This window comes from Phyllostomus discolor, chromosome 3 (genome assembly GCF_004126475.2).
Source record: "Phyllostomus discolor isolate MPI-MPIP mPhyDis1 chromosome 3, mPhyDis1.pri.v3, whole genome shotgun sequence".
Lineage (NCBI taxonomy): Eukaryota > Metazoa > Chordata > Mammalia > Chiroptera > Phyllostomidae > Phyllostomus > Phyllostomus discolor.
This window is the reverse complement of record NC_040905.2, coordinates 198,641,470-198,713,558: the sequence shown is the minus strand read 5'-3', so window position 1 is coordinate 198,713,558 and position 72,089 is coordinate 198,641,470. Positions and strand designations below refer to the sequence as shown.

The 72,089-nt window shown below is 41.2% G+C and overlaps 1 protein-coding gene across 1 annotated transcript; it reads left to right on the top strand.

Annotated features, from left to right (window-relative positions):
* Positions 1 to 16,847: 16,847 nt before the first annotated feature.
* TNFSF15 (TNF superfamily member 15) lies at positions 16,848 to 40,729 on the top strand. The gene is made up of 4 exons (XM_028529005.2): positions 16,848 to 17,228; positions 30,968 to 31,010; positions 31,973 to 32,020; positions 35,195 to 40,729. Exons 1-4 carry the CDS (start codon positions 17,016 to 17,018, stop codon positions 35,647 to 35,649), a joined length of 759 nt encoding a protein of 252 aa, XP_028384806.1. The 5' UTR covers positions 16,848 to 17,015; the 3' UTR covers positions 35,650 to 40,729.
* The last annotated feature ends 31,360 nt before the right edge of the window (positions 40,730 to 72,089 follow it).

Sequence of the window (72,089 nt, the reverse complement as noted above, 5' to 3'; positions counted from 1 at the left end):
TATAAGATTCATGACATCTTCACTAAATGGCAGAGTTGGCAATGTACTTGAAACCTGACTCTCATCCAGTGCTCCCTTGACTCCATCAGATAAACCTGAATTCTAATTCCTCCGGGCAGTGGTTCCCAACCAGGGCTGACTTTTGTCCCCACAGGGAACAACTGGCAATGCCTGGAGACATTTTTGGTTGTCACAATTGGGGTGGAGGGAGTACTACAGGCATCTGGTGAGTTGATGCCAAAATGCTACAAAATACCCTACAATGCACAGAGCAGCCCCCACAACAAAGGGGTATCTGACCCAAAATGTCAGTAATGGCAAGGTTGAGAAATGCTGCTCAGAAGCATACCAAAATCTCACCTGGTTTCTCAAGTTATATCATCAGAGAGACTTGTTAATAAATTCTCTCATGGCTAAGCTGAAAGTGAATAGTAGGTCACAAAGCTCCTGGTTCTTTGATCCTCTCCATCTGACATTTATACCACAAAACAACTAGAGGCTCTTTGTCAGGTGCAAAGGTGGTTTCTTATTTAATGTCAAAGATAAAGTTACCTTGAGTCACATTTCCACCTAATAGGATGATCTCTCTGTTGAATTTGCGTAGATTTCAAAATGGAAAGTGAAGCCCCCAAGCCAATTTTAGGACTCATCATGGATAGTCTTATGTCAGTTTCTATAATTCACTAACTCGGCTACCTCCCTCCTCCCCACAGCTACTCTAACTTATGCAATACTACTTATTGTTCATTTGTGCTACAAACATTTATCTTAAGTTTTGTGCTGGGCCCTGGGGTGACAGAAAAAGGCACACTTGCTACCCAGAAAAATTGTCGCTTAGTGAAGGAGGCAAATCTGTCAGTAGATGGAACTGCACAGCATAGTAATTGCTTTAGCAGAGAAGCCCCGTGGAGGTGGTCGGCCAGTTTTAGGCATCAGAGAAGGCTCCCAAGAAATGGCAAGAGTAGAGGTGGTGAGACTGGTTTGATTCTATGCACTAGAGGATATTTTGCAGCATCCAGCTGAGAGGATGAGTGATGCAAATAAATGCAAGGGAGTCTTTGCAAGTGCAATGGACAGTCCCTGGTTACTGCTTGGGTATGGGGCAGTGAGGAGTTGGGGAAAATGAAGAGTGACTCCTAGAATCCTGACTTGGGTGACAGGGCTCACTGAGAAAGGGGACACAATGGAGGAGCAGCCTGGGGGCAACATGACTATTACAGTTCTTGTTGTACTGAGTATGGATTCTCCAGCAGATCACTACCTACACTGGTCTGGAGCTCAGAAGAATGGCCTGCACACTCAAGAGAAGGTAGGACTAGAATTGAGGGGATACACCATGGTGTGAGACTTAAATCCACCCCAGGAGTATCAATACTGCAGGGAAGTAATGAAATCACACCCAGGGCTGCAGGGAAGGAATGAAATCAATGTCAACAGTGGTCTCCATTGTTGCCGAGGAGATAATTTAGCCAGAGAAGGACCTGGTTTGCCAGGTGTCTGTCTGCCTCACTTTATCCTCCAACAATCTACAAGACTGGTGTGGCCCTCAACTTAACCATGGCAGAAATGGAGCTCAGTGAGAAGATGAAGGTCAGTTCAATCGCATGGAGGTGATATTTCTAATCAGGTCTACCTGTCTACAAGTGCTGTGTTCTTCCTAACTAAATCATACTGCCTCATTCTTCAAAAGTATTCCTAAACTTTTAAAGTGGTAAAGCATTACAGGCTCTCATGTTAGGAAAACATGGGTTCAGATTCCAGCTATATCAGTAATTAGCAGCTCAACACCCTCATTTGTAAACAGAGGATGTTAATACACAGTTCACAAGGATATTATGAGGACTGAATAAGATGGAAATCTCTTAGTGCTATGGCTGTCATGAAGAAGTACTTAATAAAGGTGATCAGCATGTTTATGTTTACTCTTAAGTCAATGATTCTCAACCAGGGGGATTTTTCTTCCCGTACCTCCACAACAGTTGGCAATGTCTGGGGGCATTTTCAGTTGTCACAACCAGGGGGTGGAGGTATACTACTGGCATCTAGTAGGTAAGAGGCCAGGTCTGCTTCTAAACACTCTACAATACATAGGACAGCAAAGTATTATGTGGCCTATAATGTCAATAATGCCAAGGTTGAGAAATCCTGATTTAACTTAAAATATCTAAACTGGGGTGGGATGAAATACATTAGATCAGAAATGACCTGATCTAATTTATTCATTTCACAAGGGAACATGGAAACCAGAAAGAGAAAGGGACTCATGTCTCAAGGGCAGATTGGACAGACAGGGAAAGGACACTGGTGATTAAGAGCTGGATGTCAGGAAGCTTTTCTTTAGGGATGCTTCTGAACCCTTCCTGCCATCCCATTTTGGGACTATGACTGGGGCAATTCTTTTCCAACCTCCTTGGAGAGGAGAAAAGATGGTTCAGTGGATCCCTGGGTGAGGGCATCCTGGCTCAGTACTCCTGGTAGCCACATCCCAGCCCAGCAGTGTCTGGCCCAATTAAGGGTAGCAATCAGGAATACATGTTGTGCAATGTGCTCAGCACTTTATGAGCATTATGTCATTTTCCCTTTATAGCACATGGTTCTGTTGTTGTCATCCCATTGTGGATAATGAGGACACGGAGGCCTAAGGAGCCAACATGGTTTGCCCAAGGTTACACAACTGAGGGATACAGCGGGAATTGGAATCCAAATGGTAAGTCACCAGGGATTGCACTGACCCATCTCTCAAGACTGTCCCCAGCAAACCCCTGGCCTGAGTCTCCCAACCCATCAGTCCCTCCATGTTTATGAAAAGAAGAGAAAGCTTCTTCTGAACACTGGGTTTGGGTGTCACTAAAGTCATACTTACCAATATCATCAGAAAGCTCATTTCACTGGATTAGCTCATTCTTTTGGTACAGTGACCACCGATCTGGATGGGTTCTCAGACCACCTTTTTTTTGGCGACCAAAGGCAGGGTGCAAAAGACCAGAGGTCACACAGCAAGTTTGTGACTGGTCTCCTGACTTTCTGTCTGTTTCATATTTGGAAACAGAAAAGCAAAAGGGAAAACACCAACTCCAAATGCTGACTTCTCAGGAGTAGTGAGAGGCTTAACCTCGGGGCAGTTTCCTTTTGAGACAAAAGATATTTGCATGAAGTGATTCCCCAAAAACCATGGAGAAAAGGTTTTCTAGTCTCCTTCCTCTGCCAGTTAAAGCAAATGGGACTCTGGGTTGTTAAAATAGCAACTCAAAAGGGGTAAGTAGGTAAAACTACAGAATGAATACAGATCTGATATTTGCAGATTCCAAGCCCAAACAACAGTTTCAATTCTGTAAATTTTTAAGCCAGGACCCAAAGCTCCACTTTCCTTTTTAAAGAAGGAAAGGGGTACTTACTGGTTCCCAAATTTTCCTTTAATAGACGCCATCTTCCAGCAAGAATGCTCTTGATTTATTCATTTATTATGTAGCTCACCTCATCCCCAAAGGTCTTTTAAGGCAACAAACAAAAAAGTACACGATATTTGGGGGGATGGTAACGGGAAAAAATCCAAGTCATGGGCACATGAAAGTCAAATAGGAGCACACACCCAGGAAAACCAGTAAAGAACAATGAACAACTGTTATAATGAGCTTCCTAGTACCCAACCCAATGAGGAATTCAATCCATTACCTGTCTCTCTCTCCCTATATATATATATATATATATGAATGATATATGGGGAGAGAGAAAGACAGAGACGTTGTTCTGGAGAAAAACAGATTTTCCCTGACATGATGTAAAAAATAAACTTTTAGCTTTTAATGTTTGGAAGGTTGTCGCAGCAACTTGCATTAATTACCTGACAAACCCCCTCCCCTCCACCACCATGCCCCATCACCCCCTCCCCTTCAAAGGCACTCAGATAAGTATTTAAAGAAGAAATGGCTTTCTGATTTTCAGGTGACATCCCACAATCTGTCTATCAGGTTGCGTGTTACACCTTTTACTCCCTAGATCAGAGTTTCTCGACCTTGGTAATACTGATATTTTAGACTGGACAATCCTTTCTTATGGGGGGCTGTCCTGTACATTGTAGGATGTTTAGCAGCATCCCTGACTCCCACCCACTTGATGCCAGTAGCACCCCTCCCTTGTTTGTGACAGACAAAAATGCCCCCAGGTATTGCCAAATGTCTCCCAGTTGAGCATCACTATCCTAGACCTATGATCTAACAAAACAAATTATATATCCCTCTCTCCCAGCCACTCCTACCCCGCAACCTAAACGCCACACATCCAAGATACAGTAGATGAACAGAGACAGGATAATCACAATCAACACACCTGGTAGGAAAAAAAATGGGAAACATAGAAGAGTCACAGATTGGGAGCAGCTCTGAAATCTTGCTGGACAGACTTCAGGCTCCTGCTCTGGGTGAGTGGTTGTGAATCTCCACTCAGGGCATCTCATGCTTGTCCCTTGTTTACATGATCCCTGGTCCACCCTTTGGGAGCCATGACCTACCTTCCTTGGACACATATGCAGTGTTAGGGATTTTGCCTTTCCTGGACATTGTATAATCTTAGACTACTTCCTGTTCATAGAAGGTTGGCATCCCAAAGGTTATTTTAAACCTCAAACATTTTATAGACCAAGGTCCTGGGTTTGTTTGTTTGTTTGGGGGTTTTTTTGTTTTGTTTTGTTTTTTTGCATTGCATTTCACTCAATAACATAATACGTTTCTGAACTATTTCCAGTGAACACAGCCAAAGTTCTTCTTAAGATATTGTTTTTCAACTGTTCTTTTCCTTGCTTTTTCATTTCCTTGGTTCTCTGTCTCTTAAGCTAATGGCAGCTACCTTGAGTCTATATGGAAAAATCAGTGTCTGATTTTTTCATTTGAGCTATGCCCTGAGTCATTTTTCCAACTAAGAAGTTTCACAGGGCTTTTGCCACTTCAATCCTGACTGCATTCCATCTTTTATGGTATGGTATCTAAAGCAGTATGCTTTTCTAACTTTAATGCCTCGCAATTCTAGACTCTCTATTCTGCTTAATTTTATGCCTGAAATCCACCTAACAATTCCCAGAGCTCATCACATGCTTGTAATACCTTGCCAAATGCAGCCAAGCTACCATCATTCTATCTTCTTACCTCCCCCCTGGAATGACAAGTTCACTAAGCACAGGGTTTGCTGTTTCAAGTCATCCTCACAGGCAGCAACTTTATAAATACATTGCCACTGAATACTGACTGACATCTTTTCAGTCTCCAATTCAGTTGTCTATTATATGTCCCCAGACTGCTAAGCTAACATCATGCATTTCACCTTTTTTTATGGAGCACTTTACTTCATATATCAATTTCTGCATTAAAATAATTAACGGTAGCTGTCAAACCAGGTAAGTCATACAATTTCAGTAGACTAACACAATAAAGGTTTATTTCCCACTCACTAAAAGTCCAATGAAGATAAGCTGCCTTTTTCCACCTTGGAGCCACAGAAGAACCAATTGCTACTAGATCCCAAACAATAACAGATGTGATTTTTAAAAGGCATTGAATGATAAAGACCCAGTAAAATCTGGTTAGAAAGGAACAAATTAAATGCTTCCTCTCTTTCTCTCTTCTGTGGCCTTGCCAACCTTGCCACATTCTGTATGGGATAGTGATAACATAGAAGAAGACCATTCATGAGTATGATCACCTGGTGCCCCATAAGCATCACCTATCTGCAAGTTTCTTGTGCAGAGCTGGCTCCCAAACATCAAGAGGAACATCAATAAACTTGGGAATCTCCATAAACAACAGATAAGCTTAGTTAGAGAGCTAGAAAGAAGCTGTTTTGGGTAGACTTATTATTCATAAATATTTGCTGCCCCATTCTGAGTGCAGAGTTCCCTTCCCCACCTCACCGACAGAAGACTCTGGCCAATGCAACGTGATTGAAGGTGATGTGTGTCACTTCTGGTAGAACCTTTCAGGACAAAAGTATGGAGACTCATGTTCTCTTTTCCTTCAACCATCATGATCAACAGTGTTTTCAACAGAGGCTGATTAATCAGCCTGGGTGCTGGAGTGAATATGAATTGGAGCAGTTACTCTGGCCTGCAATAAACATGAGGTGTGAGCAAGGTGACAAAGATTCTTTCTTTGGACAAACTTTACTCAGGACTCTATTCAGGCTGCTATGAGCTCTCATCTCAATAGACTTTGGCTTTTCAGCTTCAGTGTCTGCTTCTCAGCTTTAGCAAGAATCCTGCCAAGTCAGCTTAGCCAGAATCCTCCATACTCCATATCAGATCATGCTTAATATCAAATCAGGTTCTTCGTCTTCCACCATCCCCCAGGTGATGTCAGGTCACCCTGGCCTACCTTCAGGAAGAATCCTGTTAGGCCAGTTTAGCCAAAATCCCCCTTATTCCTGGTGTTTCCTCTTAGTATTTTCTATCCACTGATCCCCACCTTCCTCCTTAGCTATGAACTTCCACTTGCCCATGCTGTATTTGGAGTGGAGTCCAATTTCTTCAAGGCCCCATTGAAGTGGTCCCTAACATCACAATAGCCTCCTTTACATAAAGTCAGTATTACTATTTTTAATGTGTTATGAATAATTTTAACAGAATATTATTTTTTCCTTCAACACAAGACATAAACCTTTGTTCCTTAGAGTCCCCGAGATCTTAGAACAGTTTGTTAGTACAGTATAACTTGGCCTGTCCTAACTGATAATATCAGTGAAGGAATGGCAGATGATGGTCCTAAAGAAGAGATAACATGGTGGGAACATAGTCATTGTCATTAACGACCTGAAAAGCCAAGTGGAAAAGCAGCACCCAACTTGCCTGTGTGTCGCTCCCAAACTGGAAGTCACAGGGATGTAGCTCAGCCTGAGGAAGAATGTTCTGAGAGTTACCGCTGAGCAACCAGTGACTAGAGGTAACTGCAGAGGTGCAAGCAGAGGTCTGAGATGGGAGGGTGGAAGAGGGCACTAAGACCTCTTCCAGGGATGACAGGCTGTCATTACAGGGAAAGTCTATATTGTAGGTGGTCTTTTACCCCAGGGTTTTCAACTATCAGTAAGGAAAGCACAGAGACTTAGGACAGTCTGGCACCTCAGCTATGCAAAAGAACCCATTCTCCCATGGGGTCCTAAGCTATGATCAACGGCATCCTGACCCTAAGGGCCAGGGTGCAGTCCTTCTCAGGAAGTTTGCATGGACTTTTCTCCATTAAACACCGCTATGCATTGGGAGTTTGAGTCACTATCTCCCTTCCTCTCTGTCTCTGTCCCTATCTCTCTGCCTCCTGATTCTCTCTCACACTGCCCTAGTTTCCACGTGCCCCAGATATTTAGGGTGTTATCTCTCTGTGTCCCTGTGTCTTTGCATATTTTTGTCTCCATCTCAGTTTGTTTTTCTGTTTCTATGCATCTTTTTTCTTCTTTCTCAACCTTCCCTCTATCTCTTCCCAGCATTCATTGCCTCCATCACTACACCACCCAGATCTTTTTGAGGACATAAGTCCCCATGAAACCAACCTAGACTTCTCTCTCACCATAGCTGATATCAAAATGATTAACATGTTCAACCCCATCTTCAGTTTGTGATTCTTTTTTTATCACTTCCTTTTCATCCCTAGCATGGAGCTTCTCCCCTAACCAGACACTGCTCATTTCCAGCCCCAGTGGCTGAACACTTGTGCTCAACCTCTTCCTTCTAAATTCCAAAATTATCTCTGGCCATGATTCCAGGGCAGAGCCTTGCCCTTCTTCCCTGCCTGACCTTTCTGTCCAGTTCCAGAGACATTCCCAGAAAGGCCATGGCAAGGGTGTAGCCACCACAAACTTTCTTGATTACGAAGGGTGGAGGTTTACAGACGCCACAGACACCACCCCAGCCCAAAGAGCTACCCAGCCCTCTGCTGCAGCCTCATTCCTGCTCCTCCCCTGCACAGTCCCTTGGATGTGTCTAGTGGCTTCCACCTCATGCCCTGGCTCTCATCATAACCTCCACTGGCTACACCCTCCATTCATAGCAGTGCAACAGGATGACAGAGAGAACAAAGCATGTGCCTAGCTTCTCAGGGGTCTGGGTTCAACATTAGCTCAAGATCTAATAACTCATTTTTTGTATAATTCTGAGCAATTTGCATTATTTCTCTTAAAAATGGGAGTTTTGGTGCTGACCTGCCAAGGTTGTATAGGAATCAAGTCAGATTGTGTACAGAAAATTCCTGATGCAGAGCTGTAATAAAGATGGTGATGGTGAAACATTTATTCCGTTTCTATCTATTCACCACCCAAACCATAGGTCTCTCTTCATCTTCTAAGCTGGCCTTTACATCAATTGTGTGGCATCACAATTTAGCAGCATTTGGTTGAAACTGAGTACTAATGTCAAGGCCAGAAAAGGGAGAAAGAGTAACTAGCAGTTACAAGGACAATAGTACTGACTCTTCTCCACTAGATTCTACTCTGTTGGGTCAGCTGGCATGGAGTTCCTGTTGTTATTTACTTTCACTACCTCCACTTCCACTGCTATGGCCCTCCCCCCGGCCCTCCTTCATCTTTCCATCCATGGAATTCACTATAAAACACAAACCAGACCACCCATCCTCTCTGAGGTCCCTGGGACCCCTCCTAATAGTGATAACCTGCCTCTACTTTGAGGTGCTGATAACAGGTGGTTCCCCCAAACATGTATTTACCATCTATTCTATGCCCTGAACTTGGGAGACTCAGCAATGAAAAAGACATATCTCTACCTACTTGAGATGTTTACATATTCACCTACTAGTGGGAGGGAAAGCTATATAAATAAATCATAACAATGCAATGTGATAAGATGTCAGTAATTGAGGTGTGGGTTGGACACACTGAAAGATGGGAGCTCTAGCTTTGCCTGGGGCTACCACTATGATGCAACTCTATAGCTTAACCTTCTGTTCCTTTATTGCAAGACTCACTTGACTCCATTCAGCACTAAGAGCCAATACTGCCCATGTTGAGAAGTAGGGCTACAACTATGGACAAAATAATAATGATCTGCAACTTCAGATCTGGGTCAAAACTGTATCTCCAACTGCTTGTTGAGTTTGGGCCACCAAGTAGGTACCTGAGGAGTGAGAGAATGCCCACACCTACAGCCAGTGTCACGATTTATCAGCATTCTTGGTTGAAACTGAGTAATAATGCCGAGGCCAGAAAAAGGAGAGACGGTCCAAGGAAACAGTCTGGTGGTTTGGCCAAGACTCCTCAAGCTCCATCTATCTAGCCTGCTCTTTACTGCAGATACTCTGTCACTACCTGGTACAACTCTCTGCCTTTGCACTCCCTTCCTTCACTCCTGGACCTCTGCCAACCCACACTCCACCTGAGCTCTCTTCTCCCAACCAGAGATTGCCATCTATCCAGAGACAGGTCTCCCCCTATGTTCTTCCCATAACTGAATTGTCAACAAATATCTACACAATCACACCTGCAGGCCCTTTTAAGGGAATGTTTATTATCTTGAACAATTGAACTGAGGTTCAACAAGACCTCATTTATCTAGCAACATCAGCTGCCTGGACCAGAATCAAGAACTAAAAAGAAAATAAAAATATTCTTTTGTGAATCCATAACACACACCCTAAAATCTTACGTAAATACAAATGCTCATCCACATGATTCATTAGAAAGGCTCCCGGGACCACATGCAGCTTCCATTCACTTATTTCTATTTTCTATTCTTAGATTCTGTCAAAAGACAGAATTGATCATGTCACATTGTCATTGTGATTCACCCTTGGACTACTTTTTATTTAGTCAGTTAATTAGTTATAACATTGTAAGCACCTATTAACCCATAACATAAGAGGAAAGCCAGGACCTTGAGGGGTAGCTTATGACACCATACAAAACCCCTCATAACTACCCCTGAGCTGTCCAGCTCAGGAGATCCAGCATCCTGAATCTTGTACTCATAATTACTCTCCTTTACTCTCCTTTTTAATTAGTTGTATGTATATGTATTTGTTTGTGTGTGTATGCATTTATTTATGTGTGCACCCATGCATTATTAACTTTAACCTTACCATATACAACCTTTGGGAACTTACCTTTACACTTTATATTGTCTGGCTAAGATTCACCCAAATTGAGATGCAGTGCTGTTACTCCTTCATTTAGACAAGTGTATGGGGTGGCTCCACCACACTTTATTCCCTGACTTTCCTGGTGACAGGTGTTGGATGTGCATGCAGGTTTTTGCTATCATGGCATCTGTTATGACTTTGAAGGCCCTTATATGTATCTCCTTGCAAGAATCTCCTTTTGCTGTATGCTTAGGAGTGAACGAGAGCGTTCTAACCTGCTTGAGCTATATCTAAAGGGCAGCTAGATCTAAGAAAAGCAGAGAGAAAGAATAATCAGGAAAGAAGAAAAAGAGGAGTAATCCTAAAAGCCTAATTTAGCATAGGAGTAACATTGTTCTTCGTGATTCGATGGCTGCCGAGGACACAGGCACAGACATAGTGAGGTTCATTGTGGAAACAGAATTATTCAGACGCAGTGAAATCTGCTTTGGCATCTCACTAAATGATGCAAATGATGTTGTGCTAGGAAAATACCCAATCCTGGCAAAAATAGGGTGATTCATGGTACCACCTCTACATAGGAAGAGCCTCAAATATGTCCATATTCTCTGTCCTAGGAATACCCCTCCTGGTACTACATGCAAGATTCACAATATAAAAACAAACAACAACAAAAAAAAACACCTCTGTGCTTAATTTATAAACTAATAAGAAACAATCCAAATCCAAATGTGTATTAAGTAGGTGCTATGTGAACTCCAATATTTCCATTTGACAGAAGATTTATGCAGTCTTTAACATCTTTATTCATGAAAATTCATGAAATGCCTGAAATGCCACTATTCAATAAGATGAGCAGAAATCATAATTGGATGTACAAGGTGATTACAACAATAGTCAAAATTAAAAGCATAGAAAAATAAATTGAAAGAAATACTCCTAAATGTTAATACCTGTTTCTAGAAGGTTTAGGGCAGCAGTCAGAAACTACAGTGCCAGGCCAAATCCAGCCAGCCCTATTTTTGTCTGGCCTAAAAACAAAGAATGGTTTTTCATTTTAAAATGGTTATGTAAGTACCTACAAAATATCTTCAACTTTGCCTCTTGGCTCACAAATTCTAAAATACTTACTATCTGACCCTTCACAGAAAAAGTTTTTAAAGTGTAAACTATATTTTAGAAAGGTTTCCATTCAAAATGGTTGCATTTTTTAGGTTGTCCCTCAGAGGGCTGTGTGTCAATCACTGAAAAATTCTTACGCTGTATTAGTATATATAGCTCATTTCGCAAGACAGCTAGAAGGGGAGGCCCTGCAACCATCAACACCATTCCAGGAAGATGGAGCTGCGCCCTGGATTAGCACTCTTGCAGGAAGCCTGCGAATGTTGCACAAGGCAAAACATGCTTAGATGTCAAGAAGTAATTACTGAAAAATGACTGTTTTCCCAATTTGAGAAGCAATAAGGAACACAACTGCTTCCACATTCCAGCTGCCCATCCTAATCCCTCTACTCATGGGGAAATTGCCTTGGTTTAGTCTGAAAAAGAGGTGGCTCAGAAAACAAAGATGTGTGGAGATGAGTGGGGGGACAAGCAGTGGGCAAAGAGAAGACACAGAGAAGCAGAGACCCTGAAAATATTAATGCCAGATGCATCCTCAGCAATCACGCTGTTCAACCCACTGGCTCCATTTTACAGATGAAGAGAATGACACCTGAAGAGCAGAAATGACTTCAACTCATCCTATCTCAGTGAGATCAAGAGAGGTAAAAGACGTCAGCTCCAAACATCTCTGAATTTAAACTGGATTTCCTCCCAAATGTCCCCAATAAATGGTTGTTCGGATCCTGAATTTGCTCATGGCACAGAGAGCTGCCACCTTTGGAAGTGGCATGATTTATGATTGAACAGCATTGACATAGTCTTAAAACTGAGCTGAAATGTGCCTCTCAGTACCTTCTACTCTCTGGTCTATTTCAACTCTCTGGATGCCTCACAAAATGGTAAAATAATAATAACAACACCAATGATGATAATACAAATCCACAATCCAAAGTCCAAAAAGCTATACAAATCTGAAAGCTATTATGACTCCTTTGACAACAAAACTGACTTGAAAGGGCGTGTGTGTTTGTGCGCAGGTGTGTGTGTGGTCCTTATCTATTCCACTGAGTATGAGTATGCCAGGCTGCAGAAATATTTCTGTGTTTAATAATAGGGTGCTTTTCTGGGCCTACTGGGAGTATTATGTAATATAAGGCATATAGAGTGTATTATTAGGGTGAACCATGTGAATTTATTATTGTAGGTAAAAAATGGTCAGATAATGGTAATTTCATATGGTTCAGCTTAATGCTTTTCTAAAACCTGGCCCCAAGGATTTAGAATTAAGGAACTCAGGACCTGTGATTGAGGAGCCTCCACTTTGGAGCACTATGTGATAAGCACTGTGTCAAAAGAGATTCTCAAATTAATATTTCACTCAGGCCTCTCCCTGGGACCCCAGACTCATCCAGCTGCCTCCTCAACATGTCATCTCCACCTGGCCATCTAAAAGTCACCGTAAATGGTACATGTCTTGATCAGAGCTCTCAAGCTTCCTTTCCTATCCCCACTAATGGCATTCCTGTCTTTCCAACGTTCTAACCAAGAACCTTGGATCCAGACTTTTCTCTTTCTCTCTCACCTCACATCCAGCTTGTTACGAAATTATGTCTGCTCTACATCAAAATTTATCCAGAATTCACCATTTTTTGTGGATTGCTGCAGTGGTCTCCCCAATTCCACCCTTTTCCTAGAGCTACTCTCAATCCAGCAGCCAGGATGATCCTTTTGCAGTGAAATCAGAACTTACCACCCTTCTGCCTACACCTTCCAGACACTCCCCACCTCCCAGAAAAAGACGCCAAATTCCACCCATTCCTAAAGGCCCTTCATGATCAGCCTCCTGTGATACTGCTTTGACCTCATAGCCCCCACTCTCTTCCTCACTGTTCCCACCACCCTGGCTACCCTGATGCTCCTAGAACACACCCACATCAAGGCCAGAAGCAGTCTCCTACCAGATACCTGAAAGGCTTTCCTCCACTTCAGGTCTTCACTCAAATGTCTCCTCTCTGAAAAGGTGGCCTTTTCTGACCATCCTATTTTAAATTATGACTAGGATTAACGCTCAATCTCCCTTTTCTGTTTTTTCCCCTAAAGCACTAAGACCATCTAATATGCTATGAATTTAACTTATTTATTGTATTTACTGGCCATCTCCCTCACTTGAATATAAGCTTCATGGAAGCAGAGATTTGTGTCTGTTCTCTTCACTGCTTTATCCCCTAATACCCAGAACATTATCTTGCATACAGTTGACACTCAAGTGCAGTAACTCATGATTTATTTGTAAGCTACTTACTTTCACCTTGGAATCCACTGAGAATCAAGAAGGAAGCAAAAAGTACCTTGTAGCAGTTGAAATAGATATCTGTATCACCAGAGAGGTTATACAGATGGTAGATAAATAAGTGTGTGAAAAGATGTCTAATACTGTTAGCCATTAGTAAAATGCAAATTAAAGCCACAGTTAGGCATCACTATCCACCTACAAAAATGGCTAATTTAAAAAAATAGTAATAACACTGATGCTGGAGAGAGGATGCAGAGAGGATGTTGGCTCTTCCACACATTGCTGGTGGGAAGTACGATGATACAACCACTCTAGATAAGGACATGGTAGCAATCTGCAAAACTGCTCCGGTGCCTCCATATGACTCAGAAATTCCAACTCTTGGGGTTTTTATACCAGAGAAATGAAGACATGTTCACACAAAATCTGTATACCATATTCATAGCAGCTTTGTTCATAATAACTCAAAACTGGAAATAACCCAAATGTCCTTCAATGGCTAAGCAAACTGTGGTACATCCATACCAGCAATCAAAAGAAATGAACTATTAGTCATGTCATAATCTGGATAAACCTCAACTGAACCCATGCCAAGTGAAAAAATCCAACCTCAAAAGGCTACAGACTGTATGATTCCATTTATATAACATTTGTAAAATAACATAATTATCAATTTCAAGAGCAATAGTGGTTGCCAAGGGCTAAGGGAAGAGGAGATGGAGGCTGGTAGCTGTGACTGACTACAAAACATAGCATGAGGAATCCTTGTGAGGATTCTTTGTGAGAGAGCTTTTCTGTCATCTTGACTGTGGTGATGCTCTCATGAACCTGCATGTGATTAACTGCACAGAACTAAAGACATACATATACAAATGAGTGCATATAATAAAAGTTATGGAATCTGAAAATGTTTTGGTTATGACATACTATACTTATACAAAATGTTACCTTGTGGAAAACTTACAACTACATGTAAACCTACATCTACAGTTATCTCAAAGATATGTCATTAGGTCCATGACCTAAAACTCTTATTCTCTTCCCAAAGGATATTCCCCAGGCACAAACACAGAATCCACTGACACTTACTTTAAACATAATTATAACAAGCTTAGTTATCATGTTTGGCAGTAGCCAGTCACATTAGAGTGGGAGACAATCTGATAGAGTTCTCAGGCTCACAGAATATGGAATCTAAAACCCAGGTCTCCAGATCCCCAATCTGGTGTTTTTAGTATTCACCATCTTTCGAGGCCCTTTTATATCATGGATGATAATATCTAACACTTCATTTGAGCCCATACATTTACCACTTTTAAGATCCTGGTTTGATCAACCACACAAATTTTCTTAAAAAGAAATACAAAGGTAAGAATGCATTTGTAAATCCCTTTAGGATGATCAGGTATTAAGCGTGATTATGTATTTAAAAGTTACAACAGCAAAGACTTAGGTTAGTCTCAAGGAAAAGTTTCTTACTAGATTTGTTAACTACAAATGGGTAACCAAGGGCCATAAAAATCATTCTTTGCTGGGATTCTTTGAAAATATGTTAGATGTGCCCTGGCTGGTGTAGCTCAGTGGATTGAGCGCGGGCTGCGAACCAAGCATCGCAGGTTCGATTCCCAGTCAGGGCACATGCCTAGGTTGCAGGCCATGGCCCCCAGCAACCACACATTGATGTTTCTCTCTCTCTCTCTCCCCCCCTCCCTTCCCTCTCTGAAAACAAATAAATAAAATCTTTAAAAAATATGTTAGATGCTTATTTCAATACATGTTGATTACGAGTTCATTATGTGATCGTCTCTATTAGGTGCTACAGCAACAGGGAAGGTATATAACCTAGGACCTGCCCTCCTAGAGCTGATGGTTTAATGGGAGTGATGGGAAAACAGTCAATCATAGGCTAGTATGAAGTGTGATAAGGGAAGAACATAGATAAGCATCTCACCCAAACTTGGAGGTAGAAAGATACAGGAAAGTTTTTTATGTGAAGTTTAAAAAATAGGAGAGCATGGTGATATGAAAGGAAAGGACTGGAAGCTTTCACAGTGGAGGGAACAGCATGTGCAACAGAGCAGCTAGTCCATAGTGTGTCTGAGGGGAATCGCAGCTTGGGAAAGTAGTAAGAGATGAAGCCGGACATTGGGGAGGAGTAATGGTGGGCAGAGGCTGGGTATAAAAGATCTTTCCACATAGCCTAAAGGGATTTAGCTGTGATATAAAGAAAAGAAGCAATTGAATAGAAGCACTAGTCAGACTGGTTGCCACAAAACATCCTTAAGCCTTACTCTTCCTATAATCCATCTTTTGCAGTGATCTCCTATTCTTCTCTGATATCACCTTCCCTACAATTCAACGTCTAATACCAGCACCACCTGTTTCTCCAGGAAGCCTCTCAATCCCCCAACTGGAAGAGATGACCCAGGTGCAGGTGTCCCTGTACATGCACCATACAGCAGCAGGTGCAGGACAGTGCAACCGTTAGGAGCTATGGAGTCAAACTGCTCAACTCCCAATCTAGGCTTTACTGCTTACTTCAGTTTCCTTACTTCGGTTTCCTTAACTGTTAAATGGGAATACCAACATTAACACATCACAAGGTCATCTCAAGCTTGAGTAATTTAGATACATTGAACCCACTTAGAACAGTGACTAGCACAAAGCAAGTGTTTAATAAATGTTAGCCTTTGTTACACATTGTGTCCCCCATACACACCCAGCTGTGGGCAAGGCCTTTGACTGGCACTCAGTCAGCTTTGGACTGATCAGAGAGTAGAAGTCAATGCCCTCTCCTCATAGACGGTCACCTCTATGATCTCATACTCTTTGCTTAGCTAATGGGTCAACACAGGCTAGAAATACACTCTCCTTTCATGTGTGTGGTAGAAGCAAGAACCCAAAACATGTCTTAGAAGAACTGGACCATCTTCCTAGATCCTCTGCCTTAATCCCTGCATGACCTAGGCCATGTGCCTTTACCTTCCAGAACTTCAGTATTCTCATCTGTGCAATGGGATGGGCTATGAGGCTCAAAAAAGATGGAGGACTTGGCAGCACTTTGCACAGTGGTGATGCAAACCTGATTTCCATTTCCCAGTCTGCAAGCCACACCACACACCTCCCCATCCCTTACTTTCACTTCCAGCAAGAAGCACACTTTCCAGACTGGCACAGCTGAACCTGAACCACAGAAGCAGGTATATTTTAATTTGCCCCACCCACTGACTTGATGAATTATTTTTCTCCTCCTCCAGGGACTTTCCTGACTTCCTTCTGTAAACGAAGGAAGGAGCACATGAGTACTCTGTACATAAATTTGTTTGGGAAGCTTTCTTCTTCTTCTTTTTTTTTTTTTCTTAAACCAAACTTGGTTTCTGTTGTAGGCGGTACATTCCCTAGCAGGGCGGGGTGCAGTGTGTTGTGGAGGGGTGAGGAGGAGGGGCCAGGGGGAGGAGTAGGCAGTGATTAATTCACCCACTGTGAGAGCTGGTCTTCTATTTAATGGGGGGGTCTCTCTACCCGGGAGTCAGATCTGTCTCCAGACCAGCAGGAACATGGGAGAGGATCTGGGGCTGGGCTTTGGGGAAACAGCCAGTGTGGAAATGCTGCCCGAGGACGACAGCTGCAAGCCTAAAGCCAGAGCCAGGAGCAGCAGCACCCGCTGGGCTCTCACCTGTTGCCTGGTGTCACTCCCCATCCTGGCAGGACTCACCACCTACCTGCTCGTTGGCCAGCTCAGAGCCCAAGGAGAGGCCTGTGTGTTCCAGGTAAGCAGGACTTTGAGCTGCCCTGGGGGATCAGTGGACCCTCTGTGGGCATCTGCAAGCTAATGCAACCTTGGACAGAGCTCCCTGATCCATCACCCTCCTTTTCTTCCTGGCTTCAACATACAAAGGAAATGCAGACTGTGAGGGTGGGGAGGCCCAATTTGGTGTTTGTTCTCAATATTTCCATGGAATGAATTGTCCCTTTTTATGTTTATATGGCAACCAAACCGCATACTTGTAGATAATTATAATTGTAGTACACAGATAAGTTGGGCAAGTGCTTTTCCTTTAAAAAAAAAAAAAGAAAGAAAACCCTCTTTAAATTACATAACTAACAAATGATCATTGAAAAAATTTGGGAAGCACAGATTAAGAAAAGAAGATAATTATCATTACCCATAACCCCAGAGAGGTAACCGCTTCAAATTGTTAACATTTGGGGGTATATAATTTCATGTTTTTTAACAGGATGGGATTATTTTAAGTGTCTTAATATGTTATCATTGAAATTATTAATAAATTTACAGCAGTGTGAGAATATAGATGGTTGTATTATATCCCTATATATCTATGTGCAATAATTTATTTAATCAACCCCCTTACATGGGTTTAGAACAGCTCTTTTTCAATGTTCCAGAAAGAACTGCCTGCCAGATTGTGTATCATTCATGTCTTGCTGGAGGTGGGGGTAAGTGGGGTTTTGGGGAGCTTAGTCAAATAAATAAATAAATACACAAATTTATTTGTATATATATGCATGTATGTGTGTATATACATATATGCATGTATGTGTGTGTTATACATATATACATCCGTGTATATGTGTGTATACACATATATGTGGTCTAAGGAGAATGATGAAGGGATACAGGTGTCAAAACTTACAATTCTGAACTAGGAACATCAAACACCTTAAAGCCTAAAGAATGTGCCTTTTGTGCCTTTCAAGTAATACCCCTTTTTAAAAATGCTCTTGCATAATCTGTTGATGACTGATTTAATTTCAGTCCAAAGTATTACATTCCATAGGAGTAAACAGGCCTTTCAGTCAGTTTACTTGGAAACCTGGCTTCCAAGCAGTGCTGGCCAACTTCAGAGCAGAGACACGGACAGCAAGTTGAAGCCAATGTGTAACTCTCACACCCAATCGGGGTCGGCAAACAGACTGTGTGATTCAGGCAGCTGCCTCCCAGGCCACATGCCATTATTCACAAAATGTAGAAAGACACAGGCCACTGGAAATGCTGTTTATGTTAGAGGAGCACTGCAGGGCATGAGAGCTCAGGCTGTGACCCCAAGGTCAGCATGGTGCTGCTTCCTGGGAAGCCAAATTGCAGCATCCAGTTGATGCTCTGGGACTCTGACATCTTTAGCCAGAAAGAGTCAGTTGTTCTTGACGAGGAGTTGAGTGACTCCAATAACCTATACTCTCCTGCCTTCTAAAAGGAAACACTCCCTCTGCTCAAAACGATGTCTATGTTGTCATAGATGCCAGAGAACACTTATGTTGATCTGGAAGACAATTAGATGGAACACCATGCCCAGTGCAGAGGGGCCCAGTGACTTGCCCGGTCAGGAAAAAAGTTTGAGATGGGAGCTGTCTCTAGACAAGAAGCTCATGAGGACCACCAGTCTGAGTGCCTGCTCCACTAGAGGTACTCAAGGGATGAAAAGTCTAAAGCAGCACCCTGTTTTAGTTAAAGCAGTCTCCCTGAAGAGTGGATGTGTAGGAACATTTGGAGCTGTGGTTTGGCCAGTAGATGTAACTTCTTGGTGCATCAGAAGAAAGACAAAGGGAAATGGGGGTGAGGCTGGGGCACATGCAGCAATTGGGGTCCTGAAAAGAAACAGCTGGCCCATTCAAAGAAGAGAGTTTAAAGAAGAATGTTTAAAGAACTAAAAATGGGTTCAAAGAAGGGTCTATTTGCTGAGATGCAGACAAATTAAAGGAAACCTCCAGGGCTGGCAGCATCCTGAGGAACAGCAACAGAGAGAGGCAGGTCACCAAACCTTGGCATTAAGGGGCAAAAGGAGGGGAGAGATTTAGAGAAACCCGAAGGACCTAACACATGAAGGAAGGGGCCTGCCTGGAGGAGCTGCTGAGTAAAGCCAGCAGTCTGCCAAAACAGCAGGGAGAAAGGAGGAAGGGGGAGGAGCCTCTGGGGCCACTTTGCTCCCAGAGGGCAAGTATGCCCAGAGGTCAGCCTTGAAGGGTATAGGAAGGGCCAAGAAGGATGAGAGTGGCCAACAGACAATAAGCAGCTCTGAGGAGACTAAAGAAAATGAGATTCAAGGAGGGAAAACCAGGTTACAGAGCAGAGCTCGGGTGGGTGTGGATGTAACAGTGAAATGTCATGGCTCTTAGAAACCTAAGCTTGATTCCCAGCTCAGCCAACTCTGGCCTTGTGAAAATAGGCACATGGCTTCTTTTTCTTTTTTTGGGGGGGGGGCTGTTTCTTTTCCACCAAAAGAGGATACTACTATCAATACTTCAACACCAATAAGTCATGTACAAGGTCAGTTCATACTTTTCCAATGGGGAGAACTATGCTCACCCACGTATTATGATACAATTGTCACTCTATGCCACACACCAGACAACTACCAAGAGAACCTGATCTTGGTCTTAGCTAGCTCCAAGTCTGACACATGACAAGAAAATAGGTTATGTGTAATAGGTGTGTAATTCCAGATGTTCTCCTAGCCCAGCCTTGGGGGCAGAGGAGGTTCGGGGGAAGGCTTCTGGAGGAGGGAAGGAAGTCAGTGTGGTCTGAGGTCCAGGCCACAGACTCTGTTGGAGATTAACAAGGCCGTTTAAGGTTCTAAAGCCTAAAGCTGCAAACCAGACCATCTGACCTCCTGCTTGATGCTCCCTCCATTGTGTCAGATTGCCCCTTACATTTCAGGGAGATAGCTCCCAGGTCACTGAGGGAAAAAAATGGCCTATCTTGTCTTCAAAGGATCTATAATGTCCCAGGCCCAAAGCAATCAACTTTAACACAAAGAGAAGTAAAGGAGGGTCATCCCCCTCTTCCAATACATTCACAGCCCTGAGGAGCAAGCCCAGAGGCAGAAGATAAGCCAATGGTGATAACAATAATAATAACACAATATTAACTCCCACAAAGAAGATCCAACCAGACTTTTACAGCAACCCAGAAATGCAGTGAGGAGGGTGAGCAGTCCCATTTGGCAGATGAGGAACTTGAAGCGAGAGAGTCTGTGTGAATGCTCAAGGTCATAAAACCAAGTCCCTGTGTTGGCAAATCTAGGTCTCTTCTGATTTCCATGTTGCCTCCTCACCTGTCTATGTCCACTCACAATCAAGCTTTATGATCATGGAAAGCACTTTCCATCCACCCTTTTTATAGATGAATGAATGGATCACCCTCATGTAAAACACAAAATTCTGTAAAGACAAAGCCTGGGCTTGATTCTCCACCCAGGAGCCAAAATGATTCTTTGAACACTTTCACTGGATTGTGCCATGGCTCTTCGTGGCCTCACCTTCTACCACTCTCCCTCCCCTGCCCTGCCCCCATCACTGGCCCCCAGCCACCCTGCCTTCCCTCTGTTCCCCAGCACTCCAAATGTTCTGTTCCCTCTGCCAGGACTGCTCTAAGGGACTTCCTCTTTCCATCTTTGTAACGACCACAGGAGGTTGGCATTGTTAAGAATCTCTTGTAATCCCACATAAAAAAGCATTGAGACTTAAGAAAATGGGCTCAAAAAAAAAGAGACTGAGGAAAGTACACAACCTGTCTGAGTTTCAGTTCTCCCATATCGCCTACCTGACTGAAGTGCTATGAGGATTCCAAGTGCCGTATGGCCCCCAGTGAGTGCCTGGCAATGAGGGCACTAGGTGGATGTTTGTCCCTTCCCTTCCCCTAAGTAGCAAAGGAAAGCTCTTCACAGATTTATAGAAACTAAGAGATGGATATGCTCTTAGTCCCAGGGTCAGTCAAATTTTACCCACTTCCCATTTTTTGTAAGTAAAGTTTTATTGGAACACAGCCATGCTCATTCACTTACACACAGTCTGTGGCTGTTTTCATGCAACAACAGCAGACTTGGGTAATTGTGATAGTGACTATATTGTCTTTCAAGTTAATATTTACTGTGTAGTCCTTTAGAGGAAGTTTACTGACCATTGATCTAGTCCTATCTCCTTGTTTTACAATTGAGGAAACAGAGGACCAGAGATGGGAAGAAAAAGTTCAGGGTCATAGAGCAGGTTGAAGCTGGGGGGACAGAACCAAACCTAGATTCTATTTCTACAGTCGCTTGGCCTTCATTGTATAAACAAACAGTACTGACTCCATTCTAGCTGGGCCCCCAAATCAGAGATTGGAAAAGGAACAGCAATGGTAGGAATGTTGCAGGTTTTTACAAACAGCAATGAAAACAGTTACCAGAATTATGTCAGTGTGTGTGTGTGTGTGTGTGTGTGTGTGTGTGTGTGTGTTTTAACTAGATTCTTCCTTCAGGGGTTGGTTATGTAAGGAAAGATTCAATGTGACAAACTCATTACCCAGGTAAGTTGTAGAGTAGAAACCAAAATTATATGTGAAAAGTTTTGAGATAAATGCCTTTAGGTGACATGTCCATAAATACAGCATCAATTAAATACATCATGGTCCTCCCATGCAATGGAAAGCTGCAACTGCCACTGGTTTTTTTTTCTTTGTTAGTCTGTTTTTAATGAGGCATCTCCATATGTAAGGGTGGAGAATTTCTCTAAGATATATCATTAAGAGGAAAAAGCAAAGGATGTAATAGCAGATAGAATATGGAACACTTAGTTTTCTGAAAACATAATACACATTCACATACGTGAATATGTTTATAAAGGCACAGACTATCTCAGGAAGAGGACAAAAGAGGCTGATGACTCTGCTCTGTCCAGGTGGGGAAAACAGGTGGCTGGGCGATAAGGCAGAGACATTTTTAAACATATACTCTTGTGTGAAAAATGTATATGTTACCTATACAAAAAAAATAGACATGGTAAAATATTTTAGGATATTTAAACTCCTGGAGAATGTTAGGTAGATTTGCATTTTAGAAAAATAATGGGTCAGAAGTTCAAACCCAGTTTGAATTCTGACCTAGCCACTTCTTAACCATGTTACCTAACTTTTCTGGGCCTTAGCTTCTTTATGTATGACACAGGGAAAATTAAAAACAAAATACTACTTATGGTGTCTGGTAGAAGGTGGCAGGTTATTAAATGGTAATTAGGGGATTTCCCTGTTCATGGAAATTACATCATAGGAAACAACTTCTCCACCTGCTATTCTGGAATTTGCCATTGCCAGGCCAGAGAGCAGGTTTGGGCATTGGAGGGCTTTTCTTGGTGTCTGGTATTTGCAAGCTACCTCCATGCCCCCTTCTCTACCCTGGTCTTGCTCCCTCAACCCACACTCTAATCCATTTTTGACCCACCTGCACTTGACCATGGCCTGGGCCTTTGCTTCCTCTGTCCTCAGGAGGGGTTACTATAGGCCAGGCCTCCATCTTCTCCTGACACTGTGCCCAGGCATGACAGAATACACCACACTGGCTCAGTCCCAAGACTGCCGCAGAGTGGGCACCAGTACTCTGCCATGAATTATTGGGGCAGCCATACGAGGCATTGCTTCCAAGAGTTGTGCCAGTATCCTCCTTCTGGCCTTCCCTCCCAGGTCCTATTTCTAGAAACATCTGTATACACTCTCCCCAAGTTCTCCTTGGTATCCTCCAACCTCCCTTCCACACATTCTTGAAAATCCCTGCAAGGTCTTTGTTCCCTGTACCCCTATTCCTTCCCACACATGCATTTCCCTGAGGCCTCTTCATCTCCTCCCAGAAGGGGACCCCATAGTGATGCCCACTGAGGCTTCAGAGTGACACAGACTGAAGGAAAGTCATGGCTTCACCACATCACACTTGTGACCTCATAATAATTTATTACATACCAGACTCCATTCTAAGCTCTTTCATACTTAGAGTTTTGAGAAAAACAATGAGATCACATCTATAAAGTCCTTAGTGTCCTGTCCAGTACAAACACATGAGACACATATTTACTTTCATTACCACATGTATCTTCTCTGTCAATCCTTGAAATCTCACAATGAGAAAAGTTCTACTGTAATCTCCACTTTAGAGATGATGAAACTGAGGTTTAGTAAAGTTAAGCCATGTGCCCAGTCCTACAGTTACACTGGGACATCAGGGTTCAGATCTACCATACACATTCCTTCTCAACACTATGAGAGTCTGCCTCTGGGTATATGCCAACAAATTATTTGTCCCCTGGGGTGGTCGGGAGGACTTAGCAATGACACCTGAAATGTGCCTGTCACATAGTTAAGTGCTCAATAAATGCTAGTCTCCTTCCTCCTCTGAGAGCACCTAGCTGTGTTACAGAACACAAGGAGCCAAGGAGAGCCCGAGGGCAATATACTATTACCCAAAAGGAACGCCCCAGGTTCGTTATGTCTGCCGCCAGAGGAAAAACATCTCTTAATGCCAGAGATTTGTGAAAAGGAAAGGAAATGTTTAAGTAATGCTAAACAAACTTAAAGTAGTGACCTAATGTCTTCATCAAAATCCTAAAGTCCCTTAAAACACCCAAAAACACACACAGTCCTTCCTTCCCCCCTTTGCCCAGTCTGGGGTACCATATCTCAGGAAAAGTAATAGAAGTCCATGGCTCAGGCAGCCCCCAGTTGCTCCCAGTAATCTGTGCTTGGCTGGTAGGCCTCCCTCGGTTCCCAATGCCATCAGCTGTGTCTCCGGGATCTCTGCTAAAGCCAGGTGGTGGTTCCCCGTACTAAAGTCGTGGGGGTCCCCACTCTGGCAAAGCCACGTGGTTCTCTCTCCACAATGGCTGCGAGGAGGGGGGTTGCCACTCTGCCAAAGCCAAGTGGCGGTTCTCTGCTAAAGCCACATGGTGATTCTCTCTCACAGGGCTGTTGTCCTCTCTGCACAATGGCCGTGGGAGTCACCACTCTGGCAAACCCTGATGGTTCTCCCTTCAATGGCTTCCCCGTCTGGGTTTAAATCCCTGTGCCAATCTTCCTCTGCAGCACCATTTCCAACTGCTCCCACAATTGGCTATACTTGCCATCACTCTCATATCCTTCCAGCTTTACTGGGCTGCCATAGTGTGTGTGGGTAGGTGTGGCCCCATGTCATGGAGCCAATCATCTCCAAGCTGTCACACAGGCGCTGTAACTTGGGGGGAGTTGCCTCCCAGTTACATCTTGGAGGGAAGTTGCTTCCATCCCTGGCTCAGGGCATGGCCACAGCTATTTAACATATCTATGTAACCAGTTAAAGGTTATAGATATGTTAAATGACCATGCCAGAGGTTAGCTGCAAAGCTGTTGCTATGCAAAACAGCTCTCAATGGCCCTGCTCCATTTGTCCCTCCCCCCAACCCACATCTGTGGGGTGGAAGGGTGGTGAGGACTTCCTAATATTTCCTGAACACCTTGAGTTCTGGACCCCATTCCAAATCCCTATTTGCTCCCCGCTCTTGGCTGCACCCTGTAATGGCTATACCTAACACACAGAAGGCACTCATTAAGTGCTGCTGAATGGAGAGAGGGATGGAAGGATGCACGGGTACCTGATGTCCCTAAGCCTTACACTCCCTATCTATAAAATATGAAGGGTAACATGCTGTCTTCATAGGACTGTGCTGAGAGTTCTGCAAGGAGATGTCCAAAAAAGTGAGTGTTGTCAAGTAGATGCTCAACAGACATTATTTCCCTACCCACTCCACCTTGAATGAGCTCTTTTATCTCACTCAAGCTGTTTCCCCTGAGGTCAAACATAATAACCCCCTTTTGGAGTTGTCTAGAGGAAACAAACATAGCTGAGATAAAAGTGCTTTGTAGATTGCAAAATTTTGAGTGCTCAGTTGCCCCTACTGTAGCCTCAGGAAGTCCTGGCATACTGGAAGAGAAGCCCAACTCACTCCAAAGGTCAGGCTGTGTGCAAAGGGCAAAGGTTGTATAGGTGAACGGTGCAAGTGCAAAAGAAGGGAGGGCAAGTAAGCTATGGGTGTGAATCCCAAACATCTGCTGCAGCTTCTAGTTTGGGATTCCAGGATCCCTTTGTTCACCTGTTAGAGTCTACACATGCATCAGTCAGTGCCCAGCAGTCTCACCTGACAGACCACACAATGCCCAGCTGCAGCAGAGCAATGGCTGCAAGAGGTCATCCCCACAGTTGACAGCAGCAACTAGCTTAGGTTTTGAAATGTGTGGAGTGTATATTCCATTCCCTCAATCCCTTTGCATTCTGAAAGGGCAGAAGTTCAAAAGCAAACTGTGTACTGAGGAAACCTCTCCTGTTGGGACAAGGAGAAAACCTTCCAGAGCTCCTAAAGGATCCCAATCTGCCGCAAAGAGACAGAGTGGCTTCTGTTTATCACTAAAATGATGAAACCAATGGGACGCTCTACAGAACCAACAACATATGCCAAAGCATTTATTGAGCCCAGAAGAAAGATGGAAAATGCACTGGGTATCTACAAATGAGCTGGATGGTCTTTCTTAGCCATCACAATAGTCCTGGGAGAAGGAATCACTGTCTGCTTTGACTGATGAGGAAACAGTCTTACTGAGGTCAGGTAACACACAAAAGTTAGACTACCTAGAAATAATGCAGCTGGGATTTTCATATTTGTTCTTCTGGAAACACCACAGTCTTTGCTTTGCACCACTCTGAATATTGCCTGTAAATTAAAAACCTGTCTAGCACAACTTAGCAGATGATGAAATGGAAGGGCTTTGGAATAAAACATTTCTAGGTGGATTTATCCTTGTGCAAGTACAAACTGAGATAAAGCAAGAGGAGAAGACAAGGAGGCAAATGTCTATCTTTCTCCTAGAGGTGCTAAAAGGATATTATAGTTCATAAAACACTTTGGCATTTGCAACTGTGGGCAAGCAATGGGTATTTCTTCCTGTTTATGAATATAATACTAGAGAGAGACTACAGAAGATGGGAGAAAGACTAAATGGGTCATTAGTTAAAATATACTGAAGGGATTTTTTTTTGAGGAATATACCAAGAAGATAATCTCAAAAGACCATCTTGCTTCAGGTTCTATCTCCCATTGTATGTGCTCAGCTAATGTTCATGGGGCTCCTGCTATGTGCCAGGGTCTATACTTGGTCTAAATGTCCAGGTCCCAGACCCTCCATTTACTCTTTGACCTTTGGCTTACAAAGGCTATAAAAAGGTAATATGTTCCCTTGAGAGTAACTGGAGTATCAGATGAGGAATACACATACACACCCAACACAGGACCTGGCACCCAGCAAGCACTCAACCAAATGGTAGTCTCCTCCTTTCCTCCATCCTCCTTCTTTCCTATATGAAGGATCAGAGTAATCCAAAAAAATGCCCACAGTAGTAGGTCATGGTTAGTTTCAGTCAGGGATTTCCAATCAACATACCCCCCTCAATTGAGAATAAACAAAGAAAGAAAAGGAAATGAGAGTGAAGATTCATGACCTATAGGAACTAAGGGGTAAAAAGCCCCACTTGCTTTGCTCAGGCTAATATATGCTGGTGGTAGTAGGCTTCCACCATCCCATAAACAGGCATGCCTATAGACATACACTATGGCCTTTTCTGGCTCTAACTTCTGACCAAAGCTCCCAAATTCCAAAAAACATTTCTAGAGCCATGACTGCTCCAAGCAGAGCCTGACAAAAATCTGTAGAGGCCCGAGGCCTAAAAGATTTTGGCTACCTACCTCTACATAATTAAATTATTTTTATCTAAACGAAAATTCAAAACTTTGCATGAATTCTAAAATAACAAGTTCTCTTTCCTAGTTTTTTGGATTGCAAAACTCTGGCTAAAGGCACTGAAACTTAACCTTACTCCATCCTCTGTTCTCTTTTCTGCTTGTCTTTCTGATGCCCAAGCATCAGCGTATTTTGCTGATTGAATAATCCTGTGGAGGTGGCAGGCACTGGCAGAGGCAGGAGGAATATAGTGGTGAGCAAGACAGACAGACCAAGTCCTTGCCTGCATGCAGCCTGAATTCTACTAGAGAGAGAAAAGCAATAAATACACATATAAGTAATATCACTTCAGGAAGTGATAAATATGTAGGAGGGAAAATAAAATAGGGTCCTGGTTCTCAGCCAGTGGTTTAAGAAGGCATTTAGGGGGAAATAAATCATATTCTTCTGGGGTGCTCTTGAATATTGTGTCTATTTGGATTTGGAAGCCAATGTTGCTTCAGAAGTCACCTTCTCCTGGGTACCCCAGAGTAACCCAAAAGCAATGGAGATGAGTCAGGGTTAGACAACAACAAACATTTTGTTGGCCTGGTGTTGCCTGCAACCAACTGGAGAGCAGACATTAAACCAACTCAAATGTATAAACCTTTCCCCAAATAAACTATAGTACTATTTCCTCCTATCTAATCTTCTCTTCATTCACTCTTGCTTCCTGTTGCAATAATCTTCCTCTCATGATAAAGTCATTACTAAGAGAAAAAGCAATGGAAAGCTTTAGATATTGTTCTTGGAAGAAGAGTCCCAGCTGATGTTCTTCTTGGGGACTCTGGGAATATTGTGTTCAACACCTGCCAACTGGCACTATCACAGCCTTCAGATATTTAGTGGCCCAAGTTAGAGAAATGCAGCAGAGCAAAGAGAGAAATGTGCTCACATCCCAAATTCATGCTAATGACAAGGGGATTATGAGCCCAAAAGAATGCTCCAAACCCTTAGCTGAGTGTCTGCTTAGCCAAAAATAAGCAGGATATTCAAGGAGATTTCTTAGCAGAATAAATGAGTCAGAGAAGACTAATCAGGGTACCATTCCCTATACAAGGGGATGAAACCAAGCTCTCCCCAGTTCTCTCTGAGAACCCCAACTTCAGTTTTCTGCCTTGCCAAAGGACTGATTCCTTATCAGCTCTGTCAACAGCAAGTAAGGAAGCAGGCTACAAAATAAGCTCATTTTTAGGGTGCTTCTCCACCTCCTGAGCCCATCAAAGTTACTGATGCTGGACAAGCAGTCGTATCATTTGGTTTTGGTTTTCAAAGACCATTGTACTCAAGACCCTATGCTAAATGTATAGTAGTATGTTCACCTGGCAGCAGAAATCCCTGCAGTTCCCCAGCTGCTCCCATGAACTGTTGGGCCTCCTTATTCTTGCACAAACTATTGGCCTTGTTGGAAATGGTTATTGCCTTTTATCACCTGGCTAATACTTGTGTGGCCTGTAAGGTTCAGGTCAAGGGTAGTTTCCCCTGATCCCCCTACCTCAGGGGCTGGAATGATAAATTGGGATTTTGAATGTCAAGATAATTGTCTCAAAAAAGTAAGGCTTTAGAAAAAGTCCTGTGAAAGCAGGCCAGGAGATGGATTAGAGAAGAGAAGAACCCAGGTGCAGGTGAGACCTATGCTAGGAGCTTTTTGGAAGAATCCAGGCAAGCACCATGCTGAGGCCTGGAGTAGATTCAGGAAAGAGAAAAACTGTAAAATAGAAATGATAGTTTGGGTTTGTGGAGGAAGAAATAAGCAAAACTTAGGCCTGGTATCTTAGGAGAAGAAGTGGAGGTATCATTGACAGCAGAGAAGAGGGAGCTGGAGAGACCATGAGGTCAGCTTGTCAGTCAAAGACAAGATCTTTGTCTCAGGAGGGCTTCCAGTAGAGGTTAGGACATGTGGCTTAGGAGTAAAAAGAGCCTGACCATCTGTGTTCTAACAGAACAACTATTATCACAGAACTGTTCATAGACCTAGGCTCAGAAATGGTGCAGCTATATCAAACATGTGTATGTAGAGACATCCATGCACAGGATGCCACACTACAGACACATGTAGGTACACCAATGCAAAAACACTCTTTCCCACCAATGGAGCTGCCTTCTCTTATACTCACACAGACACACAATTCTTAATTCACAGGTATACACTCACACACACACATAGGTTTTAAAATGTAAAACCGATCAAGTGTCCACAGGGACATGAGGATTACCATTGATGTGGACTGAGCAATTATAAAAACCAAATCATAAGACTCTGGGTTGAGTCAAAATCGTATCAGAGAAGCTCTTTGGAAACATTATAAAATGTAAGATGGTGATTTTATTCCTAAGCTAAGAGCTTTGTTTTGCTCCTAAGCTTTTTATTCTGGCATGTAAGTGGTGATTCCCTCAGTTTCCATGCCTTCTTTGAACTAACTCATACATTTTCTTTTCTTTTTTTTAATTGAATTTATCAGGATGGCATTTGAGTGTACAATTCTATAATACACCATCTGTACATTGTATTGTGTGTTCACCACCCAAAGTCAAGTCTCCTTCCATCACCAGTTATCTCCCCTTTACCCTCTTCTATCTCCCACCACCCCCCTTTCTCTGTGGTAATCACCTTACTGTTGTGTATATGAGTTTTGTTTTGTTTTGTTTTGTTTTGTTTGTTTTTGCTTAATCCCTTCACCTTTTTCACCCAGCCTTCCAACTGCCCTCCCCTCTGACGGCTCACTCTAGTCTCTGTATCTATGAGCCTGTTTCTATTTTGTTAGTTTATTTCGTTCATTTGATTTGATCCTCATTTCAAACCTCAGGGTTATCTAGGGCACAGGTGGCAAACACAAGGCCTGCAGGCTGAATCCGGCCCTCCACCTTCTTTTATCCGGCCCGGCACCTTGTTTCTGCCCGGTGGCAGCACAGAGCTCTTGCTTAACTGCTAAGGAGTTCTTACATTTACACAGCCCTAAAATTACATTCAGTCCTTTGAAGGCAACCTCGAGGCTGATGTGGCCCCTGGTGAAAATGAGTTTGACACCCCTGCTCTAGGGCAATGGATGTTATTATTCCCATTTTACAAATAAGGACACCAAAGTTCAGAGGAGAAAAGTGTCTTGCTCAAGATTACATTGTTTTGTTTTGTTTCATTTTTTAAATATTTTATTTATTTATTTTTAGAGAGAGGGGAAGGGAGGGAGAAAGAGAAGGAGAGAAACATCAATATGTGGTTGCCTCTCGTGTGCCCCCTACTGGGGACCTGACCTGCAACCCAGGCATGTGCCCCGACTAGCAATCAAACTGGTGACCCTTTGGTTCACAGGCGTATGCTCAATCCACTGAGCTACACTAGCCAGTGCTCAAGATTATATTGTTAATAAATGGTGGAATTAGGATTCAAGTCCAGGTCTGTCTGCCTCCAAAGCAGTTACTCTCCCATTACCATGTGGTATCTGAAATGGCTTACAAACTAGGATTGCATGAAGAAAAAGTCACCATGTATTACAAGGAAGCAAGAATTGAATAGACTGAGAAGAAGGAGATCATAATGATTACTTCTTTTTCTGTATCACTTTTTAAGTAGTTACAATTTTTAAATTGTGGTGAAAAAAGTGAAACAAGTGCCACAATTTGTTCAAATAATAATAGAACCATTGACAAGATGTTAGAGTGCCCTAGAAGAGAACGAGAAAAGCTCTCGGGACAGAACCTTTAAGTTGAGCTTCAGAGACAAGGGTAAGAGAGAGAAAGGTCATTAGGATGCTGGAGGAGGAAAAGGGAAGAGCTTGGGTGCAAGAGTCCCATCAACAAATATCGTCATCTCCATTTCCTTCAGCTCAGAGTACCCCGGTGGGGTAGAGGCAGCATCTTAATCATATCAATGCTTTGAGCAACTGTGTGAATACTGGTGTCAAAAGGAGCACAGACGATCTGAACCATATCTTTCTTTCCCAACAGACTCCAAAAGTACAGGAATTAGGACCTTCACATCAGCGAGTTTGTAAGTATGCTTATATTTGATGCCTTTTCTTGTGGGGAACAAAAACATATCTAAAAGTTCTGGTATGCAGGAGGTTCAGAGGAATACAAACCAAGAGGGAAGGTGAGGGGCCTCTCCAGCCACTAAGAAGGCAAACTGGTGCCATGGCCAAGTGCAGACCTATGGATTGACGGTCTCTACACAAATATTTCACCTGTCTCTGTCTCATTTTACTCATCTATAAAAATGGTTATGATAGTACCTGCCTCCAGGGTTTGTATAAAAGTATTAAAACAATGCTTACCACATCAAAAGAATACAAAGACTTTTTTATTTTAATCATCAACAACATCTTTATCACTATAGTTAGAACACATTAGTCCAATATAATCATCTCTAAAATACCAAAAGGAAATTTTTAGGTCTTCTGGAGAACTGATAGTAAAACAGAAGACCAGAAAGGGAAAGGAGTCTGTCAAGGTCATAGAGCCACACACTGGTTCCCAAACTATTCTGTTAGGCCACCCAGATACCTCACTGGATATGGTTAAGGGGACCATGAAGAAGGCAAAAGGTCAATTTGTTTCCACAGAAGCAGTAGGAGGAAAGGAGAGGCAAGGTGAGCTTTACTGAGCACTACCATATACTTAGAATGATTCTGAACACTCTACATCCATGGTAGGAATTAATGTACCCATTTAGAAATGAAAAAACAAAGTCTGAGACAGGTTAGATAACTCATCCAAAGTCACAGAGCCAAGATTCATTTGTGTTTAAGACTTTCCCCAGAGTCTTCCCTGTTCCTGAAAAATAAAAGATAGATAGAAAGAAAAAGAAACAAATGAACGAAAACGGTAAGAAGGGAACTGGACCAAGCTGGAGAAAAGGCATATTTCTCTCAGGCATCATGCAACTCTCCAAATGCTGTGTTCACTTTAGTCACCCTCTGACTCATACAAAGCATTTTTCTCCTTTCCTTACAGACGTACCTCCTAGAGCTGGTGAAGATAAGCCAAGAGCACACCTGACAGGTAATTCTCCCTGATGTGCTTTCCAGGAGACAATGGGCCTGATATTTATTTCATTGTGTTTGCAAAAACTCATTCTAGTAGCTTCAAACAGGAAATCACATACCTTAGTAACAGACTCCTCCTCTCAGTCAACAGTTTTCAGATGTCTTTCTTCCTTGAGGGATCCAAAAGTCCAGGTCTCTTAGGCATTATCTTTCAGATGGTATCAGCCCTCTTCCTTTCTCTATTGTTTCTCACTTTCATTCACACAGTCATTCAGAAATGGCTTTCCTCAGACTCTGAGATTCACATAATGCTGAATCTCGTCAAAGATGAATGATCCCTTGAGTTGCCAATTTATCGAATCCATCTGTCCCCCTATTCAAAATGAAGTTATTGGACATTTACATTCAGGTAGGTATTTCCAAAGAATATACATTGATGTGAAGAGATTAAGAGCAATCTCATAGTAACACCAGTTGGCCAGCTCCCCAAGTCATGTGGAAATTCCTGGCATTTCATACTTGGAGTTGTGTATGTCACTAAGACTCCAGACAAAAAGGCCCAACAGTGCAGAAAGATGTTAAAAACCCACTGAAAAACTACAGTTAAAAAGCAAGCATATCCTCCTGACATATAAAAAACTGCAACCCACAGCGGAATATCCTTGGGCCCAACACAGTTGTCTTAATATCGGTACAAGAGGAAGCTGTTCATGGGGAGTCCTGCGTGAGGATTAGGGCCAGGAAGATGCCAATCTGCCATCAATACTCACCTGTAAGAATGGGTGACACTGAACAGGCTGGGCAGAAAACTCTTAAAAACTGAGCATGGAGGTGCCACCCCTCTTCCTATTGAATGGGAGGAGTTGAAATTGGTGAGGGAATCTAGGTTCTAATGAACTCCTAATATGTATGAGACACTGTGCTAGGCATTTTACATATATGCTTCATTTAATCTGCATATTATTATGCCCAGTGAGATAGGGAAACTGAGGCTTGGCCAACTAAATTCACTTATCCCAAGTGGCATGACTAAGAAGAGCTGAGAGTTGAGTTTGACTCTCAGAACTGCACTGTTTCCATTACAACATACTTCCTACCCAAACTCCTACTTGCTGCTATGTCGACAGAGCCAATTGCATAGTAATTTAACAGAACTTGCTATATCTACAGATGAAATAATTTTTGCTTTTGTATCATCTGGGAGGAAATTTTTTTAATCTACTGAATCACCAACAAAGAAGGAGTAGAGACTATCATGGATGACTAATAAAAATGCCTTTCACAGATTTTGCAAAGAACCAACAGAGCTCTCCAGAGACCACTTAGTGCAGGGGTCAGGAGAGACCACACACATTCTGAACATGTATCATAGTTGAAAAAAAAACTATAGTCTAGTCAGCAATGGGAAAGATGCTTTACAAAAATCCAGGAACCAAGGTTTCCAGTCAGCCACCAGGTATGAAGATTGCTAAATGCTTCTTTAAACATAACCAGTCCCCAAACTGTGGCTGGCAGTACATAATGGCGATTACTATGGATTTGGAAATTAAAATGTTTTTATTTTCTCTGAAAAGTATTAGTTTATTGCAGATTATTTTATTTGAAATATGGCTCAATTCTATTCATTTTTTAGCTATAGATATACTTCATGAAAGTGTTAATTCATATGTCCTACTTAGTGTATACATATAAATAATGCAAACGTAGAAACATATAAAAATATGTAAAATGAAGTAGGCTTAATTTTTAATCTGTCAAAATGAAATATGTTAGCTTATTTTGGCAAAAAAAAAAAAAACGAGAATGTATTGAGTAATGCTGTATCCAGCCATTGTGATGAAAATGTCCATGCCTCTTTTATTCACTAGATCTTCAGAACAAGAGTAGGACGGAGCTTTATCTCCAGTTCACAGACAGGAAATTGAGACTCAGAGAGGAGAAGGAACCTACATGGTTGATTAACAACCTAGAGTTATAAAGTCAGGATTGGAATGGTGTCCAAGCAACCCAAGAAGCCCTGCTCCCTTCTACTCCAAGAGTCCATTACATGAGCTTATTTACTTTGGCCCTGTTGATATCAGAGAAGAATTTCCAAAATGTTCTGGATCTCTGCATGTGGACTTTTTAAATTAATTTCTGCCTGTGTTTCATGTGGTTTGGGACCACCGTGTTAAAAGGGGAGTGACAGAAAACATTTGACTCTCTCTAAAATGTCTTCTCTTTGTGGCAGAGCTTGTTTGAAACAAAAAGAGGAATAAAAGTGAATGTCACTTAGAGAATATTCCTAGTAACTATAGCATTATACATACCATCTCTCTTCATCCTTTCCACAGGTATTATCATCTCCCTTTTTTTTAAGGAAAGGGATATCAAATAAAAAACAAATCCTGACTTTGTAAGGAAAGAGTCGTTATGCAAAAGGATTATTGCAGGGTGAGAATGTGGCAGAGGGAAGGGACTAATACAATAGTGAGATCCTCTGACCATAAAGTCTCCAAGTGTCCCCAGAGTTAGGCTAAAGGGATTTTTTTTTCATAGACAGGAGTAAACAAAGCTAGAAAAAACCAATAGGCAGAGGGAAGGGGGAAGAAAGGTTGGCAAGACAAGAGCAGAACCTTACAGTGACTCAGGGTAGGGGTGGGCCCAAGTTTGGGGACCTAGAGGAAGGAGAAAAGCTTAATCAAAGTTCCGTTAACAAGCATTTTGTTCCAATGAATCAGTGGGGGATAAAACAGTTCAGCTAATTATTTGTGAGGCAAAAAATAGGAAATTGGAAGGTCTTTTGTCTGGCCATGTCATGCGTAAACAAGGGGGCACCGTCAATCTTAAGCCATTTGCAGAAGGAAGAGTGGGTTTTTGCAGTAAGCTCATCTCCCAAACCGAAAGAGTGACTGAGACTTCTTATCCTTCACTCCTTTCCAGGATCACAGGGTTCAGGTAAAAGTTAAAATGGTCAGATAAGAAAACTTAGGCTCAGAGAAGCAAAGTAATTTGCCCCAGGTCATCGGCCTAACATGCCACTCTCTGAACTAATGTCCACTCACACACCTTCCCCGCAGTACTCCTCAAGCAGCCTGTCAGCTATTGGTTTTAGATCATCACTTTACTCTTTAAAAATAACATGAGACACTTTTTGCAAAGTTCACAGGTTCTAACACAAGCAAATTAATCCTTTCTCTTGTTTTTGCAGTTGTAAGACAAACGTCCACAAAGCCCTTAAAAAATCAGTTCCCAGCTCTGGACTGGGAACACGAACTTGGCTTGGCCTTCATCAAAAACCGGATGAACTACACCAATAAATTCCTGGTGATCCCAGAGTCGGGAGACTACTTTGTTTACTCCCAGATCACATTTCGAGGTATCACATCCAAGTGTGGTGAAATCAGCCAAGAGAGCCGACTGAACAAGCCAGATGTCATCGTTGTGGTCATCACGAAGGTAACAGACAGCTACCCTGAGCCCACCCAGCTCCTCATGGGGACCAAGACAGTGTGTGAAATAAGCAGCAACTGGTTCCAACCCATATATCTAGGGGCAATGTTCTCCTTGCAAGAAGGGGACAAGCTGATGGTGAATGTCAGTGACATCTCTTTGGTGGATTACACAAAAGAAGATAAAACCTTCTTCGGAGCCTTCTTGCTATAGGGGCAAGACAGATGTCATTGTGTAAAGGTCCTCTCCTCCTAGTTCCTAATTTTCTTCATTCATATGTAATTATAGCCTCAGGTTTTCTTGGAGCATTCTCCAAGTATTTTGCCTATGACAGTATTTTAGCTACGAAACTTAGGACCCAAAAGTCACACTTTATATGCCTTACTGATGGGAATACCAATTGGAAAAAGGCAGAAGAAAGCAGACAAATTATCATGGTTGCTTGGGAGAGTGGTGAGTTTCTAAACATTAGAATGCTGGTCACCAAATGAATGGATGATCTACTTGAAGCATTTCCACACTTTCCTACTACACATTTGTCACCAGTGGGCTAACTTGTCGTTCAACTTGATTATGAAGCATTTGCTTCCGTTCAGGAGCCTTGAATAAAGTCCAAAGCCCTAGAAAACTGTAATACTTTCAAAGGAGAAATCCTTAATCAGATTCCCTAAATACATACTTTCACACCTTGCCGAAAAAGAATGAAAAAAGCAGGTATTTTTCACGAATATTCTAAAAAAATTGTTTTTCACGACGTTCTCTGTGGCAAATGAGAAAACCTACCTTTCCCTTTTTTGTGTACATAGGCATCAAAACAAGGAAGTATGAGTTCCACATGCATATCAAAAATACAACAAAAGCATTTATTCATCACAGTTTTCTTGAGCACCTATTATGTTCTGGGTATTACCTTTACCCAGAAGATACCACGAAGAACAAAACAAACTCTACTCAAAACTTATGTGAATATATCATTAGATGGCTCCTGGTTAAATGTGTCTCAACATGCTCCGTGGAACCATGCTCCAAGGACTAACGCCAAGTCATTAAAAAAATGGTATCTGACAGTGTTACATAAGATATCTGGAGTGCTCCCGACTATGTAAATTATCCAACTGATTTAGCTCACTCAAGAAAATTGAACACAGATTTCTAGCTAACTAGACCAACTGTACAACAAATGTGACTGATGCCCAGAGACAATGGACTTACTCTCCCAGGGAAAAAAAAAGTCAATCACCAAATCTGGAGCAGTTAACCTGGATCAGCTTCAAATTTTGATTCACAACTTTATATGCACTGTTATATGAGTATTTTTCTCTAAAATATTCAAAGGGATTTAAATATGGGATTAGCTAATCAGGAGAGGCTGGACATTGAGGAGGTCTCTCCTGCACATCAATGGGTTTATATCTTCTAACCTATGTCATTTTCCTGCATCAATATGGCAAGGGTAGAAGGGGCATTTCTGCTCTTTTAGCCTCTGTTGACTTACTGTAAAGCAAGAATCCACCAATCTGTTCCCCAGGATCAAATGAGGTCATGGGGATGAAACTTGTTAACTTTAAGCATTTGTGAAATCTGAGAGCATGTCAGTGTGACATGGGAGTGACCTTCAGCACTTCAGACTCTATTATAAACACTCCCTATTGTGGGAGACCTCACGATGGGTCTGAAGGCAAACCTGACACCAAAATCACTCTTCTCCTTGTTGCCAGGACACTCCAGAGGCAGAGAAGTGTGTGATGGGGCTCCTGAGCATGGTGATTGGTATAGCAGTACTTGATTGGTGTTTGTTGAAATTATAATTAAATAAACATTAATTTCCAGTTTCTCAGTTGGGAAGTTAAGACTCTAAAGCCTTCAGCTTCTCAAAACAGTCATCACAGGGCTCAGTGAAAGCACAGAGAAGGGTGTAGTCACCTCCACCTGGTTCCGAAGAGTCTACACAGAGGAAGTGAGTTCTGAAAGAAGGTGGGTGGACAACAGATGGACTTGGGGAAAGGGCATCTCAGATGGGAGGAATTACCCTTTTCTCAAAGCAGAAAGGAAAGGTTTCTCAGTAACTATAAAAACAGCTTGATAAAAGAATGTTTCCCTGACCAACTCCTAGAACAATATTTATTGGTAGATCACAAATCTTTTATCAATGACTCTAGACTGTCTCCATGGTAAGAATTAACACCCCCACTAAGAAAACAAAATGCTCTGTCTGCATCTGCATGAGAGCACCAAGCAACCTGGGGGTGGAGAAGGATTTGCAATGAAAGAGGCCAGAGTGGTCTGCTCATCTTCTCTACTAAAAAGAACCCTTGTGCCCAGGCTCTTCAAACCTGCCCACTGTTTGGATTCCCATCTGGTGGACCGAGAAGTTTATTCAAGAAGTTGGAACTTCCTACTATCCTAAAAGACTCGAAGCTTGGAAAATATCCTACCATATAGTTATTTTGCTTCCATCATAAGCTTGTTTATTGAAGAATGTATTGTGCTCAAGGTTTCCTGTCTGAATTGACTGAATGCCCTATGTTGTATTTTTTACTGCCCAGAAAGGTCCAGTCAAACCTGTCTTGTAGGACTCAAGTCCCAGGCATTATTTCCAGGGTAAATATTTATGCTCTAGTTTTTAAAATGAAGGGCAAGAATGGTGTTTAAGACTATGTGGTGTCCCCCTAAAAGTAGTAATGGGAATGCATTCAAAAGTTCAGAAGGGAAGAAGGAGCATGCTTACATGCTTTGGAAAATAGTTAATTTAGGAGGAAAGTGCTTTGCTGATTCAATGTCTTTCAAAAGGCTGAATTCAAATCAATTCCACATTTATTGAGTACCTACTCATCCTGGAGACACAAAGATAAATTATTTTAGTCTCAGATGTGTTAATTCTAACTGCTCAGCAGCTCCACTGTCTACAGATCCTTTAATTTATTTTGGTTGTATTAGCTAGTTAATTAGCCAGCTAACTTTAGACACATGGATATTTTCTCATGAAAATGGGTGCCATCTGATGAAGGATGATCATTAACAAAATGATTTGTGTTTAGCCTAAGTGACTTTTTTAAATAGCTACCTAAGGGCAGTTTTCCATAAATAAAAGGGAAAAAAATAAAGATACTATTTTCTACGATAAAACCCATTACTAAGCCAAGTGTGGAGAGAGGTTATTACCTGCTGGGCTCAAGTTTGGCCAGCCACACCCTTGAAAATATTAGAACTTTGTGGAAGACACAGAGGTGCATTGAAGAGCCAGTGTCCCTCAGCAAATACAGGAACCATGATCAAAATGCATGGTGTCACTAGCATTTTGACCCTAGCACGGTTTGGGTCTATTTGATAGAACAGAATTGCTTAAGCTACCAAAATTTCTAAAATTTTTTACCAAACTATAGTAGAATGTGAAAAGGTACACTTTTCACATCCTGAAAAATGTCTGGTTCAGTTCAATAACAGGGCTTGCCAAAGCCCTTAGCTCCATTTCAATCTAAGCTACATCACCCAAGAGGAAATTCCACCCAAGAGGAGTCAATAACTCCTTTGGGTTATAAAAGTTCAACTAGCTCACTGTGCACGAGGCATGCCCATTGCCAACATTCTCTTGCAAGGTATTTTCCAAGTCCTTTCCCAGTCATGTTTCCATGATTGTGACATTGGGGATTAATTCTTCAGGACAGAGTGGTTTATATCCCACACCTTGCAACACACATGCAGCACTCGCTTGCCCTAAGATTTCCTGCTCTCTTAGGGCCTGGAGTCCTGGAAATGTTTTGCCATTTTAGTGGAATTCTTTTTTCAATGTGCATCACTATCCTGTATATTAACAGCTATTACATCATATTGGCAGCTGGGCCCAAGAAGAATGTCCTGTCCCACACCAACAACCATATTTGCAACTTCCCAAGCTCTGAGATACTTTTGCCCCCTAACCCCTTACATCATCCCATTTAAGGAAGAAAATACCATATCAAACAGAAGTTACTTGTCAGGGCCACAAAAGGAGTTAATGGCAGATCTAGAGCTAGGGTACCATCTTCTTGAATCATAATACTAGGCACAGCCAATTACCCTCTTCTCTTAGCAAATGGTATTCATTTTAGTAACTGAAGGAGAAATTGGAAGGAGATATAAAAAGTTTTATCAAATACCCATGGGATAATATAAAAGGAAAGAGGAGACTTCTTCCATGTGTCCTTGGAGGAAGGAGATAAGGCTAATGAGTTGTACTTACAGAATCTCCATTTCTAGCTTCATAACCAAAGGAATTTTCTACCCTAAACCAGAATATCCCCAGATTTGATTTCTCAGTTCCTGGAGATATTCAAGCAAAGGGTTTATCTCAAGGGTTTCGTAGAAGCCATTTCTTCACTGAGGTAGGAGGAGAGATAGAATCAAATAATATATCAGGTCTTTCTAAATCTATAATTACTCCATTCTTTCATTAACTTCTGTGTGTTCTTTTTGATCATTAAGAACCTGGGAGGCCTTGCTGAGAGTTCAGTGGCTTCCAGCCTAGAAGTGGATGCCATTTCCCACTTGTTCAGAGAGTATCCAACACAAAGTAACTCTGAGATCTTGGCCAGGTAAAGAATGTCGTGGCATTTTAGAGCTGATGCAATCTGTAGAATTTGCTCCAAGTTACATCATTTTAAGGGTGAAGAAACCCAGGCTCAGAAAGATGATACAAAAAAAAGGAAAAGAAGAAGAAAGAAAGATGATACAAATAGCCCAATGTCAGACAGTAGCTAGTAGCAGTATTGAGACTAGAATTCATATCTCCAGATAGCAAGCCCAGCAGTCTTTCCATTTCATCCATGAATCAGTTTTTTTGAATGTCAGTCACATGGCAGCACTTGCCCAGAGGTGGAGAGCCCAGAAAAGAGGGAACACAGAAGGCAAGTCTCATTCTTGTGGCGCATATACTCCAGAGGAAGGAGACACAGAGCTTCAAGCAAATAAAGTAGCTGAACTTAGTAAAATTATTTTATTCTTAAAGTCATTAAAATATGTAACTTTCCCCTCTTTTGATTCAGAGTGTAGGAATTAAACAAATGTAGGGGTTTATGTGGTTTTAGTGTTAAGCCCACGTGCTTTTATTGATTTTATGTTTTATGTTAAAACATCATAATCTCCAAGTAAACTGCATATTGTATGTTGTTATGTACGTATTTCACTGGTATGCAGCCCATGTCTTTGGGCACTATTGTGTCAGTTCCAATCTCTATGAATGAAATGTTGTATGTATTAATGTATTTAATAGATGTAATTTAATAAATTTGCATTAAAAGCCACAGAATTTTAATAATTGAGTCAATCTTTTGTTAATCTCTTCATTGATATATTTTTCTAAGTTAAGATTTCTAGGTAACTTTTGTGGGTTTTAAAAATGCATCAAGCCCTGGCTGGTGTGGCTCAGTGGATTGAGCGCCAGCCTGACAGCCAAAGAGTCACCGGTTCAATTCCCAGTCAGGGCACATGCCTGGGTTGCAGGCCAGATCCCCAACAAGGGGCATATATAGAGAGGTGACTGCACATTGATGTTTCTCTCTCTTTCTCCCTCCCTTCCCTTCTGTAAAATAAATAAATAAAATTTAAAAAATGCATCAAGTTCTCCACATACTTGACTACAACTGATTTTCACAGACTATAATAAATCTTATAACAAATTGACTGTGAAATCCCACAGACTGTGCCACTGGTGAGATGAAGTAAAGGGAATCTACTGAGTTCCTTTTATAAATCAGAAGACTCTGTAGTTAAGTGGCAAAAACTTATACTTAGCAAAAAGAGAGAGGCCAGAGACAGCCAAGTTAGTACTTGACGGAACCAAAATTTGAACCCAACTCTCACTGCCTCTCATGAAAACAGTAGTCAGTAGGATTTAAAGGGGTTCAACCCATCCATCTTCTTCCATTTTCCAGAACAGTGGCTGGAGTCACTATTGATGCTCAGCCAATATTAGATTGGGACCATATTAAATTGCCATTTCTGTGGGTCAAAAATGGTCACAAAGAATACTGTCTGTTTCCATCTAATAGTTGTAGGTAAAATCACACATAAATTAAGAAAAAAGGGGGTAAGGCTCTCCTCCAAAACATCAGTCTCAAAAATTTCTCTCCCAATGGGAAACCTGAGAATGTATTGATGTCTTTCCTAATGCAGATTTTCTATTTAGCTTGTATGCATACATCCCTAGGAGTGATATGAACAAAACGTTTTTTAAATTTATGGAGAGAAATGAATTGTTTGTCCTAAATTTAATAAAAGCCAATTATAGACAAAAGTCACTGTGCCAGTTCTCCACGTGAAAACTATTCTTCACCTAACTAGCTCACCAAAAACAACCCTTTCATCAGTTCTCAAAAGGACTCTCTCCCTAGGAACTCTAGAGCAAGGAAACAAAACCAACTGCCTCTCCTGATTTTTGTCAAGTTGTCTGCAGTGGATATTCAGCATCCAATCAGAGGCCAGCCAACATTCAGTCAGGATGTCCAGGAATAGTGTCTGTCCTCATTTGTTAGACGTGGCCCTGGTTGGCTGATGCTTAAAATACACTGGTTGTTAGATATTTGACTGCCATCCCTGTTTACACTGCCTCCACTCACACACACAATAATAATCCTCCTCCTCATCTTCACTAATAATAATAATAGTCCAGGATACAACTGTAGAAAACACAGTGGATCTGGAGTCAGTGGACCTGTATCCCAGGGCTGCCAGCTGGCAAATTCTGAGCCCTGGGCCACCCACCTCACATCTGGAGATCTCAATTTCCTCCTCTGAGAATGAGGAGCAGAGGTGTGTGAAGCGAGAGGTAAAGCTCCTTCCATTTTCAGTTTAGAAAGAGGTCTCAATTCTATGCTTGACTCTCAAATGAGCTTCCCTTTTTCAGGTATGTAGGGGGCAGGGCGGGGGGACAGAAGAGGGTATCTCCAAGAGAAAGCAAAATCCCCCATGTACCTTATGCTGCAAAGCTCTCCAGCTGGCACACAGGGACTTTTCACCTCAATAGTGCAGGAAATAGAAAAGTAACTGGAATCAGGACATAAACTCCGGGGTTGGCGAATCCTGTTCCCTTTTGACAGCCCTCTTCTCTACAGCTTACCCAGCCACTGTGACTTTCCCTGGGCTTGGCAGTTCACTCACCATTCCATGTAACCAGGGGCAGCACTCACTCAATATGTTGGGCTCCTGCTGGGTGCTGTAAGTGAAACAGACCTGGCTACTGGGCTCACCACACTTCTGCACTATTGAGTTGAAATAGTGAGGGGGTACCATAAAGATATTAATAAATAAAAATACATTGCAATAAGTAGCTTCAAGGAAACAAATGGTGTAAAGGTAAGAATATCAAGGGGGACTCATGTTATGTGGGTGATTCAGTGTTTTGATTTCATTAACATTTGGACTTAACGACACCACAACACTGTTACTGACTGATAGCAAGTGTGAGTCACCCAGTGGGTACTGCTCATGACTAGGACCTTCAGGGACAAAGAACAAGATGGCTGAGCTCTGGCCAGCTGCCACCTGTCCCTGAGCCAAATCAAACAAGTTGCACCTTGGACTCTTCTGGCATAGCTGGTGGCAACCACCTCACCAATCCCTAGATCTCCACTCCACACTCTCGGATAGGAAGCATTTACCCTGTGGCCACTGCACGGGGATCCAGAATCCCTTTTGGCACTCCCCACTGTTTGTCAGGAATGACACCCAACTAGACTTTGTCTCCCTCTGTGCTAGGGAGCTCTCCCTATCATGCCCTTTCACTAGGGCATTCAACACAATCTGACACCACAGAAAAATTACTGGCCTGTATCCCTTCTCCTAAGAATTTCATGAGGAGGAGAATAGGATCTGGGGGACAATGCCCATTTTACAGAGAAGTAAACTGAGGCTCAGAGAGAACACCATCATGCCTAAGGATTCATGTGAATAAAGAGAACTGTCTGATCAACACCAGTACTATGTTCTCAGAACCATGATTCCTCCCTAAAGGGTATAGTCCATGAGCAAAAGGATCAGAGATGCCCCACTGGAAGTCTACACAGCAAAAATAAATTCAAAGTGCTTGTGGATTTGATGCGAGCAGAAACAGGAAAGTAAGGCCCAAATGCCTGGCTCATAAAATTCCTGAAAAGTTAGCATTCAGCTCCTGAGAGTTGGTATACACTGGCCTCTGCACCACTGGCTAGGGCACTGCTTTTTCTCTTCTTTTTTTTTTTTTTGGCTTACTTTTCACTCTAGGGGGAACACCTTCCCTCCCCCTACTTTGTGGTGAACTCCTATCTGTTTGCCAAGATTCAGTTCAAATGTCACTTCCTCTATGGAGCCCTCCCTGAATGACCCATCCAGGGGCCCCCACAGACACCACCACCTCTGCCCCCACCTCAGGTTCATTGTCTGCTTGGCTATCTTCCCTTTATTAGATGATGCCTTCCTCATTCACTCTTGGAAGCTAGAATCAAGTAGATGCTAATACATGTTTGTGGAGCAAACTATTAAATATAATTCCAAATGTACAGTCCCTTCCTGTTAGCATCTGTCTCCCAAATTTCAATTGAAGATTATGTTTGTTAATAATTTCTGATGGGAAACTAATTATTATGGGATTTATTCAGTCTCTCCCCAGGGGTCCTGACCAAAGCTAAAACAGGCTTTAGTAGGTAGGGGCTGGAAGCAGGTTGAAGAAAGTGAAAGGGGAAGGTTCCAACCAAAATCTACAAAATACATTTATAACATTAATGTTTCTGTAGAAATATAAGTTCAGATGCCACCCACATCCCACTGCAAACCAACTCTCCCTAGTGAGAAGGAGAGAACGTCAGAATGTAGAAAGAAGCCTGAACGACCGAACAGCTAATCCCAGAGCTTGTTTTGGGATTGATCCAGAACTAACTGGAAGAGAGAACCAACCCCCTGCCACAAAACAGACTCAGGGAGCCACTTTTCATTTACTCAATTTTTATTCAATTCTGACAATAATCTTATCAATCAGGACTTGTTACCTCCACTTCACAGCTAAATACACTGAGGCTTAAAGAGGTGCTTTGGCTCTTCCAAGTCCCAAAGGTCATGAGCTGGGGAGCCAAGATTTGAACTAAGTTCTGGCTTATTGTAAAAACCATGCTCCTTCCTCTACAGTTTTTTTGTAAGTCAATCATACCTCAATAAAGCAGTCTTTTTCTTAAGTGCTCTTAACCACTATAAATAAAATATACTGCTCCTTTTTCCTCTAGAAAAAAAAAAGAAGAATGAAGTAAAGGAAGGAAAAGAAGTCAGGCGGGAAGAAATATTTACACTTGTTAACTCATTTAACCTGACCTAGCAAACAGGTATGTGAAGAAACTGAAGCTTAGAGAGCTTTAGAAAAGCTGACCACTGATACAATAGAATTCAACTTTTAGAGACCTTCTTCTTTCCATGGTTCACATTTCTGACCTGACACAATCTTCTAACCCCACTTAAACCTGCAGCCACTCCTGGGAAATAGCTTAAATAGAAATCAATATCTCAGCATCAAGTTGAAAGAATGTAAATCAATAAACAGTTGTTCCCGAAGGAACAGGCTAGTCATTAGGATTATTTGAGAAAACAGGAGAGCAGTGCCTGATTGCATCAGACAGATGCGCTAAGCAATGTTCTGTGGCTTTGGTAAATGAAGAAGGAAGCTAAGAAGAGAGTACTGAAAAACGCTGGACATTTCTCTGTGCTTCCCCCATAGTCCCCCAAAGTGAATCCCAAAAGGTTAAATGTGGTTTCATCACAAGTGTGGGTGTCACTTTCGTAGAGGAGGGAAGAAGAAGTCATTAATTGGAGAACTTAAGCCTTTCCTCAAAGGTATGTTGAGTGAACTCTGTGTCCCCATTCAGGACCACAGACAGAAGAAAATGAAGCCCATGAATTACAGCATATAAAGGCCCAGACCAAGAGACCAGAGACATGGGATCTAGGTATTGCTCCACCATGTGCCCCTAGCCAAGTCACATGACAAAGTTATTGTGCACTCAATCAACTAACATCAGCATCTCGTTCTAGGCACCACTCTAAGCTCCAAGAAAACAAACATAAAGAAGACATTGGGACTTCCACTTCCAGCTATGCAGAGTAATGACTAAAGGACTTCCTGTCCTAACAGCTATAAAACAGGACAAAATATAGGAAGCAAGTGCTCTGGGGCAGTGGACAACAGACAAAATAGGTCTGTGGTCTTTGAGAGAAGGGAAATATACGAGATGTCTTCCACATTCACCTCACAACAATCTTAGCTTTCTGTCTTTGCAGTTTCCAAACAGTGGCCCTGAAAAATGGAGCCCAATGGGAAAGCAACAATCTTATGAAGTAGAAGAGACATGTATCAGATTCGGGGACTTCTGAGGCCACCAGAACTTGTAGGGAAGAATGCAGGTATGAAGGATGCTGTGCAGAGAAGCTGAAGAAATCTTCATGCAAGCCCTTTCAGCTGAATATTAAACTGTGAAAATTCAGTGGCATCACAGAAAACAACTACAGGGGGCCAAAGAGCTGAATGGAGATTACAGAGGTCACACACTACTGGGAAAAGATGGAATCCTGATGAGCCAGAGTACAGACAGATGATGTAAGCCCAGGCATTCAGCTGAGATCCTCACAGGGGTGTCCAACCTGTGGCCCCCTGGCTGCACACAATCCAGGATGGCTATGAATATGGCCCAACACAAAATTGTAAATTTACTTAAAATATTATGAAATTTTTTTGTGATCATGTGTCTCTGTATTTAATGTGTGGCCCAAGACAGCTCTTCTTCTTCCAGTGTGGCTCAGAGATGCCAAAAGGCTGGACACCCCTGCTAGAAAGACCATGTTAAGGAACAAGCTAAACACTGGTAGACATTAGTTTCATCCTAACAAGTCCCTAATACTGTTTCCCATACTTGCAGTTGTAAACCTGCTTATGCCCACCCTGTGTATCATTAACAACACAGGCAGGGGCTCTGCTCTCAAGATGCTTAACTGCTAGCAGGGTGTGGATGGAGACTTTTTAAAAAACATGATTTGGGGTAGTGCACATGCTGTGTATGAAAAATAGGCACAATGGAGAGAGTAGGAGGTGGGGACAGAGATCTTAAACAGGGAGATGATGATGATGATTCTAAAATAAACTTTAAAAACTATATTAAGTGGAACAGATAATGACTGCAAAGATTTTAATTGCACTGCTAGAAGTCCTCCTATACCCCCAAATGAAGTAGTTGAGCATCTAAGGCCCAGTACTAATCCCCCAGGTGGACTGGGGCCTCTTCCTGATTCCACAGCTAACACACCACTAGTTGAAGAATTTTACAGTCTGGAACTCAGAATCTGGATGTCTAAAACAAGTTGGCATGGGTTCCCTAGAGTTTGACAGTCTTGGTACTCAGGTACCAGTAGATGCTTCAGAAGCTACCACAGGCCTTTGACCGTAATTCTCAGAGGCAGCTCTTTCCCAGGACAAATGCTCTAACAATTCATCAGTTAATGCAGCTCAGCTGCAGCAACATACAGTGGCTCCCGTTCAGCAGACACATCTCAGACCTCCTCTAAGACCAAATGAAAGACTAACTCCCACTGCCACAAGCACCTGAACTGAGTCCATCAGTACCTCAGATGGCCCACTGAGACCATCCCTCTCATCCTAGCACGACCATCCTCTCATCCTTACAATTGTGAGTGTGGGAAACAGAGTTCTAGGGGCTTGTTAGGATGAGAAAAATTTTATGAGTAATTTCTCATAGCTCAATTCATTGATTCCCCTCTTAGTGGAGCTTTCCCTGATCACTCTACATAAAGGCCTGCCTGAATCTCGTTTCCTTCATAGCACCTTGCATAGTTAGTTTATTTTCATAGGTCTACAAGGCAAAATATCTATCTGCCCTTTCCCTGCTGACTCCCAGCACCTAGTACAGTGCCCTGAATATAGTGGCATACATAATAAAAATGTGTTGAATGAGGGAATACTCACCTGAAAAAATAGCTGACTGAAAGGGAGATATTTAGACAATATATATCTTTAAATATGTGTTGAGTAACTTTATAGTATTTATTTGTAGTGAGTCTATAAGACTAAATTTTAAGTTGAAATTGAAGTATAAAAATATAAACATTCTACAAAGAATGTTAATTCTATTCCTGAGATAGATATACTAAAACTAAGAAACACAAAAATATTGCAGTTTAAACTTCAACACAAAAAAGGTCTTTAAAAAACAATATATTTATACTTTCTCCTTCTTAATAGAGTTCCCTATATGCTGAATTTTAAGCACATATGAATTTTATTTTGGTAACCTTAAGAATTTTAACTTTCATCTAACCGAATAACTACAGTTGAGTAATAGTTATTAAAAATAGTTAAATGGAGAGCAGAAGAAAGTAAACCTTAACTTGAACACAGCCTTGGTGAAGATGCAGAGAACTGAGAGGGTGTAACAGAGAAGAAGCTCCAGGAAAGAGGAACTCCAGATTTTCTTGACATTTGTAACAGTTTGAACAGAGGACCAAAACATGCACTCACTTAGCACACACAAACACATGTACACTCACATGAGTCTCTCTTGAGATGTCATTATTAGGTAAACAAATTCACAAGCATAATCTGGGAATTGAGGGAGGGAGATTGGAAAGGTTTCTCTTAAGCAATCTGAATGCTAACTGGAAATTAATAGCACTGGATAGTTTGATGGGCAAGGCAGAACATAAACATGTGATTACATAATGCCTGTCAGTACTTACAATTTTCTTAAAACATTATTAATAATGTCTTTATCTGGCATACTGCTTTTGTTCTTTTGTGTTTGTAAACATTGGAGTACTTGAAAGGGAATCATGAAGGCAAAATAAACCATTTAAAATATACAAAAGCTAAGAAAATTCATCAACAGTAGAACTGCACTGAAAGAAATCTTAAAGGAATTTCTTCAGGGTTAAGAGAAATTATACCACAGCAAGAATCTAATGATACCACAAAGGAATGTAAACACCAGAAATGGCAAATGTAAGAGGGCCTAGAAAAGAAATCTTACCTAATGCATTAATCTTTTAAAAGAAAAAACTGACTATTTAAAGTAGAGGTTGGCAGGCTATGGCCAGCAGGCCAAATCTGGCTTGCTGCCTGTACTTGTATAGTCCACAAGGTGCAAATAGCTTTCACATTTTTTATTGTTGAATGATTGAAAATCAATCAAAAGGAAAATAATATAATAATATAACAAGATTTTCCACAACATGTGGGAAGCTATATGAAATTTAAATTTTGGTGTCCGTAAAACTTGTTTCTTAGAACACATGCTTATTTGCCTGGGTGGTACCTATGGCTTCTTTTCCACAATAACAGCAGAGCTGAGTGGCTGCAACAGAAACCGTAACCGCCACGGCCGTGCAGGAGACTGCAGATCCCAATGCTGCAGCTATAACTTTGCAGCGTTTTCAGTCTCAGAATTTTTTATTATCACCAGTACAAATCCATAACTTTAAAACAAAGAAAAAGAAAAGTGCACCTTTTCACAAAAATGTCTCATATTAAGGCAAAGTGGTGTGTGAATTATTTTGTTACAAGTAGATGGCAATGCAAAGTGTTTATTATGCCATGGCACTATAGCTGGGCTAGAAGAATACAAAATATGTGAAAGAATGCAATATAATGCAAAATGCTTACCAGAGTAAGCATTTTGTCACAAAATGTCCATTTCATGGGATAGCAGTGGCTAGAAAATCTAGAAATTGAAAAGAAAATAACTCCTCACAGCATAGTTTCTTCGCAAAAGTATGTAAATAACAGAAATGAAGCTGGAATCAAAATAAGACTCCTAGTGGCTCACTTGTTAACCAAGGAAGGAAAACCATTTACCAATGATGAGTTAATTAAATCATGTTTGCAACAAAAAAAGAAATGTGTTCACAGCACAGAAAATAAACTTGCTTGAGGGTATTGACCTTTTGGCAAGGACAGTTGCTTGAAAAGTTGATGACATCAGTAGTCAATTGAAAAACAAGGCAAATGATTTTTCTTGGCTATTGATGACATGACAGATGTTAGCAATGCTGCTCAGTTGTTTATTAAAGAAGTCACTGCCAAATTCGAAATGACTGAACAGTTGGCCTCCATGAATAGATTCTGTGGAACAACAACAACAGGTAAGGATATTATTATCAAGGTGGTTGACAAAAGACCAGTTTAGTACAATTTAAAACAGAATCTTCGAAGACATGTGACAACTGATGGTGGTAAAAATGTATGTGGAGGAGAACTCTTATTTGGACAAATTTACAAAGTTTGTGAAAATGTAATGTGTTTGAGGTCAATGGTTTAGTCATTAAATTATTCATCAGTAGGTAGTTTGCAGAAAATATTTAAATCTATCATATGTTATTAAATTAATAGCATCAATTACGAAATTCATTCACTCCTATAGGAAAGAAGTGTTATGCCAGTCCATGAATTTTTGTCAGAAATAAAAGTAAGTGTCTTGACTTGCCCTACCATATAGCAGTTTGATGGTTTAGTAGTGGTAAACATTTATTGCAAATAAGTTCATCAATGAGATTGAGATTTTTCTGAAGAAGAACTTGCCAGTATTATCAAGCACTAAATGTCTTTAAAAATTAGCTTTTGCTGCAGACTCAGTTGGGAATTACAAGGCAATCCAGCCTGTCGTTGTGAAACGTATGCTGCAGTGAAGTCATTTGACTACAACCCACATCATCCGAACCACAAATAACGTCAAGCTGCTTTATGCACTAACCATGCTGTCAAAAGTTAAAACAAGAAGCAAAATCTCCATTCCCACACAAATTCGCAGCATATGTGTTTTCTTAGCTCAAATTCCAGTTCCAGAAGTGTTTTCCAAACCTCAGTGTAAGTGCAAAGAAAATGTCCATATTTCAAAAGCCATTCAACTGGGCAGCTAAGGAGCTTCCACTTCATTTTCAGTTGTAAGTAGTTTATCTGCATTGTAATGATATGCTAAAAGGAAAATACCAAGAGAACAATCTAAGTGATTTTTAAAATGCCTTCTGAGTGTTGAATATGCTCAATTACAGACATATGTGCATGGTTTGGTATCAGGATTTCAAGTACCTATTCATGGGGGGGGTACTTTTTTTTCCAAAATAAAATATAGAAAATCTCATTACAGATCACCAATCACAGATGAACATTTGCAACTGAATGTTATGACAGGGAAAATGAACTCTGAACTCTGTTTAAGCAAAATGTTATCCCTTGAGAAAAGAATTCTAATCTTCTCATTAGATCTATATTACAAATACACACACACATGCACACACACATATACTCAATACTTTGAGTCTTGTAAATACAAAGTTGTGGAAATTTATTTTCTCTCATTATACGAGAACCGAAATATCTGATTTTGCCTCTTGGCCCACAAAATATAAAATATTCAAAATCTGGCCTTTCACCAAAAAGTCTGCCAACTCTTGCTCTGCACTGAAAAGTGCAGCTATTTTAGACAACTTGAAGACCTTAAAAAATGGAGAAACTGACCACTTCTTGTATCAAAAAAAAACTAAATATTGTTAAGATATCATTTCTCTGATGCGGATCCTGGTCAGCAGGATCTGTGTGTTGTGGCGGCTATGCAGAAATCCACACGGACTACAGAAGTCCTGTGAAGAAAAAGGGACAGCACGGCCGCTCTCCAAGTGAGAGAGAGGGCCCCGATCCCCGCCTGGACAGGCTTTTATTGCTTTTCTGGGTACATTACATTGAGGATGGTCCTCATTTACATGCACGGGTTCACTGTAGGTGATTACCTTTTACAGATAACAAAGGATAAAATGTTGCTAATTACTTCAAAGAGAAGGATGTCACAGATTAAGGGGAAAAGTGGTTGAACTGGTTACACTCCATACTTGGGAGGTTTAGCACAGATTTTAGGAAGTTACAGTAAGCACTTGCTGCCTCAATTCAGGATGAGGGAGTTTTAGCAAAAGCAAGTCTCATAGCAGCCTAGGTACAATGCAGCCCCCATTCCCCATGAGAGAACCTATCTGTGGGCATGGCTCCTGTGTGCCCAACCTGGCTTCCCACTGGCCTTTCCGAGTGAGAGCTGGGCTACATTTCCATGCCATGCAGAATGGTCCCCTCTATTTCTCCCTATTTATTGATTGATAAATCCAATATAATTCCAATCAAAATATAATTTTTAATAAAAATCACTAGATTAAGTCTAATGCATGAGGAATTACAAGGGATTTAGAGTATCCAAAGTAATCTTGTAGAAGAACACAGATGGAGGATTTATTCTGCCTGACTTCAAGACTTAGGATAAATCTATGGTAATCAAAACACTGACACAAGAATAGATAAATAGATCCATGGAATAGAATTTAAAATGTTCTCACATTTATACTTTCTATTGATTTTTTATAAAGGGCCAAATAATTCAAAGGGAAAGAGGATGTCTTTTCTATGAATGATGTAGGAACAACTAGATATGTATATGAAAAATAATAATTCACTTTCACATCAAAAAATTACTTGAGGTGAATCATAGGTCTAAATATAAAAACTGAAAGTACAAAGATGTATCTTCCCAGCCGTGAGCAAGCAAAGATTTTTTAGATAGGACACAGGAAACACTAACCATGAAACAAAAAATAATGTTAGGCTTCAGAATATGTAAGGAACTCCTACAACTCAATAAAAATAAGGCCCTGGCCAGGTGGCTCAGTTGGTTGAAGAGTCATCCTGTATATCAAAAGGCTATGGGTCTTCACACTAGTTGAGGCTCCACCCTGCAATTTCTGATTAGAACACATACCTAAGTTGCAGGTTCAATTCCCAGTCAGGGCAGGTACAGGAGGTAAATGATGGATGTTTTTCTCACACATCAATGCTCTCTGTCTCCTCTCTTCTCTCTCTCTCTCCCCTCCCCACCCCTGCTCCCTCCCTTCCCCCCTCTTCCTCTCTCTCTAAAATCAATAAAAACATATCCTTAGGTGAAGATTAAAAAAATAAGTCAGGCAACCCAATACAAATGTAGGCTAAGACTTGAACATATATGTCACTAAGGGTGACCAATAAACATGTGAAAAAGTGCATAAAAGCACTAGTCACTAAAATTATACCAATAGAAACACAATGAGAAACCATAGCACATTTATTAGAATGGTAAATATTAAAAACACTGACAACGCCAAGTGTTGTCGAAGATATAGACTAATTGTAAGTCTCACATGCCAGGGGAGGGAGTGGAAAAATGGTATAGCCACACTGGAGACCAGATAGCATTTTCTTATGTTGTTACTTCATATATCTACCTAAATATGACCCAGTAACTTCACTCTTGGGTATTTTCAAGAGCAATTAAAATATTCCAAAAATGTACTGAAAACAGTCATAATAGCCCAAAACTGGAAACAACCCAAATGTCCATCAACAAGAGAATGGATGAACAAACTGCAGCGTAGTCATCCAATAGGATACTAGTCAGTATGAGATGCCATGTGTGAATCTCAAAACATTACGTCGGATGAAAAGCAAGACACAAAAGGGTCCACAATTCTATTTATGTGAAGTTTTAGACCAGACCTAACTAATCTACAGTGATAGAAATCAGAAAAATTGTTTCCTCTAGGCAGGGGACAGCCATGAATTGACTAAAAAGAGATAATAAGGAACTTTCTGGGATGATGTAAATATTCTATATCTTGATAGGGATGTGGTTTACATAGCTTTATGTATCTGTCGAAATTCATGAAACTGTATACTTAAGAATTGTGCATTGAGCCCTGGCTGGCGTAGCTCAGTGGATTGAGTGCGGGCTGCGAACCAAAGTGTCGCAGGTTCAATTCCCAGTCAGGGTACATACCTGGGTTGCAGGCCATGACCCCCAGCAACCGCACATTGATATTTCTCTCTCTCTCTATCTCCCTCCCTTCCCTCTCTAAAAATAAATAAGTAAAATTTAAAAAAAAATTGTGCATTTCACTGTATGTAAATTACCCTTAAATTGAAAAAAAAAAAGACCTTGACATTGTCTTAAGAGGTTCACACTCTATACTGCAATTTCTTTCAGGACATAAATGGAATCCTTCCCTGTCATCTCTCCATTCCATCCATTTCAACAACAATCTCATTTCTCCACACTAGCTGAGGCTACACCCTGCAATTGCCCTCTAACCAGATGCTCGGTCCACAGTCTGATCTCTCCAATGAGTCTTGGCACCGCACTCTGGTCTGGAGTAGAAATATTCCAGTTTAATTCTCCATTGCCCTTAGGATAAATTCCATCTTCCCCTAGGCCTGGTCTTCTGTGATCTAGCTCATGCATACCTGTGCCTCACTTCCCACCACTCTCCCATCACAAACTGTCTCAAAGTCCACATGAGTTACTTATCTTTCTTTTTGCACATTGCTCTTTCTGCTTTTACTGTCTTAATGGTCTCTGCCTGTCCATAGGTCAGCATCAGCTGAATTTCAGAACCATTCTCAGTACTTGATTTCAAACACCATTCCAAAACCTAGGTCTCCAGAAAATGTGGGTCCTTAAGGATTTTTCTGTAAAGTTGTTCTTTTTCCAGCCCATTTAAAAAGTGGAGAAGTGAGCGTCTATCCAAATGAAGCCCCACTGTGATTGTAAAAATTTTAAAAAGTTCGACAAGGAAAAAACCTTGGGAGGTCATGTTCACCATGGTTAAGTGTTTACAGTCTGGGGGTCTGAGGTACACTGCTGGCGTTCTGCTCTCCACTCTACTCCTCACCTGCTGAGTTACTGCAGGCAAGCAACTCAGCATCATTTAGTTCCAGGAGGTCCGTAACCTGGGGCTCAGAGCCACACCTCTTCATTAACAAAATGAGGATGAAAACAATTATGCCTCTTTATTCAATTACCATGAGCATTAAATGAGACCCCACATATAAACTACTACTTAGCAGCCTGTCTACTTTCTCTGGAAATGTTATCTATTACTGTTATCTTTATGTCAGAATTCTATTTCCGTGAGCTGAATACTGTCTATTGTTTTCATACCCTTCTCCTCATTTGAGCAAAATACTCAAGAAGGAAAGTCAAAATTCTCTTGGGGAATATATCAGCTCACAAACGGTTTGAGTCAGCTTTTATAGGCAAGTCTGAGTATTTTTTTTCTTTTCTGCTAATGTGAGCACATTTCTATCTTGTGTAGCCTGCCATGTGGAGTCGAGACCATTAAAGCAAATTAATTTAAATGTTAGTACAAGGGTGAAACAAGAATCCTGGAGACAGTGAGATAAGCTGCCAGGTACTCCTCCAGGCAAAAATATAAGTTTTATGAAATCAGGGTTAACCCTTCAGCTTCTGTAACCAAGTAAGACCTCAGAAAAGGTATTCATGACTGTTTTATTGTGTGGGCTCCCAGCCCTCCCCCAGTTCCATTCCAACTTCGGACACACAGACTGATGATATTCATTTTGCTCTTCTTCACAGGGGACCAGTCCACAAACTAGAGTCCTCACTGTCCAATACATTTACGGGGGAGCAGAAAGATTCTACCCTGCCATTCTTGCTGCTTTTGCCCTTGCTCTAATGGTTCATAAGGATACTACGGGGTGGTGCCAATCAAGTGGAAGAAAAAAAACTAATTTGAAATTTGAATTTAAGGATCCTTGTCCTCAACCACATCAATTCTGATATAATAGAGCCGAGAGTTGAAATGGAAGTGCACCATCCTTCTTCCCACAGAGTCCTTTGTACTCCATTCCCAGAACATCTGATCACTCTGAGTCATTTAGAGCTCCCTTAAAAACTCTTCAACAACTCAGTGGCTTTGCCTGGGATGCTCCAAAGAATTGGAAAGTCTTTTTCCATCTTCAAACCCATCCCTCCCATGGTCTCCTCTGTCTCACTCCTACTCATATTTGGGACTCAGATGAAATGTCTCCTCTTCCAGGAAGCCTTCCCTGACTCTACTTGCAGCACTTACCCACTCTGCCATATCATTTGGAGTGGTCTCTCTCACTGGACCATGAGCTGTGAGGGCAAGGACTGTGCTTGTTTCATCTCTGTGTCCCACTGTATGTCACGTGGCAGGAACCCACTGCACATTTTGAAATGTGAATCTTGTTATTCATAGAGGTAAACAGAAGTTGCAGATGCATGGCCACTTTCTAGCAAATTTTGTTCTGATGTCTTTTGTGGGACTGAAAAACATGAAGACCTCAGGATTTACAAATGCTAAGTGGCACTGTCCAAAGACATCCCGTTGAGTTGTCACAAATAATTAAACCCACTGTTTGATGTCTACTACCTAAAATGCATTTAATAAATAATTGTCTAGTGATTCAATAAATGAATTAAGTGAACGACACTGCCAGGAAATGAAGAACACTAAAGAAAGCCCTGACCTACAGAATTTAGGAATTTGAGGTTCTGGTTTTCTCTGATTCATGGATTCACTGCTTGAATCTGAGGAGGTCTCAACCCCTGCCTGTCTTAGCCTTCCTTTCTGCAAAATTAAGGGGTTGGACTAGAATATTGATTCTCAAACTGAGCTCCCTGGAGCCCTGGCTGGCCAAAGAGCACTTTCTTAGCCTCTGTGGAACAAGACACACGACACTAACTGGACATGTGGTACCCTGCCACTGCCTCAGTTGGGACACCTCACTTTGACCTGCTTTATATTTTGACATCCCAATATTTGATGCAGACCATGGTTATACTCCTGCAGGGGTGGGCAAGGGAGTGGGGAATATCTTGAAAATGATTACATTATATTCTTTCATTCAGTAAACATTTACTGAGCCCAGCACTGCTCTAGCCCCTGGGGAGATGAACAGGACAAAATCCCAGCCCTCATTAAGTTTTGTTCTTGGATAGGAATATATACAATTAAGAAATGACCAAAATAATTCTCAGATAATGGTATATCCATGAAATAGAAGGAAAAAAATAAAATAATGTGATAGAGGCAATGGTTTATCATTCTTCAATCACCTTCAATGAGAATATCATTTGGATTAGGTGGTTAAAAAAGACTTTTTTGAGAAGGTGACATCTGAGCTGGGACCCAAACGAAGGGAAGAAGTCAGCCATGTAAAGACCTGGGAGAAGAGCCTTCCAAGCAGGGGGAACAAAAGGTGCAAATGCCCTAAGAAGAAAAGATGCTTAACGTGTTCCAGGAACAGTGAGGACAGTGTAGTTAAACCTGGAGCTAGAAGGGGGTGAGGAGGAAAGAACAGTGGAGAAGGAGGAAGAAGCAGGCAGGAGCCTCACAGGCCATGGCAAGGAGTTTGGAATAGGTGAACCTGATGGGCCAGATCTTTGAAAGATCTTAAATGAGTAAGAAGCCCAGCCTGGTGGAATAGGTGAGAATTTTTCATGTAAACTGGAATAAAACTGAGGCTCTAAAATGGGGACAAATTTAAAAGTCAAGGGAAGTATGCTTTGACAAATGGTTTTAAAACTTTTGTTTATTTAAGCTCACAGAAGATTCTCACAGTTAGCAATGATAGCTTTAAGAACCAGGGAGAAGATGTTCTTTACCTGGGGCAGACTCAGAAAGAAGAGTCAAGCTTTATTTTGTGTCTTGGTGTGGCTTTGGAGCTCAGTCACTATACTTCCCCCATTGAAAAGGTTAAAGACATGACCAAAAGCATTACAGAAGCTAAAACTTTGAAAGGACTTTTGGGTGAATACAGTAATTTCCCTTAGAGGCAATGAAGGCATCTCAGCCTGGAAATGAAATCTACAAGGCATAGGGCTTGGAAATTCTAAAAGCATGCACCAATATCCATTCAGACCATCTGAAAAAAGAGAAAGAAAAGAAAGGCTCTTTTTTCTATCTGAGTATTGCTAATAAATGTGTGAGATAGATCTTAAATCAATGAAGCAATGAGAAAATAATGGACCCTCCATGTAAGAGCAAGGAACCATCCAGTCCTGCCCGATGTCCCATTTCTGCAACAATTCTCTTTTCACCTGGCAGCTCAGCCAAATGTTTTCTGTCCTTACCACCTTGGACTTCATCTGCTCTCTCACACACTTCTTAAAAGGTATAAATAGTGCACAAACCCCTCCAATGGCTTCCCATTGCAATCAGAATCAAATTGGCTGATCAGGTCCTACATAACAGGACCCCACCTGCTATGACCACTATTCCTTCCATCCTCCTCCAGAATTCGCAACAATTTGGTTGATCTTCTGTTCATAATGTTCTTCCCCAAATTCTGTGTGGTTCCCTCCTTCCCATTAGTTGATCTCAACTCAAATGTCACCTTCTTGGAAAGGCCTTTCCCAACCCTAATAAGACTGATTCCCAAACCCCATCCCTATCCTCCTTCCATTGTTCCTATTGTCACAAAGTGCTATCCAAAATCATGTTTAGTTATTTTTATTGTCTCCACTTCCACTAGAATATAAGCTCCTTGTGAGCAGAGACCCTGCCTGTAGTGTTCATGGTTACAGCCCAATGTGTGTGGGACACTGCCTGCCACAAAGTAAGCACTCAACAAATACTGACTGAATGGATGAATTAAGGGCATTGGCCTCCTAAAATGACATAAAGCCCACAGGTCCTTTCTGTTGATATGCTGTGAATTGAAAAAAAGTTCTCCTCTTGAAACTCACTGGGGTATTTTAACAAGGGATTAGAAATCCTAATTAGTTCACAAAATGCTTAATGAAGCTGCTTTCAGTTTATTCTCTCAACTTTGCTCATTGAATAGCCTTACACTCTTAAAGGTTAGAACAAAAAGCGGGGGGAAGCACTTCAATAGCATTCTTTTGAGCCAAAACAGCTTGATTTAATCATATAGATCCACATCATTCATGGCTGTATTTTATGGCACAGGTGAAGAATTTCCTGTTCCTAAGCAAGGGAGGGGGGTAGGTTTGGCTGAGGGGGTGGGGGTAGTGGTGGGGAGAAAATGCAGACAACTGTAATTGAACAACAATAAAGTAATTTTAAAATAATAAAATAAAGAGGATTTACTTTGCTAAAAAAAAATGTCCTGCTCCTAAAACTTCAAAGCCATAATTAATTACACTGTGGGCCTCAGATCCTCTCCAAGATATACTACCTATGCATATTGCATCATGCAAATTCATTAATTTGCCAAAGTACAGAAGACAACGTGTAGAGAGCTGTGGTTCCAACATATTAATAGCAGTGTTCTTTTTTAAGATTAAGAATCAAAGGAATTTCTGTACACCAACAATGAAACAGCAGAAGCAGAAATCAAGAAAAAAATCCCATTTGAAATAGCAAAAAGGAAAATAAAATACCTAGGAATAAACCTAACCAAAGAGGTAAAAGACCCGTATTCAGAAAACTACATAACACTGAGGAGAGAAATCAAGGAAGACACAAACAAATGGAAACATATACCGTGTTCATGGATTGGAAGAATTAATATCATTAAAATGTCCATACTACCAAAAGCAATTTACACATTCAATGCAATACCTATTAAAGTACCAATGGCATATTTCACAGACATAGAACAAACACTTCAACAATTTATATGGAACCATAAACGACCCCGAATAGCTGCTGCAATTTTGAGAAAGAAGAGTAAAGTAGGAGGGATCACAATACCTGACACTAAACTATACTACAAGGCCACTGTAATCAAAACAGCCTGGTACTGGCATAAAAACAGGCACATAGACCAATGGAACAGAACAGAGAGCCCAGAAATAAACCCAAGCCTCTACGGTCAATTAATATTTGACAAAGGAAGCAGCAACATAAAATGGAATAAAAATAGCCTCTTCAACAAATGGTGTTGGGAGAACTGGACAGCTACGTGCAAAAAAATGAAACTCGAGCACCAACTTACACCTTATACAAAAATAGATTCAAGGTGGATAAAAGACTTAAATATAAATCGTGACACCATTAAAGTCCTAGAAGAGAACGTAGGTAGGAAAATCTCAGATATTTCACGCAGAAACTTTTTTACTGACTTGTCTCCTAGAGCAAGGGACATAAAGGAAAGAATAAACAAATGGGACCTCATCAAAATTAAAAGCTTTTGCACAGCTAAGGAAAACAGTATCAAAATAAAAAGAGAACCAACTGTACGGGAAAACATATTTGCTAATGATACCTCAGACAAGGGTTTAATCTCCAAAATATATAAAGAACTTACACGACTCCACTCTAAGAAGACAAGCAACCCAATTAAAAAATGGGCAAAGGACTTGAACAGACACTTCTCCAAGGAGGACATACAGAAAATCCAAAGACACATGAAGCGATGCTCAATATCGCTAGCCATCAGAGAGATGCAGATTAAAACCACAATGAGATACCACTTCACACCAGTCAGAATGGCCATCATAAACAAAGCAACAAACGACAAGTGTTGGAGAGGATGTGGAGAAAGGGGGTCCCTAGTGCACTGTTGGTGGGACTGCAGACTGGTACAACCATTATGGAAAACAGTTTGGAACTTCCTCAGAAAACTAAAAATGGATCTGCCTTTTGACCCAGCAATTCCACTGCTGGGACTCTATCCTAAGAATACTAAAACACCAATTCAAAAGAACCTATGCATCCCAATGTTCATAGCAGCACAATTTACAATAGCTAGGTGCTGGAAGCAACCTAGATGCCCATCAGTAAATGAATGGATCAAAAAACTATGGTACATTTACACAATGGAATTCTATGCAGCAGAAAGAAAGAAGGAGCTCATACCCTTTGCAACAGCATGGATGGAGCTGGAAAGCATTATGCTAAGTGAAACAAGCCAGGCGGTGAAAGACAAATACCACATGATATCACCTTTAACAGGAATCTAAACAACAAAACAAAACAAAACAAAAAACTAGCAAAATATAACCAAAGACACTGAAATAGGGGATAGTCTGACAGTGGCCAGAGGGGAGAGAAGAGGGAATTTCAGGGGGGAATCGGTAGGGATTACAGGAACAAATTTGGAGGACACATGGACAAAAACTAGGAGTGGGGGGTAATGGGGGGAAGGGGGGAGGGTTGGGTGGATGGGCTGGAACGGGAGTAGGGGGGAGAAAACTGTACTTGAACAATGATTGAAATAATAAAAAAATAAATAAATAAAAATTTTTTAAAAAAAGAATTTATTTTTTATTATTGTTTATGTTGTTATACTTGTCCCAATTTTTCCCTTTGCCCCCCCTTTGCACAGCCTGTTCTTTATTGAAATAAACTGTAAAAGGCTTTAAAAATGAGGCAGTCAGTGGGGAAAACCCCAAACCACCATGGTTACTACTGCCTGCGAACACAAAATCAGCAAATTAGATAGAGTGGGATTCTGCTGAGCATTCCACCAGATGAACAGGTATGATGCTGCTGAACCCTGGGAGGGGTCCACTATGCCTCCTTTAAGAGTGTGAGCTAAAAGTGGCTCCATCATTTAAAGGTATCGGTATGTGTTGTCCATGCAACATGCTCAACTTGAGGTACAGCAGCCCCACTAGAGACAAAGTTGGCTGTGCTGAACATGTTGAAGGCCGATTTCCAGAGCCATGACTCTTGAAGGGTTTTCACAGTCTGGCTTTTAAGTCCCTCCCTTGCTAGAATGGTAATTCACCGTATGCAAACAGATAAAGCAGAGCTGTTCTGATAAAGTAACACAAAGAAATTCTAAGAGCTTCCCCTTCCCGGAGGCAGCCTCCCCTCTCTCCACCTGTCCAGAGACTGAGTCCATGGGCCATCTGTGAAATGCATATAAGCTGTGGTCGCTGACACTATGACAGCTCCCTAAGGTCACATAACTAAACAGGCCCAACCTATAGTAAAAGCTCCATAAAGGTGTATCAGCCTGTTGAGATGGGGCTTAGGGTAGATTTTGAAAAATAGGTTGAGATAAAAAGTACAGGCATTTTGTTTACGGGGGTAATGTAAAAATATAGGAACAGGGAGTGGAACTGGATATTTAGGGAACAAGATGAGTTTACTGGGGAGACTGTGTGACACAGAGCAGCAATGGTGGATAAGACCAAAGAGGCAAGTGAAGTTGGATGTGGGCCTCCTCAATTGGGCTTTATTGTGAGAGTTATAAGCGTCACTGATGCTACTGGACAAAATGGTACTTTTAGGAGACTCCTTTCCTCTAGCCTGCTCTGGTGGTTTACTGGTGGTTTCCATTTTCAATAGCATTTTATTTCTCTCTAGTTCAAAGGAAGAAGAAAAGAATGAGGAAATGAAAGAGTTAATAAATATTCATTTTAATTAATATTTGTTGAGTGTCTACCACATGCTACACACTACTGGAATGTCTAATAATTAAATATAATAATGTCTGAATATTAAATAATTAATAATGTCTGGACATTATTGCTGGATATAACATAGTGAGCAGAAAAGACAAGATCTGTGGTCACATGGGGATAATATTCTAATAGGTGAAACTGGTAACAAATCGACCACTGCATGGAAAACTAAAATATGGTGTGAAATCAGGAGTGATTGGGGGAACAGAAAGGAATCAACTGTAGTTAATCAAAAGAGAGACAACTCCAGGCACAGAGGATAACTAGTACAAAGGATTCAAAGTGTAATGAGCTTGAAGTGTCCAAGGAACCAACAGAAAGCCATTGTGCCCCAAGAAGAGGTGGGATACAGAGGCAATGTTGTAGGAGATAAGGTCAGAGAGGAATACAGGAACCAGAGCGTGTAGGGCTCTGTATAATGAAAAAGAGTTGAGCTCTAATATACAGGCAATAAGAATTCATTACAAATAAGCAAGATAGTGACATAATCTAAGTGATATTTTCAAAGAGCAATCTGTCTGCAGTTTAGAGAACAGACTGTATAGGTACAAGAGTGGAGGAAAAAGACACCAATTAGGAGATTAGATGAATTAAGGCTAAAGAAAATGAGGCTACAATCTATAGATGCAGATTCAAGAAAAGTGGATTATTTTGGATTATGTTTTTCAAAAAGATCCCACATGACTTAATACTGGATTGGATGTGGGGTAACAGAGAAGAGAGAAGTCATAGTTAACACCTAGTTTTCTGGGACTTTGCATCTTCATGGCTATTGTTGCCATTTATTAAAGTGAAGTAAACAGATGGAAGAATGGTCTTGGACATGGGGAGAATCTAAAGTTATAATTTCTCTATGTAACTTTTGGAATGTCCACTAAACAGCCAGGTGGGGAGGTCAGGCAAGCAGTATGCAGTGTGAATCTACAGTCCCAGGGACAAGTCAACACTAGGCAATATGTTTGGGAGCCATCCACACAGAGATATTTTTAAAGCCATAAGGCTGAATGAGGTCACCTAAAGAAACTATGGAACTATCCACTGACAGTGAACATTAAATTCCAGCTATAGAGTGAGCCAGGTTGGATGTTCCAGCCTATTTGATTCCATATGACTGTACACATCATGCTCACCATCCAACAACACATGGAGCAGAGGAGCTGCCTGCCAGTCAATCCAGAGAATCAAGAGAGAATAAAGTGTTCAAGTAGTAAGTACTTGGGGATTTGTTACTCAGTGACAAATAACTGAAACAGATCCCTGCCACCACACTGCAACACAATTTATCAAGGGTACCAATCATCTTCATGTCATCAAATCCAGTGGTCACTTCTTGGGTCTTACCTTGTGTGACCACCCAGTAGCATCCCTTCTTGAATGCTCTTTTCCCTTGACTTCTATGGCCTCCCACTCTCCTGGTTTTACCCCTATCTCTTCTTCATTGCCCATAACTATGTGAGCAAACCCAGGGGGATTTATCCCAATGAAAGTGTGTCCCCTTCATGTCAGGTGTCTCTGATTCTCAGTCTACCTGATGGAGGGCTTGTTGTTTCTCTCTAGGGAGCCTGTGTTCAAATACACAATCTTTTGTGTTTCTTTGGAGTGCTTTCTGGGGACTGCCCTTCCCAACCCCCTGGTATGGCAGGTCCAGCTAAAGCTTGACATCCTCTTCTCTCAGCCCTCTCAGCCCTGGGTAGTTCATCCTACAACCCCTGACTAGAAAGGCCCCATTCCCCACTGGGGTCCACTTAGAGAAATCAGCGAGAAGGTTTAAGCCCCAGGCACCCTCACAGGTCCACTCCACCCAGGGATACTCCCCTATCATTTCAGTGGAAATTCAGTCACCCATACTTCCTCTCTCAGATCCACTGACTCTCACTTACCCCTTTCTCCCCAGCCAGCACCATCAGCCTTAGAGTATTAAAATCTCTGCAGGTCCAGTTGTTTAAAACACTTCAGAAGTGAAATAATCATCCCTCCCTGGGTTTTGGGGTAGAGTGAAGGAACAGAGGTTGGGAAGAGGACAAGTCAAATACCCCTCCATGAGGAGACAAAGAGGAAGAAGTGTTGACAGTCTACAAAAGCAGTACTCCACCCCCTCAACACTCACCTACCTCCCTCTTAATACTTCTCCTGGTTCTCCTGCCCCACTTCACTCTTGCTGATAATGGCCATTAAACTTGCCCAACCATTGGCACCTAGAGGCACATGGGAAGTCTTTTACCAGGAACTAGACCTTCTTTAAACTAGATTTGGAAGGATCTAGTAGCTCAACAGAGTGCTATCTATACTATAAACCCAATACTACTTGTCAACCTCTAATAATACGAAAATACACTATTCTGGACCAATTTGTTTCATTCAGAGAAAACCAGAATGCTGCATTGTGTTGGTGTGTGCTAGTTAACACCAGTCTTTGCCTTAACTGCGGACTCTTTCAGAAAAGAGATTGTATGTTGTTAAATTCACTTCAATTCAATCTAGCAATTATGTTATGTGCCCTAGATACATAGCTGGCCATTACCTCAAGGAGCTTATGTCCAGTGATAGGGGTAACAAGGAACCAGATGATTACAGAAAGAGTGAAGAGGACATCACAGGCAAATTTCCCAGCAGAAGGGACAAAGGACTACTCCCAGGATCAAAAAAGTGTTAGCCTGGTGAAGAGAGTTTTAAGTAGAGCAGAGAATGCAGGCAAAACCCTGGAGGTACCAGGAAGGCTGGTGTGCTGGTGTGTTTAGGAAACTGGAGGCAATTCAATCTGAAAAAAGAGCATGGTGGGGCGGGGCAAAAGGAGAGCTCAAGCAGCACAAATTGAAATGAGACTGAAGAGGTGGACGGAGCCAGGAACAAGATGCACTGTAAGCCATGTTAATGGTTGGGGACTTTCTCCAGAGCGTCCTGGGGATCCATGAATGCACTTGAAACAAGGGAAGAACTTGATAATGATTTCCAATTTGTAAAGAGTATTCTGACTGCACTCAGTAGAAAGAATTGGTTGGGACCAAGGCTGCAGTCAGAAGATCCACTGGAAAGCTGTTGCTTGTCATCTAGGAAAGAGGTGGCTATGGCCTGGACTAAAGTATTATCAGAGAGATGGGGATGTCAATGAATGAACACCAGAGATATTGAGAAGGCACAGCCAACACCCTCTGACAACTGATAGAATGTAACGATAGAAAGAGAAGGAATTGTAAGTAGGATACTCAGGTTTCTGGCTTGAGAAACTGAGTGCATAATAATGTCACTCTCAAAGCCAGATGGTCCTAGGAGGGAAACGGTTTTGGCTCAGGGATAGGAAGGTGTTTATATACCACTTACAACAACCCTGTAAGATATATAACACTCTTGGCATCTCATAAATGGAGACACTGTCAGTCTATGAGGTGAAAGGTCATAAAGTCAAGAAGAAATGGAGCTGGGATAGTACATGGGTCCCTAGGGACAAGGGAAGCCCAAAAGGCCAAATTCCAAAGAACAAGGAGCTGCTCATCATTAACCTCACCCTGGAAGCTCACACTTCCTTTTTAGGGGAACAAAGGGAGAAAATCCAACAGCTATCACCCACAGTCATTTCTGTCCATCTCAAATTTCCCACTAGACAGAGTTGGGGCCTGGACTTCCTTTATCCCCACCACACAATTTGCAAGCTTTTCACCCATGGTTAAAATGGTCCCTGTATGTAGGGAGGCAAAGGGTAGCATTTCCTCTTGTGGAAGAAGCGTCCCCACCTACTCCCTAGCTTCACCTTGCACATCCATGGTTCCTTTGCCACTGTGGTCTGGAGTCGTATCAATGTCCACTGCGCTTGCTTCTTTAAACAATCATGCAAAAGGAAGTAACATGCCACCACAATTATTAAACCACTTCTCTCTGCTCACAGCTGGGCCTAATTCAAGCCAGGCTATCTGACGTCTGTAACTTCTGGATTTTGGAGTATGCAGGCCTCAACCTTCTCCCGTTCTCAATAAGTACAAATAATCAACCACCAGATTTGCATCAAATACCTACTCCACTTGGCATATGGAAAGCTCAGTGATGAAGAAGATTCATTATAAGCCAGGGCAGTTTTATGTCTAAGGGCCAAATTAAAGTCATAAATTCAAAAGATGGAGAAACTAAACATTTTATGCCAGTTCTATATTAATGTTTTCCTACTATATGCCAGTTCTATATTAATGTTTTCCATATGGTATTTCATTCAATCTTCACAATAAACATGGGTTGAAAATTATTATACACATTTGATACACAGTGGGAGAAGAAGCCCAATGTGTCAAAGACTAGCAAAACCTTAAATAAATTCAAACTCCCTTGCAGGTATGGCTATGGATATGAGTCCTGACCAATACAAGTTATATGTGCCACTTCCAGACCTGGTCCATAAAAGCTCTGTGTGATCCTTCACTTTCCATCTTCTCTAAGTCACACCCAGGAGCATCCTAGAAGTCCTATGTTGAAGATGACAGATATTCTTTGGTCTAATTACCTGAATCATTGCAAAGAGCAGACTGCCCCTTCACTGGACTTTGAGAAGTAAAATTCTACTGTAATAAGCCACCGACATTTAGTAGTTCATACATAGCTGTAGCTAACATTCATTCATGAATATAACAGGCTTCAAAGACATTAAATTACTTGCACAAAATCAACCAACTAGTTAGTGGCAGAAGACAGATTTAAATTTAGGTTTAGGGAGGGTTCCTGATGAGGTGTAACTTTATTATGGCTATAGCAAATAAGGAAGATTTAAAAAGACAGAAAAAGGGGCAAAGAAAGGAGGACATATTCTTAACAAATCTGAATGAAGCAAAAATCCTATGCTGGAGAATTACTGGAGAGAAATTGGAACTGTAAATTGTAACTTGTGGGACAAGTTACACTGTGGTGACCAACAGAAACCTAATCTCAATGGCTTAACACAAACAGAGTGTATTTCTGACTCATACTACATTCCAGTGAGAGTCCCCAGGAGTCTGACACACATCACCTCTGGTCATATTTCCTGGGTCAAAGAAAATAACATCGTTGAATTTTAAAACTCAGAGTTGGAGGAAATACAGTCTACCGTCTACCCAGAAAGGAAAAGATCTGGAAATATTTGATAAGCAGCACTGATGGCTACTATAGAGTCAAAATGGGAGGGTCCTGGATATCAAAGTATAAAAATATATGTTCCTTTGGGAAATACTTTAATTAGATGATTAACCATCTAACACTTGTCAAAAGCAGAAATTCTTATTTCTGCCAGAGACAGAGCAGAGTTATAGCCTGAAGGACTACATGGAGCTTTGGGAAAGGCAGTCTGGATATATACTGGCAGTGTTAGGAATGTGCACACCATTTTCCCCTCAAATTTCTTTTACATACAAATATCTCTTAATAGTTAACTCTTTGGCGCTGGATTCAGACTAACCGAAACTGAATTCCAGACCCTGCCACCCACCATGGGTGTGTTATTAAATAAGTTGTCTATCCTATTTCAGCCTTTCTCATCTATAAAATGAGAACGATAGTAGGAGCTATCTCATAAATCTGTTCAAGCATTATATGATTTAACACATGTAAAAGCTCTTAATACATTGTTTTTAAAATATTCACTGCTGCTAAACACTCAAGAAATCACAAAGGTATACACATTCTTTACAATACTACAATAAGTAGAAATTTGAAATTCTCTAATGTTCCATCAATGTAAAAATGACTACACATGTGTGCAGAGAGGCAGAGAGGGAGTACCAAATAGTTATTTTTTAAAGTAAGTCAGCATCATATATATTGATCTGGAAAAAGATCTATACCAACATTACAAAATTGTGAAATTGTAGAAAACAATTTGCTGGGCACGCCGCATAGTATGATTTCATATGTGTGGGCGCGTGTGTGTATATATGTCATGATAAATCCAGGGTAGGTACAAAAGTAGGTTTACAGTGTGAGCATGAAACATAGTTTATTCTTGTATTATTATATATTAATCTTTGAATTACTTTCTATACAAACAACTATAAACCTACTTTTGTTCCACCCTGTCTATTAAGGCATGGTTAGTCCTATAAAAATATTTTTTAAATTATTGGCTGAGAATGAAGTGCTATTTTAAGTTGGTTTTTCAGAAATGGCCTCTCAGAGCTGAGCTGGGAAAGACAAAAAGTTATCTATAAAAACAAAAAACTGCTCGATCTAATAAATGAATTTGGCAAAACAGCAGGATACAAAGTCAATATCCAGAAATCAAAGGCATTTCTGTACACCAACAATGAAACAGCAGAAGCAGAAATCAAGTAAAAAAATCCCATTTGACGTAGCAAAAAGAAAAATAAAATACCTAGGAATAAACCTAACCAAATAGGTAAAAGACCTGTATTCAGAAAACTACATAACACTGAAGAAAGAAACCAAGGAAGACACAAACAAATGGAAACATATACCGTGTTCATGGACTGGAAGAATTAACATCATCAAAATGTCCATACTGTCCAAAGCAATTTACACATTCAATGCAATACCTATTAAAGTACGCCATATTGTACACCAAGTACCGACATAGAACAAACACTTCAAAAATTTATATGGAACCATAAATGACCCCAAATAGCTGCTGCAACTTTGAGAAAGAAAAGCAAAGTAGGAGGAATCACAATACCTGATACCAAACTGTATTATAAGGCCACTGTAATCAAAACAGCCTGGTACTGGCATAAAAACAGGCACGTGACCAATGGAACAGAACAGAGAGCCCAGAAATAAACCCAAGCCTCTACGGTCAATTAATATTTGACAAAGGGAGCAGCAACATAAAAAGGAGTAAGAATAGCCTCTTCAACAAATGGTGGTGGGAGAACTCGACAGCTACAAGCAAAAAAATGAAACTCGAGCACCAACTTACACCTTACACAAAAATAAATTCAAGGTGGATAAGAGACTTAAATATAAACTGTGACACCATTAAAGTCCTAGAGGAGAACATAGGCAAGAAAATCTCAGATATTTCACACAGAAACATTTTTACTGACATGTCCCCTAGAATAAGGGACATAAAGGGAAGAATAAACAAAGGGGATCTCATCAAAATAAAAAGCTTCTACACGGCTAAAGAAAACAGTATTAAAATACAAAGAGAATCAACTGTATGGGAAAACATATTTGCCAATAATACTTCAGACAAAAGTTTAATCTCCAAAATATGTAAGGAACTTACATGACTCCACTCTAAGAAGACAAGCAACCCAATTAAAAAATGGGCAAGGGACTGGAACAGACAATTCTCCAAGGAGGACATACAGAGGATCCAGAGGCACATGAAAAGATGTTCAATATCACTAGGTATCAGAGAGATGCAAATTAAAACCACAATGAAATACCACTTCACACCGGTCAGAACGGCCATCATAAACAAAGCAAAAAACAAGTGTTGGAGAGGTTGTGGAGAAAAGGGGTCCCTAGTGCACTGTTGGTGGGACTGCAGACTGGTACAACCACTGTGGAAAGCAGTATGGAACTTCCTCAGAAAACTAAATATAGATCTGTCTTTTGACCCAGCAATTCCACTGCTGGGACTATATCCTAAGAACCCTGAAACACCAATCCAAAAGAACCTTTGCACCCCAATGTTCACAGCAGCACAATTTACAATAGCCAAGTGTTGGAAGCAATGTAGGTGCCCATCAGTAAATGAATGGATCAAAAAACTATGGTACATTTACACAATGGAATTCTATGCAGCAGAAAGAAAGAAGGAGCTCCTACCCTTTGCAACAGCGTGGATGGAGCTGGAAAACATTATGCTAAGCGAAACATGCCAGGCAGTGAAAGACAAATACCATATGATCTCACCTTTAACAGGAACCTAAACAACAAAACAAAGAAACAAGCAAAATATGGTCGAAGACACTGAAATAGAGGACAGGCTGACAGTGACCAGAGGGGAGAGGGGAAGGAATTTCAGGGGAGAATGGGAAGGGTTTACAGGAACAAATATAAAGGACACATGGACAAAAACTAGGGGGGGGGGGGTGGAAATGGGAGGGAGGTGGGAAGGGATGGGTGGGTGGGCTGGAATGGGAGTAAAGGACAGAAAAATGTACTTGAACAATTATTAAAATAAAATTTAAAAAAATGAAATGCATGACCTCGCACCCAGATATTGGTTTACAACACTATTGTCCATGAAAGAGAACTAGGACTCCTTGGGGAAATGGCTGATTCTAGGGCTGGGACAGGAAAGATAGAAGATGAGCCTGGAGCATCTTACAGTGCTCAAAAGTGAGAAAATGCTCAAAAAACAAAAGGATGGAAAACATTAACAACAGGGAAAGGTGCCAACTGAAAGAGCTCCCAATGTCTAAAGTTGGAACAATTTGAGCACCAAAATAAATATCAGATTTTACCTGAAAAGTATAAAATAGTTATGGGTCCACATGGTATCAATGAATGAGTACAAATAAGCAAATGTGGGAAACAGACAAATAAATTTCCCATGAGAAAGAAGTCTGAATAACGTATGTAGATATTCTGCCCTCAAGGAAGTGAAGCATGACTTCATCACCCTCTGAGTGTGGGCTGCACAGTGACTTCCTTCCAAAGAGCAAATCACAGAACAGGGGGTGGAGAGTTTTAGAGGAGAGAAATCTGACCAGCAGCATCTCAGCCCAGTGAGCAAGCTTAACATCACCAGTGATAAGTCATGTTCACAGCATGTGCCCTTAATAGGAAGTGATGAAAATACCGTCTTCCTCCCCAAAACCATAACCCCAGCCTAATCATGAGAAAAGCATCAGACCAACCCTGACTGAAAGACATTCTACAAAATACTTGAACTCAAAACTATCTGGTCATTAAAAACAAGGAAGGTCTAAAAATTGTCACCGCCCAAAGCAGCCTAAAATCAAAACAAAAAGAACAAAGAAACAACATTATATGTAATGTGGGATCCTGGCACAACAACAAAAAAATTAAAAATTACGGAAAAGCTAAGAAATTATGGACTTCACTTAATAGTATATCAATATTGCTTCATTAGTTGTGACAAATGTCCCATAGCAATGTAAAACATTAACAACAGGGAAAACTGTACTATCTTTACAACTTTTCTGTAAATCTTAAACTATTTGGAAACAAATAGCTTACCTTTTTTTAAACTGAGTTTAAGTCCATGAACAGGAGAAGGAACAAGCTGTCCTGTGACGGAATACTATTCAATAACAAAAAGGAACCCAATTACTAATAGATGCCACAAATGGATGTATCTTAAGGATCCTGTGCTGAGTGAAGGAAGCTGAAGACAAAAAAAGGATAGGCTGCATGATTCCATTCTAGAACAGACAAAAATAACCTATGGCAATAAATGTCAAATCAGTGGTTATTGGGGGAACGCCAATGAGGGGAGAATGGACTACAAAGGGGCATGAGGGACTTTTCTGGGCTGAGGGGAACGAATGTCTGCTGTCTGGAGGTACACTCATTAAAATTGATTGAATGGTACACTTAAGATCTGAATTAAATATATAAATCAAAGATCTGTTATAAATAAATTTAAAATATAAATAAATAATTATTAAAATATGCAAATCTATTGAAAACATATATTAAATTGTGGAAAGAAGGAGTCAAGGGAGGGGGTCCAAGGGAGGCGGGAGAAAGAAGAGACGTTTTTGAAGCCTAGGAGATTTGGATTACAAGAAAGATTAAAATTGTGTCTAATTCCTTCACTTTAAAGAAATCACTTGTTTTAACTTTCCAGATACATACCTAACAGAAACAGGATAATACCACTCATATTGTAGTCATTTTCTGAATTAACAGTATGTCCTTCAACAACGCCATACCTGTAGGACACCAAGGCCGTGCGCATTACAATGGTATTTTATAACCTCGTACAGACATGGCAGAAACTGCTAGTTACCTCACTAAGGGTTATCCCAGGGAGTGCTTGGGCAGAGAGTCTTAAGAAAATCAATGACTAGATCATCTACATCCATTTTGATACTTTTTGTAAGCTGACCTGCCTGCCTGAGAATTCACCTTCGGTCAAGACCAAGCTTTGGGCTCACCTCCTGGATTCCCGCTTTCCCTTTCAAAGTCGCTTTTTTCCCACTCTAATAAGAAAAGACAGATTTTTCATCCAGCCTGAATATTGTTGTTATTATTATGCAGCTTGTCAAAAGGGATGATTCAAACGTTGGTATTGATGTTGAGATAATCAGTGAAGTTAAGGAAAAGTGAACAAATTCCTTTACAAGTCAGGTGGTTTCCGATCCTTGTTTTCAACAAAACTAAGGAAGTTGTCAACTGACAACTGATTAAAAATAGTATTTGATGTAGCCCACAGTGTGATTTTCACATTGCACCTCAAAAGAGTTCAGGGAATTGAGTGACACTGCTCTAAAATAATTCTTTCCATTTCCACGTTTTTATTTATGGAACAAGGTTTATCAACACTTGAATCTA

Coding starts and splice junctions, on each gene's coding strand:
- TNFSF15 (XM_028529005.2), top strand. CDS start 17,016: ATGGGAGAGGATCTGGGGCTGGGCTTTGGGGAAACAGCCAGTGTGGAA. Junction 31,011..31,972: donor ACCTTCACATCAGCGAGTTT/GTAAGTATGCTT, acceptor CTTTCCTTACAG/ACGTACCTCCTAGAGCTGGT. Junction 32,021..35,194: donor GCCAAGAGCACACCTGACAG/GTAATTCTCCCT, acceptor TTGTTTTTGCAG/TTGTAAGACAAACGTCCACA.